Raw genomic sequence first — 54,989 nt, forward strand, 5'->3', positions numbered from 1 at the left:
TTTATATAAATAATTGCATCTTCCTTTTAATTATAAATGCAGCTGCACTTTTTAACTCAATTGCCTACAAGTGCTGTACGTGATGGAGTCTGGCCAATGGGGTGCAGGGTTACAATATACTTCAATTGGGAGAATTCAGCAGAACTAAGAAAGCAAAAGGTGCTTGTGTCGTGTGCGTACATAGTGGCTAATTTGAAGTAGCACTGTATTTGGGATAACATTTTACAGGGAGGAAAAATGCAGAAAAATGGGTCATCATTAGAGACCACTGGGGCAGGCTGACCAGATCATTACGTTCTTCCAGTGACAGAGGGTCCCCAGTTTGGTAGAGAAAGTATGAAAACAAAACTACTATAAAATATAGTAGGTGGGGGGGAAAGGCAGAAACTAGTAAAAGTAATAGTGGGGGTCGTTTTGGAGTTCTGGAGTCTAATGATATCTAATATTAATAAAACAATATTTATAGGTAAAACCTTATTGAAAAACTACAGTTTCTATAAAACATACATATTTTTCTAAATTTTAAGCATTTTATACTACTTTATTACTCTAAAAGAGAGGGGTCGTTAATGTTATAATTCAGAGAAAGTGAACACACTCAGTCCCATGAAACGGAACAAGCTGCTATGCACAGATGTCCAGCAGAACATCCCCTTTGAGTTCACAAACCCCGAGGACTACACTTCCCACAAATCCCTGTCAACCATTCAACACACGCTCGTTGATTTTGCTTTTGAGCCACTCACGACCAATTACGCGTCTTCTACACCTCAGACGAGAGCCACTACCGACGATCTGCGTTTCGCACCATGCATTCACATCAGGTTCATTTTTAAATCGGCGTTGTCGCTGTAAACTACAACTCCCAGAATCCTCGGCCCGAGTGGCACCCAGATTTCCGGAGTCCGAGTGGCGAGGGGGAAGGTGTGTAGCCGGACCTGTTGGAAGCAGGAGGAGATGAGATCGGGTCTATAGGCGAATCATTGCACCCACAAAATACTGTTCCTCCAATGCATCGGCGCTGTTTGGGTCGCAGTTTCATCTAAGTGTACGTAGCTAATCGCAATCGCACACATCAACATGAACAGACAGATATACTTCTAAAAGAGCGTCTCTTATATATACCTGCAACAGGAGGAAAACGTTATAAGTGATTGGGAAAAGAAAATGCAAATCTGCAAGACTGTCCCTGTGTAACTCCTTTAGAGGATTGAAATCGTGTGAAAACGTGGGTCGGAGCAGCTAACCTGTATCTGTTATATTGTAACAGTGTTTAGCGGTGTGTTGTGGCTACATATTTTCAGATACAGTGTCCGCCTGTGTTGAGATCTAGTTACACAGACGAAAAGGAAAAGTTGCAATATTACATAATCCTCCATTGACACCATTAATGCCAGGAAAACCAATCGGGTTGATTTAGGGTATGTGGACATTCATCTTAACTGTAATGTAACTTTTGAGAGCAGGGTGCATGCTGCTAATTGAGGCAGTGTTTATGTGTGGGACATAACTTGAAACGCATTGTTATACTTTAAAACAACAACAACAACAATAATAATAATAATAATAATAATAATAATAATAATAATAATAATAATAATAATAATGCATCTATCACCACAACATTGTGTAACACAAGGACAGAAAACTGTATTTATGTTGTTATAATTGCATTTTCTGATTCATGTTGATCCTGACTGGAAATAAGTAAACCTGCTGCAACATAAAATATGTCGTTTAAATCGGTACACTGAATTGTAGTACAATAATTGTTAATGAAGCTACTGTTCTGAATTGAATGAAGGAATTGTTTTCGTTTTTAACCCCCTTTTCTCCTTCTCTCTACTGAATGCATGCCATCTCTATGAATGAGCTATTTGTTATTTTCCAGATCTGAGAGTCTGCCATTGACTGTACAGGTACTGATATTAAGCTTTAAACTGTTGCAATAGAAGTGTATTTGACATGTATAAGTTTATCCATTATTATATAAGCTCTACTGTAATTTAAAAATGTATTATTATTACTATTATTATTATTATTATTCCATCTGGGTTTCCTATAAGCTAGCATTCAATAAAGGGCAGCCCAGAAATCTTTGCTATATAATCTATAATCTAATTTTGCTAAATTCAACTTAAATACTCTCAATTAAACTGCAGTGTGTGACTCTGTGACTCTGCTGTAATTTTTTTATATTTGTCATTTTCTTTTTATGAAAAGCTGTCACTGTTTTACTTTATTGTCCTCTGGGAAATTACAGTGATGGACAGTTCTCATAAATTTTGTAGCTGAACACTTGACACCAATATTACTTTTCTATTACAGCCCTTTTTATTGTTAATAAGTTTTATCTGGCAAATGTGTCCCAGTGCAACACAGAGAAGTAACACAGTTTTCACCAATTCATTGTACTAATTTAATTAAGTAGTTAGTGGTTTGGATTGAACAAAAATAATGGTAGACCCTTGGGCTGTCTAGGATCAGGAATGATCAGCCCTGCTATCAAACATTCATTTTTGTACATGTAGCATGTTTGGTATGGGTTCAGAAAACAGTGTCTCTTGTTCTTCATGTTCTCTTTGTTACCTAAAGAAGGTTTTCTGGACTAGAGGTCCAATGTGACTCTTGGCGACTCTCCTGCAGTTGGGTGCCATGGATTCTCTGATGAGTGCTGTAGCCCCGCGGCCCCTGGCCCCTGTGAAGAAGCCCTCAGAGGTGGACTTCCGCTCAGGGGCCGGCCTGGAGCAGCTGTCCGCCTTGGTGCAGGAGTTTGTCCAGTTGGAACAGAGGGAGTTTGGGGACCAGACTGCATTGGAAGTACACACGGCTAAGGATTTCATCTTCAACATGCTAGGTAGGTACATAGCCCCCTTTAATTAGTTAAACAAGGATGCCATTTGTGTGACTATTCTGATTGTCTCACATGTATCCAGCATCACCCTGCAACTTAGTGTTATGCAAATTAATTTGCCTGGCTTTTTAAACATACTTTTCTTCCTCTGCCATACGCCTGTTTGTTTAGCACCAGGAAGCAAAAAATCTCTCAGGCTGTGACATCACGCTGTGACATCATGCTGGAAAACACATTCTGATTGGACAGCTCTTGTTGGTGTCATCATTTATATCATGATGTCAGCACAAAATGTGTGCTGCATAAACTATTCTCTTATGTAAACGAGTGTTAAGGGATATTCACACAACAGCAATAAATCACTGTATCTTTGTCACCTTTTTCTTCTCTGCTTGGAATAAATAATTGGGAAGAGTATACAAAAAGCATAAACCTTTATTGCTTTAATGCATGACAAATCTAAATAAGTATCCATTTTGTTCTAATAGGTAAATCAGTTTATTTTCACTGGTTGCACCTCTCTGTTGCTGCTCTTCAATGAAAAAACAAGAGTGCATGCGTTAATAGACAGCCTTCGGCCCTTCCAGGCAGTGTTTGAGTTAAACCAAAATTCAGAAAAATACGTGTGGGGGAGTAAAATTGGGTTGAATCAGATAAATCCCATAAGAGCCCCTTTTTATAGCTTGATAAAGATTTCTTTCTTTCTCTTAAGTCACTCTGGCGCTGAGCAGATTTGAGATTTTTGAAGTCGGATGGCACTTAATGTATAAAATATGTATTCGGGATTATTGAAAAAATGTGTGTGATTTTAATACAGGCTGAAGTGTGATTTCTGCCCTGCTCCCTGTTTGTAATTGTTGCTTCAGATGGGTGTTACAAAGCACTTTTGGACCCTTGTTTGTGACGAGAAGCTGCTCCTCAGTTAACCTATATGTCTATGCCGATGCTGCTGTCATTAGATTTCGATACCTATGATCTGAGAGGAAAGGGTATTGGTTGCAATTAGGCCGGTTGCCATTAGACATCATTAGTGCGTGCCCTCCACTCACTATTGACAAAGATGTCCATTGTCACTGAAGCTGTGCTCTTCCGAAAAAAGAAAATACTGATCTGGATGCCCTATATCTCCCAAGCTGGACTGGGCCTAGTTGTCAAATTATGTGATTGTTAAGCTCTTTACAGAGCAGTCACTGGGGGCTGAGCTGAGACCGTAAATAAATACTTTTCTCTTGCCGACATGAGTCACAGACCTTTGGAGACTAAATCAAGGCAAGTTAGCGCATTAGTAAACGCTTTGACATAGCTCCCTTCCCCCCCCCCACACTGATTCCTACATGAGTGGGATGATGCAAAGACATCGCACTACATCATAACAGGTGAGATTTTCCTTACTCTTCAGTTAATCATAAATAATTTTAATGCAAGAAGAAGAAGAGTGGAATAGGTGACATTTTTTCATGGTTCTTCTCTTCCGGTTTCCAGGGGCAGGTATCTTTGGACAAAATCAGAGAATGGACATATGCTAATTATTATAATTTGTTTTATTATTATGTTTCTTAGCAGACATCCTTTAAACGATAATACTGTATTATTCTGTAGTTCTTGTATTGCCTGCGCTTTATTTCTTTGCCCTCTTGTGGTAGCTATTTAACGCATCAATTTATATAGTCAACCACGGGCACTTCCACTCTACAGTGCTTTGGAGTTCCTGCATGTCATTTTAAGATGACAGTCTCATCAGCACGGGGGGTTTTCCTCTGTCTCTCGCCGCCACAGCCTCTCCTATCGCATCCCGGTGTGGAGAAAGGCATTTCTGATAGACACGGCAGACTTGGGGGCACATCTGCATGACAAATGAAAACTGACATCTTGAAAGTGATTTATAGAATTCATAACTCATATGTCCGAGAACCCGTCAGGATAGTAGCGATGAAAAGAGACGAAATGTGTACGCACGCTGCTGCTTTAATACTTGAAGTAACCTGGAGATCTTTAAAGGAATATTCTTAGAAAGATCTGCTTTAGTATATTTTATGTAATACATTTGCGTGAAGAGATCTGTCTGTCAGGATTACTTTCAGACCTAAATGCACCTAATCGTAATCTCTATTTGAGACTTTAATTTTTGGACTTGAGGTATGACATAAATAACTACCCTGTTTCACTGAGAGTAGAACAATACATGATTATGTGAGTGAAATTAATGAATTAAGAACATTTCCACCAGGTGCCAGATTCTCGTCGGGATTTTTGGCTCCTGAAGATTCTCAATGATGGTGTGAAAGCTTTGATTCTCACGTCTGTCTGTTTTTTCTCTCCAAAGCCTTAGTTTTTGCATTTTTCAAACATTGACGAAGGGCTGCTTATGTAAGACCACAGATCCTGGTAGCTAAGAGTCCTATCAATGCTTTTATGATGTCCATGACCCTGAATCCCCTTAAGGACTCAATGCTGAATACTTGCCCATATTTTTGTTTCATTTTCAATTGAAACTTTCCTCTTCCTCTTTTGGATACGTTATTTTCTCTTTGTTGCTCTAATTGGGGCGAGCAGGGTTGAAGGTCAGCGATTGCCCTCCAGTCTCAATCTATCGCCAGCTGCTTTGTTAGCTCAATTAGCCTAATCAGCAGATGTTGCCTAAGTACTCATGGGGGAGTGCAACTCATGGTCATCGTTGATCTAAGTGGTGCCATTTTCTCGTCTGCTCCTCGTTTTGCATAGCACTTTTGAAACGGAGCAATTCACCCCACGAAGTGAAACGAACACAAGATGTTTATTTTGGTACCAGCTCCCGAATATTATTGCATTTTTCTTCAGCCTTCTCTTCCTGCATCAGATCAAGGTCGCGTATAATGAATGGGTGGTTGTTTTAAAGGCCAACTCTCTGTAAATTATGCAGTTTATAATATAAATGCATTGCTTAGTGATTTTATGATACAGATTTAATAACCATTGATGATGTTCTGCGTACCAAAACTTAGCAAATTTGTAGCAAAACTTAGCAAATTGAGGACTGAAAAACATTGGCCAAAATGGTTTAATAGAAGTATGCAAAAAATTATCAAGAGAAAGAAAATGTTGTATAGCGCATACAAAAGGGGTAGAATGGGGAGGATGAAACAAAATACATAGAATATGTTGAGCTGCAAAGAGATCTTAGGAAAGGGATCAGGAAAGCAAAGAGGGAAATAGAAAGACACATAGCTCTTGGAGCTAAAACTAATGCAAAGAGCTTTTTTCAATATTACAACAGCAAGAGGTCAATAAAGGAGGAAGTGAAACAGATAAAGTGCAAAAATTGAAGTATCTTGTTAAACGAACAAGATGTAGCAAATGTTCTAAATGAGTATTTCACAGAGGTTTTTACAAAAGAAAAAACAGATGACATGCCACAGGTTAACAACCAGTCCAGTCAAACCCTAAGAGAGATCAGGATAAATGAGGAGGAGGTACTAAAGGGACTAGCAGAATTAAAAACAAACAAATCACCTGGGTCAGATGGTATATTTCCAACAGTACTTAAAGAAATGAGGGAAATTATTTATAGGCCACTAACTCAAATATTCCAAATGACACTTAGAACAGGGGATGTGCCAACTGACTGGAAGACAGCAAATGACATACCAATCCACAAGAAAGAGGACAAAACTGAGCCAGGAAATTACAGACCAATCAGTCTCACCTGCAACACCTGTAAAATGTTGGAGAAAATTATTAGACAGAAAATAGAGGAGCATCTTAATGAAAACCATATTCTTGGAGATAGTCAACATGGGTTTAGACGAGGCAGATCGTGTCTTACTAATTTATTAGAATTTTTTGAACATGCAACTGCAGCTGTAGCTCATGTGAAAGTATATGATATGATATACTTAGATTTCCAAAAAGCTTTTGATAAGGTTCCACACCAAAGACTGATCCTCAAATTGGAAGCTGTAGGCATTCAGGGTAATGTAAGTAGATGGATTATGAACTGGTTGATGTCTAGGAAACAGAGGGTGTCGATTAGAGGAGTCGCTTCTAACTGGAGTGAGGTTGTTAGTGGAGTTCCACAGGGATCAGTATTGGGGCCTTTGCTTTTTCTAATCTATATTAATGATCTGGACTCTGGGATAGTTAGCAAACTTGTCAAATTTGCAGATGATACTAAAATAGGTGGCTCAGCAGATACAATCTCGGCAGCACAGGCTATTCAAAGGGACTTATAATATTCAGTTGTGGGCCGACACCTGGCAGATGAAATTCAATGTGGACAAGTGCAAGGTAATACATGCAGGTAACAAAAATGTCCACTATAATTACACTATGCGAGGAATAGAACTAGATGAAGTAAAGCATGAGAAAGACCTAGGAGTCTATGTGGACTCCTCACTTTCTCCATCCAAACAATGTGGGGAAGCAATAAAAAAGGCAAACAGGATGTTAGGGTACATTGTCAAAAGTGTAGAATTGAGAACAAGGGCAGTAATGTTCAGACTGTACAATGCACTAGTTAGAGCTCATCTGGATACTGTGTACAGTTCTGGGCTCCACACTTCAAGAAAGATATTGCTGCTCTAGAGGCAGTTCAGAGGAGAGCAACCAGGCTTATTCCAGGTCTGAAGGGAATGTCCTACTGAGAGACTGAGGGACCTGAACCTTTTCACCCTGGAACAGAGGAGGCTACGTGGGGACTTGATCCAAGTCTTCAAAATCATGAAAGGCATCGGCCACATCAAACCAGAGGAGCTTTTCCAGATCAGCAGGGACACACGCACCCGGGGACACAAATGGAAATTCGGCTTCATGGCATTCAAGACGGAAAACAGGAGACACTTCTTCACACAGAGAGGCGTCACAATCTGGAACAAACTCAAATGTTTGGGAACATTTCAAGATAGCCTGGATAGGATCCTAGGATCACTTAGTTATTAATGGACACAAAATGAGCATGATGGGTTGAATGGCCTGCTCTCATTTGTAAACCTTCTTATCTCTGTGGTATTAATAATAATAATAATAATAATAATAATAATATTATTATTATTATTATTATTATTATTATTATTATTATTATTATTATTATTATTATTATTATTATTTACTTATTTATGTATTTCTTAGCAGAAGCCCTTGTCCAGGTATTGAACTTTCCCTACTTCTTTGGGTTGGTGAAATTGGTGAATGAGTTCAGGAGCTTTGGCTGAACCCTCAGAGGTTGACAGGGATGTATTTGCCTTAAACTTACTTGGCTCAGAGAACAATGGTCACATGGACAAGGCACTGTAACCCCCAAAGCCAAGGAGAAGCCATAGCACCAATACAGAACTACGTCCTGAGTTTAAGGTGTGTTTGTTTCAGTTCTGTGTTCTATGTTGATCTTGATATACAGGTGGTCCAGCCACTGAGATTTAGATAATGGGATCTGGTTCTCCAATCCAGAAGGAATGGTCTGCATGTTAAAATGTTGTGGATGTGTTGGAAAAGCCAATGATAAGTAGCAACCGTTTAATTTTCAATAGCGATTGTGGGTCCTTCAGATCTCAGAGAAAGCCAGAAAGTCAAGGAGGACTAAGAGAAACATGACTTCAAGAGTTGTATCAATAAATGGAGAGCTATAACCATTAGGTAAATATCTGGTCTGTACTTTGGAAGCATTTCCAAGCTGTCAAATATGATTGAATTGTTCGGAGAGATGCACTTTGAAGAATTAGGTTGAGTGAGAGGGGGTTGTGAAGGGGGATTCACAGGAGTGTGGGGTCTGAGTAACGAGGATCCGTTTCTGCTGCCAAAAAGTCTGAATTTCTGAAAGTGAAAGGTAGGGAGGAATTTTAATATGCGTAGCCTGAATTATGAATTGATTGCACATGGATCTGGGTGAGAAGTCTCCGATTGCATAAGGTGACTGCACTGGATGGATTGCATTATCCAATACAATTTCTTGAATTATTCATTTTAATTATTGTTTTAGGATGTTGCATGTGAAGTGGATACTGTTTTTTTACATGCTTTTGAGTGTTTCTGAAATGATCAATGAAATCCCTTTCTTTCAGCTCAAACCTACGCAATCATTATCATTAATATTATGATTTAGCAGAAATGTATGGTTATAAGGTTTACTTTTGAAACGTGTTCAGTTTAATTATATGGCTGTGTTATGCTACAGATTTATCTTTCAAAACATTAACCTTGTGTAATCAATTTGAATTCCTCATTAACAGAGCACAAATGTCAGGATTCTCTGTTGCGGTTTCCTGTTCAAACAAACCTTCTAGATGATCCAAATCAAATTAATTGGATGGTGTCCACACTCCCCTACCCAAGTGATTCGGACTCCTTTGAGTTGTTCCATTTCGGTGAATCAAATGAATGAATCTTTGAATGGATTCAACTGAACTGAATACAATTAATCAAGTCTGTAAAATGAATTACCTGTCATTGCTATTAAAAAACATACTTCATGTAGCTTCTTTTGTGGCAGGATGGTACGTATCTCCACCAATGTGAATGCGGGGCTTATGTGTAGAAATCTTCAGCATCACAGGTACAAAATACCACACAATGTATTTACTTTATTATAAACAATATTTAGGTAGATTAATTTGTTCTCATTAATGCATCATAAATAAAAAATGTAATTCTAACATTGATTCTCTCACAATCAACCAGCACACACAACTCAGAAATGATCGGTACGGAAGCAGAAACTTGGGTCTGTGTTAGGATGCTGAGGGGGCGAGATGTGCTGGGAATGTCTCTACAATGTGTCTGATATTGTCCGCAATATTTATTCAGAGCCTAATATTGTTTGAACTATTTGCATATTGTCTTCTAAACTGGAGGATGTTTTTGAGGTTTCATGTGTATCATATGTTTTAGGTAGGGCTGACTTGAAAAGCAAGCTGGAAATCTTAGTGCCACACAAGTAAACTTAGAAAACATGTGAAAAATGTAGCTATGTGCATGTTAAACAGTATGAAGGGCAACATCGGCATGCTGGAAGATGCATGTAACATCACCCAAACTTGCTATTTTAGACTATTACAGAATTGCAAGACCAGATATTCAGTCTGCAATGAAAAACCTCCCACATTCACACATGAGAATGAATTGGAATCACTTTTTTTGTAATATTTGTGTTTTATAACAAGGTTTTATTCAATAAAAGATCACTGAGAAGAAAGCCTGTCAACTGGAAGGTCTTCACATTCTGCATAAAGTAAGGTTTTGCGGAGATAAAAACAAAAACATTAGAGCCTGTGATACCAGTAAACTTTTCAACTGCCTACAGATGAAAAATGATGATTAAGTGGGGACTATGAAGTACGTGTTCCTTCAGAAGAAAAAACATGCTAAAAGTTTTAAAAATGATCCATTCTAAAACCTAGAAGTGGGGATTGACATGTTTTCATTATCTCTGGGCTCCGGGGGTCTCTCTTTATTAAACTAATCAGCTAAATACCTCATAAGGAGTTTCTCGGTCAGGGAACACTATTTCGTTGCATGCCCATTAATGAAAATGTGAAAAAAGATGCATACATTCTCACACAGCCTGTATTCAAATGACAATTATGATAATTAGACGCTAAGCTACTGCGATTAATAATCATCATAATAAATATGGTGATTATATAGTGCCAAAACACTACTTTGTAGTATAAATAACATTAATGATAAAGATTGATCATGTAATGCTAAATGCTATAAATTAAGTAGCACTTCAAAATACATTCAAAGTGAATTCAAAGTTGACTCGTATTGCTTTCTTTTCTCACCTCGTGTGGATGTAGTGTGGATGTAAACCAAGACCACATTCCTAGCAGTTAATGAAGACTTTAACGCTTCATTTTTTGTTCTTCTCATGTTGTTTAAAACTTCCAGGCACTTCATCCAGGGGAAGGTAGCACATATTATGTCCCCCGTGCAAAAAAAATTAAATAACTGGGACCCGCCGATTGTGTGAAGGTTTAAATGAAGTCTTATGGGAGGAAGGCCGCTGTATCTGAGGGACAGTTTGTATAGGAATATTCAGAAAGGGCTTTCACTGGTGAGAAGAACTGATTTAGCATTTGAATCCCATTTGAAGTGTAATATTTGTATCACATGGGGCTCTCTGTAAGCCCCAGGCAGCAGAAGTGTTGTTGTGTAGTGGAAAGAGAGGAGAAAATGAGCAAGAACCATCTCGGCTCGCATCCCGCCAGGCCCACACAAGGGCCCCCCGTTGTGGCTCCCCGTGGAACAGATGCACATAGTCTGATCAATCCAGTGTTTTTTAATTGCAGGCCTTTTTAATTCGGACCTGAATGGCTTATCGTGCTATTGCTGAGAGGCTTGAAAACGGGGATGTATCTGACGTTTTTCTTCCCAGTTGTCTGAAGCAGTGAACTATATTCTCCTGAAATAATAATACTTCCTGTTATTGATATTGATACTACTGCTCTGTTGTCATACCAGGCATTTGAAGAAAGGTCTTCTCATATTTTATTATTTTAAATGTTATTACATTAGCTTACATTAATCAGTGAATTATAATTTGATATAATATGCCCAGACTACAAAGGTTTGTGATTTTCTCAGAATGCACATAATACGTTATATCTTACTGAGATTTTGACTTCAATTACATACTTTTATAATTTGATCTGAAGACTTGTGACAAAAACAACTAGTACAGTGTGCTTTTTTGTGTATGATTTTGGGGTCTTTTTATTAACAGTGCAAACTAAAATCACCGTTGAAGGTTATAAACCATCTCATTTTGTATTATATGTATTGTTTTGTGAGTTGTACCCAAAACCCCAAAACATTAATATTTGCTATTGCTACAGTGCGCAGAATTTAAAAAGTTAACAAGATACCACTTTTACAAAAGGTTGATGGCCTCACAGAGAGTTACATCTTATGCCATTTTGAGTCTCTTTCTCCTGTTAAGTGTAACGGGAAGTATCCGCTCTTCGTCGGCTTGCTCTCGGAGAGATTTATGTTGTAATAAAGGCACATGTAGACAAGTTGATGTACAGCAGAGCCCTACCTATATGAGACGAGTGTCGCCGTAAATCACAGGGCGATATTGTCTGGGGGTGTCCCGCTTTTAATCAGCAGTGATTTAGACACTGGCATCGTGTGGCGCAGCTCATTTCACCCATTTTGATCAATACGACCGAGTGATTTTAGCGATGCCTGGCGGGGAAAACAGCCAAATATGTGCAAATCAGAAAACAAGCAGTTCTGTATAAGTAAATATGAACAGTTTCATTAGCACCAGGATTGTGGATGTTCGATACCATTCAATTATTCCCCATCATACAGTTCCCTTAGGAATGTGACCTGGTAATGAAGGATATCCGCCCCCCCAGCATTATAATCCTAAAATAGACAGCAGGACACAAGTCATTAAATCAAAAAGAAGGATGGAGATTTTTTTTGTATTGATGGCCAGTCTCATGACCTCAACCCCTCTGATGAATAATGGGATGAGATTGATAACGGAGAAAGAAATTGGGGGGGGAAAAAGTCAACCATGATGCATAATTGAAATTGTGTGATAAATATGATACAACTGAACAGAACAATCACAAGCACTTCACTGAAACACAAAAATAGGTGAATCATTCCAGAAACTGCGCTAGTTGTCCTTTAAGGGTGTTATTTTCGCGGTAAACATGTAGTCAGAGCTCTGCCATCTCATGCACAGAAATCTTTCATTTATTAGCACCAGATATGGTCGCAAGAGTGGGATAAGTCTTCTCCCAAATAACAGAAATGCTAATTAGAATAGTCAAAAGTTTTAAAGTTGTGAAACAGGATGCCAAGATGCTGTTATTTCTAACGCGAAGGAAAATGTAAAAACAAGACATGTCTTCCGATTTAAACATTTCCTTTTGGACAGGTTAATAAATGTGGATTGTTTTCACAGTTTTATTCTTCGGTAAGATGCTCCAGGTGGCACACTATATCAAACTATGTATGTATCCCTATATGAGAGTATGCGTACGTGTCTCTACCTAGTCTCAGAGTCACTATAGCTCTGCGTCTGAAGTGGCTGTGGAAAATGCATTCATTTGGCACGGACTCCTTTTGATCTCAATAACAATGGCAGTAAATGGAGGCCACACTTGGCAATGTTATTATTTACCAAAAATATCCGAACAGCCTCTTTCCATAATCCAGTCAAATATTGGATTTGTCGAGGGCCCTAACCCCTCCTTCAGCTCAACGACAGCTGGAAGATTTTCAGCACACAAAAAAAGAAAGAAAAAAAAATCCACGGTGATTTCTTTCATGGGCGGAGAAGAATACATAAGTCCCTTTTGAGGAATATTTTATCACACTTTTGTGTTTAATGTGCATGCATTCTATTCTGAGAACAGAGTATAACCTGCCATGCAAAATGTGAGCATAGGTTATTTTTATTAGTCAGTTTTGCAGAGGAATTGTAGTATCTTTGTTTTTAATTACATCCAAAACAGCAGGAAATATTGGGGGGATGTACAGTATATCTTGAGAGAATTCAGTGTATATTTGATATGCTCACCCTACTGCTAACTTAAAATATGTAAATATGGGTCTATAATGATACTAACTCATTTATATGACAATAGAAGTGTTGCAATTGTTTCTGATTTGCTTTAATGTGTGACAAACCCATTTTTATGTATATTTATTGTTTGAGAACAATGCAGAGTGATATGGGAAGACGAGACCTCATCTTCATGTGAATTAATTAGTTTTTTTATCTTGATGAGGGGCCTAGCTATTTAAAACTAAGGTGGATAAGATCGGCTTTGAAAAATGTATGTATTTTTTTGTTTCTGTTTTATGGTTGTTTGGAAGAGATTTTTTTTTTTTTTTTTTTACTTAGTCTTCCTAATCCGTACAACAGACGGAGAGCTCTGTTGCGCTTCTGCCAAGAGAAAGAAGAAGAAAAAAAAAAAGTTAAATAATAAAGTAAACCATAGCCAAATAATTGGGAGAACAGAAATCCAAAGCACTGTGCTGTATTTCCCTTCGCTCATTTTCACTTTCCCCTCTTCGCTTCGTTTGGCTGCTACTCCAGACTGGAGTCCTACTGGGGAAAGACGGAGAATAAATAAAACTCGGACCGAATCCCCTCCGCGCCTGCTTTCACGGCCAAACAAATGTATAAATATCAAGTTTGGCACCTATCGAATGTCTAAATGTAATGTATAGTGTGTGTGTGTTATGTATGAGTAACTGGATGCAGACGTGAAGTTACCTACTGTTGCTGACATGTGGGAGTTGTGTAATTTGTATTGCTCACATAGGGCTCACTGCAAAAAGTAATTGCTTTAAAAATTCAATGCAGGTGTTGCAGAACAGCTGCCCTTGGGTGGGGGTAGCAGTCCAGTGTGTCCACTTTATGCAAGGAAAGATGGACTGGAGGAGGATGTATCTCAAATGGGACATTAATCTGGACCACGGTGCTTATTTTGTTTCCTTCTGCATAAAGGATGATGTCTCGCATCGCAGGGAGTGTCAATAAACAGTGTAAACATTGGCCATTTAAACATTGGCCATTTATGGAAATAGTTTCTAGAATGTTCTCACTGGGTTGATGTAAACTGCCTGACTGCTTTGCTGATCAGAACAATAGAAAGTTTACAAACGAGAGGAGGCCATTCAACCCATCGTGCTCATTTGGTGTCTATTAATAACTAAGTGATCCAAGGATCCTATCCAGTCTATTTTTAAATGTTCCCAAATTTTCAGCTTCAACCACATCACTTGGGAGTTTGTTCAGATTGTGACGACTCTCTGTGTGAAGAAGCGTCTCCTGTTTTCTGTCTTGAATGCCTTGAAGCCCAATTTCCATGTGTTTCCCCGGGTGCGTGTGTCCCTGCTAATCTGGAAAAGCTCCTCTGGTTTGATGTGCTCGAAGCCTTTTATGATTTTGAAGACTTGGATCAAGTCCCCATGTAGTCTCCTCTGTTCCAGGGTGAAAAGATTCACCTGTTTTTGAATTAATTTAGCTCTGAGAATCGAGCAGCCGGATTCAATCCACATGAGAGTAACACTTACTTCTTAACAAGCTACTGCTGGCTGATTGGGTCTACATGTCATTTGCATTAGCAGAATGTTTAATGTTAATATGCCAGTCCAGTGTGTTTTTTTTTGTTTGTAGACCTGTGGACAAATGTCTTCAGATCATGGCTTAGTATAGCCCAGGGACCTCAAACGCCATTCCCGGAGGGCCACCATGTCTTTGGCACCTGTCAGAGACACTCTGCCGTTTCCGATTCAGTTGTGTACAGCGTGTTGTCAGTCAGAGAGAGAGCACAGTAATCTATTTGAAAGATTCACAACGTCGGGCAGATTTTCAGATTTACAGCTTGGGAAGCTTAAAAAATGGAAATGCAAAGAATCAAATCCAATTTACTGCAAGTGTCTGTAAAGTCATAAAAATGACATCTATGGCAACACTCCCCTCCACGTGTTATATAACCCACCTAAATCTTGCTAAATCAGATCATACGTGACGTGGCGATTGTTCTGCCGCCCTGATCTCTGAGATGAAAGAAACTAAGATGCAGAATTCTCTGTTATGTATTGAGCTCTGTGGTCTAGTCCCAAAATATGAAATCCCATTGGGAAGACGGAGACCTCGTTCGGTTTCCAGTCATGTAGATTCGGACAAAAATGCTGTTTTAGAGAGGACTTGATCTGTTGTCAACCCTCCCTTCACAGTACATGGGCAATAGTCTTGGTCTTCCTTTCCAAGCTGTCAATACAGGAGTCAGTCATAGCCGTCATTGATCAGAATAGTCGATCGGATGCGAACGATGAATATATTATGTGTTTTACGCCACTACAGCAGATCTTGTGACACTGTCTAATGCAAATTCCACTCTGAGAGGCAGATGTTAATGCGATCACACATGCAAATGAGATTGTGAAAAACACTAAGATAAAACACTGTTCAAGGTCAGGGTTTACAAAAATACTTTATTTGAATATCTGTTGCCAAAACGCCGCAGTTTTATTTAGCTGAAATGACTGAGAGCCAAAGACTGTAGCAACTCTGGCAACAATACAGTAATTAGTTATCAGCCGGTACGAGGAAGAACAAAGAGTTTTCATTTGTCTGTTAATGAGTGTGGTGAATTAAAGTTCCATATATTAACGGTCACTGTTGTTTTGGACCTCTGGTGTGTGGAAAAGGCCAGTTCAAGAGTAGATATAATTCTCAATGAAGGCTCTCTAAGGATCGTTACTGTCTGATTTTATTTAAGTAGTTGAATGAATACAAGCATAGGGGACTTCAATAATGCCCTAACTGGGAAGTGTTTCGTGAGTCAGTCAACCCAGATGCCTTATCTCCCTCTGTAATTGGCAATTCATAGATATACCTTTTCGTAAGTTAATAATAATATTCAGTGCTTGGCATCTCTATGGTTACTAAAACATTTTACTGGCATTGGTATTTTACAGTTCCACCATTGAAGTGTAGCACCCCCTGGGGGACAAACATAGCACTTGCTATTGAAACCAACAGTGGTAACTTATATCTGTACTAGTAATTTGTGGGTACTGTTCTAATGCCTACTTAACATGTATTATTTAAGGATCGTTGTCATGCTTTGTCACTGTTCGTTGGCGCAACCGTTTTTTGACCACCCCGAATTATTCTCTGGTAACATTCATGCTTCTGTTCCAGCAGTGGTACATGTAGCTTCTACTAGTGACATAATAAGTGAAAACGTAATTCATTGGTGTGTTATTTTAGTTGCTTCAGAAATAAACGGCTATTCCTGAACGTTTATTGTGTCTAGATCAAAGTAATTTGGTTATTTTAGGAAACAAAAAAGATTCTGGTCAGTGACACACTGAAACTGGGTTTGTGAAAAACAATTACAGCCTCCCAGCCTGTTCACACTCTTGAGACACGTAAAGGATTAAGTAAAGACAAGGCAGGCGTTACGTTGTTTTACACTTTCATAAATCGAGATATCGGACTTGTTTACGTGCATATCTGTAAAAAAATATTTGTATGTAACATATTTTTCTGATAAAATCACAATTCATTATTTTAAGCATTCTTGTCTGAACATTGTATTTCTCGAAGTCTCCTCTAAGCACAAATGCACAGATCTTCGGGGAAACGGATTTTAGGCCGTGGGTTTTCAGCTACTAACAATGAACACAGCTTAAATTCTCTCAACAAAGGCGATGTGATTGAGATGCGAAAGCTGCAAGCTGGTGGAAGTCCATGGACATTCGGTTAAGCTTTGGTTCTCTAATAAGATCCAGCCACCAGCTTCGTGCGGGCCACAGCCTGCAGATTCAGTCTTGGGCGAAAGCTTGCTGAGCTTGTGAGTGCTGCGGAAATCATTCCTTCTTGGTACATAATGAACTGTCACCGGCACTGACATGAGCCGGGTTAAAGGCTTTGTGTGTAATGCTGCCTTTTTGTAAAATTCAGTCGTTTTAATGAGTGGGCTCGGGCCGTTTGAAGTCAGGACGAGTTTAGAGATTTGCTGCTCCAATCTCATTCCCCACCCCTTTTTCTTTTACGGAGAACTGATCAGTGCACACATTGAGAGGTGAATAACTTTCCCGAGTCCATGTCAATTTTGCCAAGTAGAAACGAGGATACCGATTCTTGCCATTTTCTATACCCCTTTGAATTACTATCATCATCGGTTTATTTTGACGTGTTACCCTTTTCCTCCCTTTTGTTCCTCTCTGGCCCTGTGGTTTGATTTGTGAGAGAGGGACTCGGTGGGACTCCGAGGATCCCCCGGGGGGGGCACTGATATTCCTTGTAATTGGATCAAAGAAATCTTGTTAAAAGATTGAAACCTCAACCCGGCACCATGCCTAATACATCAGTCGCCGCTCTGAGCGCCATCCCCAGGGAGCCAGGCCACTCATTGTTGGAGTTATCTGAAGATAGTCCGGCTCCAAGACCGGCCTAATTAGAATCTGCACAGAAAGTAGTGCACTGATATTTTCCTGTGCAATAATACTTTCGAAATTTTGTGCCAGTGTCAAGTTTTTATATTATAGTTGCCACTGTAAATGGCACAGTTTTGGGTTCATATCTCCAATATACACTACTAGTATAACCTCTCCATATAAGTGCTTTATCCCTTAACACCTGGGGGCACAGGAGTTCAGTAGTGAATTGACTTTTGTGGAGGTTGCAAATACGTACTCTGCCAATTTTCTTTATTTGTTTTTACTCAGCAGTAGTTAAGATTAATACAGGGCTGTTTTTCATACATCATACATTTTTAAGTAGATATGTTCATTTCTGCTGGTATCACTGGATTTTGATGCAGACATTAAGTCTCTGATAGTAATGATTTTTCCAATCCTTCAGTGTTAACCAGAAATAAATGTAGTCCTAGAAAAATATGCATGTGAAACCGGTAAAAAACTTTATAGTTTTTGTTTTAGTTTTACTTTGTAACTGATGAAATATCTATTGATTTAAAAATCTCATTTGAAATAAATTGAGAGAATTTAGGATTTTGGATAATATAATCTTCAAATGGATTGAGATGTGTGTGTTCTGGAGAGACCATCTCTAGAGGTCCTAACGCAGCCTTGGGAGGGATGGGAGCAAAGGGTAAATGGAGTTGTAGAGTTTGGATATTATGCTTCATTGTATTGGGAATAGACCTGAACGAACACAAGGGTTCAGTAGATCATAAAGCAATCTGGGATAAGTTTATGAACACCTACACATTTTTGAAAATGTCATCTACATCTGTTTGAATGATTCACAATATTTTTTGAGAAAGATCTTTAAGTTATTCGACCCCAGAATAAACTGTCTTCCAGTAATGCAGACGCGAGGTTGTGTGTCTACAGGAAAGTGTGCCGCCGATTCCTCCCGCAAGCTGGTGCATCTTTTTTTTCTTTTTTTCGTCCAGATGATGAGACGGTCTGATGTTAATTGGACCCACGAGTATAATTATAAGTACATCTTCACCATCTTAAAGTAAAACTGAAACAAAGTCTCCTGAGTCAGGGAGGAAGTGCTGAAAGGAGTTTCAAGGCCTGTGCAAGTTATTGTGTAACTGAAATGTCAAGACATATTCCTGTTATTATTCCTGTTGTAGGCGACTTTGCAGGAAAACTATGCTCGGTGGTTTTCTGAAAACCCTTATAGAAGAAATTCTAGTCATTAAAATACATCTATAAATAACATTCCCTTGCCCTTCAACCTGTGACTTGGCAAAGGTCAACATAAGGTGAAAAAGTGATAGTTTACCTGGGCTCAAATTAGATGCTACCATCTTGTGTAGCCACATGGTTTGACTTGTAATGAAGAGGGATTTAAATAAATATATAGTGAAGTGAAAATTTGTATTCAGACTTCAAGCCCAGCCCAACCATTACTGTGTAGCAGCTAAAATACTAGTATGTCTGTAAGAACCTCAGGGACCAGTCATCCAAATGGCATTAAACGCTTTTGATTTCAAGTCCCCTGGCTGCTCTCATTTTTTCACTTCCAGCCTTGTCTCTGCATGTTTCCAGTGCTGATTCAAATCTGAGTAAAATATCTGTCATCTCACCTCCTAGCTCTGCCATCAGTTTTAGGGGTGAACTGATTCTAAACATCATTCCAGAATTAGGACATTTACAGTCCACCATTTTGTAGTCCGTATTCAATAAAAGAATGGCACTGTGACTTTGTTGCGACTTCACCAGCATTATTTAAGATGTCCTTGATTTGAATTCCCCATTGTGGTGTTTTTGTCTTCAATGCAGGACTCGTGCAGAAGTTTGACCAGAGGCTGCCTGTCGCCAATGAATACTTGCTGCTTTCTGGCGGGGCTCGAGAGGGTGTACTGGACCTGAATCCTGAGGACCTGGGTGACTATGCCAAAGGGGCCGACTATGACCTTGACTTCACCCTGTTGGTACCCGCTCTCAAGTTACACGACCGCAACCAGCCAGTCACCCTCGACATGCGCCAGTCCGGCCCCTGCCACTCCTGGCTTAGCCTGCGTCTCTGTGACCCCACCACCCTGACACGGTGGCAACACTGCTGCCTGGAGGAGAATCAGCTGTGCAGCGAGGTAGGAAATGGTTTCCCTCAGACTCCAGATGGCTGCTACTTCTCCCCGACCCTGGTGGTTGACTGGTTTCACGGGGCGGTGGCTGCGGCGGTGAAGGAGCTCCGGCACAACCCCAAGAGAGGGACACCGGTGCCAGAGAAGGTGGAGCGCAACGGGCCCCTCACCACCCTCATCCTCACCGCTGGAACCAGCCGGATCCTCTACGACCTACTCCCGGTGGTCTCCTTCCGTGGCTGGCCAGCGGTGGCCCAAGGCTGGCTGACCGCAAACCATTTCTGGGACGGGAAGATCACAGAAGAGGAAGCCATTAGTGGCTTCTACCTCCTACCCTGTTGTGGCTCTGGGGGGAGGCCTGAAAAGGAGTGGAGACTAGCCTTCTCCCGTAGTGAGGTGCAACTGAAGAAGTGCATCCCCCAGCCCTTGAGCCAGGCCTTTCAGGCAGCGCGTGTCATCATCGCAAAGCTCCTAGCACGCCCCAAAGCCGCCCTCAGCCCTTACCACCTACGCACCCTCATGTTCTGGGCATGCGACCGGCTTCCTGCCACCTACCTTTCTTCCCAGGAGCCTGAGGCCCCCGCCCGGCTGCTCTTGGGGCTGCTGGATGACCTGGCTCACTCTGTCCTCAATAAGAGCTGCCCCAACTACTTCCTCCCCCAGTGCAACATGCTGGAGCACCTCCCCGACTCCACGGCACTCCTCCTGGCCCGCAAGCTGTCCTGTGTGCGCGCCGACCCCGCCGAGCACCTCCGCGCCGCTGTCGAGCAAGCCAGAGAGACAAGCCGGCTGAAACGGGAGGCCGGCGCCAATGATACCTCTCTGTCCTCCAGCCCGTGTCCGTGCCCCAACCCTTCCCAGCCCGGGGACGACCGGCTGGCCCGGCGGCTCCAGCAGCTGGTTACAGAAAACCCTGGCAAGTCCATTTCGGTCTTCCTCAACCCAGAGGATGTCAGCCGGCCGCATTTCCGCATCGACGACAAGTTTTACTGATTTTTCTGAAGTTTTACTACGTTGCAAAAGAATATTGCTTCCGATAGCAAACTACTGACAGTAAAGAAGATATCATCCAGCCAATTACTAGCTCTGGGTGGTCTTTACATTTTGACTTTTTCGGTTTGTGTTATTACAGTGTTCCGTGACAAAATAGATTAACCTATTTTGGACCCTTGAATAAGTGATTCAATTCTACAACTTCCATTTTATAAATCAGCTGAAACATCGAAACATCCCACAAAGGGGAATTTTGGAATTGTTTAAACAGAAGACACTCTCATTTCCCAGCTCCCATCCTTACCTGTATTTGATGTTATTTTACAGTATTCTACAATAAGCACAACCCCTCTTCTCTCTTCTGATTATCCCATCTTCTCCCTTGCAATCCTCCACTCCAGTTCAGATGACTTACACTTTGCAATCCCCCAAAATAAAGTGCCACTGGGGCCCAGCTGAAGCACGTCTGTGTTCATCACAGATTGGACAATTAACTCAACAGCTGTCGAGCCCTGGGTTGGAGGCAGCGCTTGGTTTGTTCAGGTAGCTGTAACTAAGGGTTCTAGACTGAGACGGAGACGTAACAAATCGTTCTCCTCCCCAGTTCTGGATCAGAAATCCATTGCACGGCTACATTAGCCTACAAATGTATGCAACACACAGCCTTTCTTCAGCTAAGTAACTGTTCTGTGTAGAATAATACACCAAAGAATCAGCATCCATCTCTGTTACAAAATCCTTGTTGTGTGATGGACTCATTTATGGCTTTCTTATGTAACATAAGCACGGGACATAGACTTGCAGCCCTGCTGTAGTAAACACAACTGTACAAAATCCTTTGGAAATCTGTTTTTGGTCGTACACAGCTCTGTCGAGCGAGAATTTACTTTGTACACATCGGGCCAAGCTCTGCCCAGCACACAAAAGATTGCCGGCTTAAGGCACATTTCGGCTATCTATAATAATTTGCTACAGTTCTTTTGAGACAAGCATCGGGTTTCCACATGGCTAACAAAGAGGATGAGACAGGTATGTTTTCTGCGCAAGGTGTAGTGTCTTTAATTTGGTGTGATTGAATTGAGTGTCCGTGTTTGTTTTGGTCAAGTTAAATACAGCTATACTTGGGCTATTTAAGGGCTATTTTCTAACAGTGTATGTTGTTTTTATTTTATGCAGAATTACATGTTTTGATTAGGGGGGGATTAGACCTACTGTAATTGTGATAGATGTTTTTATTACCTCCTGAGTTTAAACTTTGGAATCTCTGTGATATAAAGCTACCTTTATGTTTGTGACACATTTCAAAGCTTTACTCTGTTAAAGTGTCACCTTATGTGGAGCACAAACATATTACACTGTTTTCAAATATAATTTTACTGCTCTACTTCTGTGGTGATCTTCAAGAGTTTTTAGTTTTGAAGCTTTAATGGATTTTGGAATTGTGAATTCTAATGCTAAAAAGTTACATTTCCGAGGAATATCATTTTGTCTCTGATAACCAGTTAATGAGTTTGATCAGCCGAAGATAAATAACATCACCGTTTCCAAAAACGATTGGTTAATATGATCGTTCTGTTCAATCCTATCATGTTAGCAAATCTTAACACTTAAACCTGCACCGTAATGTGGCTGCTGTCAATATTTTAGGAGGTGATGTTTCAAGACTACAGCTACAGGAGTCTGGGATCTGTCTTAGCTAAATTACATTCAGTGGTGCTTTAGCATTGATGTTTTACCATAGTAACATTAATAATAATAATTACCATAAAAATGGGCCAGATATTTCTCTACAGTAATCCTAGCTCATTGGTTTCATGTCAACTGAGACCAAATATATTATAATCATTGTTTTGTAGTGGCCTTTGATAACACGCACAACTCCTGCGACACTATTGAAGCATCTCCAGTGACTTGAGCTGAAAATGTATTAAGATATGAAAGCAATTTCCCCTCTCCACATGTACCAGGGCTGCAATTTAGTCTCGCAGAGGTGATGCTTTCACAGTAGGCAAGAAATGTCTGGGGCTGCCAGCTTCGGCAGCTTAGCAACAAATGCCGGCATCTCATTGGGCGGGGAGATCACGTGACCAAGGAATGTTATTGTCAGGTTGAAAATGTGGTTGCGTTGAAATGGAGCCTTTTTGTGTAGGTTGTGCAGTCGTCTGCAGGCACAAATCAAACCATATTGCCTAATAATAAATCATACTAGTAAATCATAGACTACTTGCATGTTTACTGAGGCAAACTCTAATTGTCATTTGCTGGTGATTTAAAATTCTTGTGCATATATGATTGTTGTGAAGATATTTGACCTAAATAAGCACAAGATTATTGAAGTCAAGATTTGATAATAGTCGATCGGTCGATGTGATTACATTGTAAAGAAACTTGAATGCACAGTCATGTGTCCTTACTCTTTAAATTGCTATCAATTGAAGCTCGCTTAAGTAGGTGTGTATAGATTTCGCACAGGTCTTTCCTGTACATCACAAAGATATCTCCCTGTGGTTCACTCCATGTATAAAACATTGGTCCCGATTTTTTTATTTATTTCTAAACCATCAGCTAAAGCCAAATGACCTTTTTTGAACTGGAGTACGTACTCAGTATTTGAAGAGGTTTTTTTTTTTTCCAGCTGTGCTCTTATTTAATTAAAATATTTGAACTTGTCATTTGCATAATTAGACAGTGTTTTTCAATACTAACGAGTCAATGACATTTTGTTCTTACTTATGTAATTCTGAAACCAGCAACTCTGTGAAGCAAAAGAAGGTCACCCAGGCCTATCTGCTATCAGAATATGTGTTTTCATATCAGGTGGACAACATACAGATATTGGTGCCCAGTGACTCAGCTATACATTGACTAACACCTTTTCCAGTTAAACAAGTCATTATCATGGGGGGATTAAACCCAGTAGTTTGAATGTAAATAAATCTTGAAATATGCAATGTCTATTAAAATATAGATTTTGTATAGTTCAGTCTGTTTTTGACCAGAATCGATTTATTATTATTATTTTTTTCTCACTAATTGATTAATGAGGTCTAACTAAGCAAATTATTCAATTCAATAAGGGTTCAATCAAAGACTTTAGTATTAGACTATGTGGTCAGGGTTTACAGTGAATAAACGAGAGAACCTGAAAGTGTTTTAACCTGTAACCTGGGTTTTACAGTTACCTTTCAATATCCTCTTTTAGACACGTTTCATTCCTGTAAACAATCAATACCTTATATATAGTGGGACAAATTTGGAAATAATGAGGAAAAATATATATCTTGAAGGATGATTCTAGATTAGCTGCATTAAATTAGCTTAATATTGAGAGAGAGAGTTTAATTCACACATTTGATTTTGTTTGGGGAATGGGGGGTCTCAGGAAAAGCAAATGTTTATTCTGTTGTTGTTTGTTGCATATCTGTGATGAAATGGCAATAGTACCAATCTGTTTAGTGCATGTATTAAAAAAACAAGTCTTGTCCTTACTTAATCTGCTACAGTGTTGACTACTAATGTGGAAATCAAGTCCTCTAACATAAGAAAAATATATACATTAATAATTTATAATATCAATGTTGCATTATTGCAGAATACATAATTGCTGTTGAAAAATCACTGGCTTTTTGTGACTGAGGAATTGGAAACATTTTGCTGGGCCCTAATTATAGTTTATTGTACCGTCTGCTATGAATTACCCTGGAATTCATTAATTCATATGCATTATATAAATCCATATTGTCTTGGATATTTTCAACCACTGCCTACATATCAGGGCTTTCTTTAGATTCGGTCACGTGTGCTTTAGGATTTGTTAATGTGTGTGTGTGTGTGTGTGTGTATATATATATATATATATATATATATATATATATATATATATATATGTAGTAATTCTATACCTTTCTGAGTTTGAGAGAATGCAACTGATTAAAAATATTAAATATTAAAATATTGGTCTTTGAAAATATTACCTCTTGCTACCAAATGCGCTAAGGTACAATATTTAGAGGAAGAATGAACATTGTAAAGTCTGAGGTTTGTAGAGGGGGAAAATAAACACTGTTGTTGAATTAAATCCTATACATAAAAAAAGTATCTATTACTAGTATCCAGTTCACAGATGTTTAACACTGACGCTTAAATGATGTGTGATTGCAATTTCTTTCCAATACACAATCTGCAGAATGTAACTTCAGGTAATGGCTGCTGAATGTAACTGATTTACCTCCTTTATTGATGGGTTTATATTGAGTGAAAATGCAAAGGATAAACTGCTGCAATATTTAAATGTATTGGAAAACAAAACGCATACAACTTAAAATTACTTTGTATATTTTGATTTGTATTGGTTATTAAAGCTTTCTATGTACTATCTTGTATTTGATGTGATGTCATTAATCGTAAAAACACATCCATTTGAATACCGAGATAAGGCTGAGTTACAGTCTTCACCAGAGTACTGTGCGTTTCCTTCCCTCTCTGGAGAGATTGTGTAGAAATACATTTTCATTCCAGTAGAGGGCACTGATTGATAGCAGTTTTATATATAAAATGTGCTCCGTCTGATAAAGAGTAACACTGTAGTGCCCGTAAGACAAAGGCATAAATAGTGAGTTTAAAACTGATAAATGAAACTATTTCAACTGGCACTATATCAAAACTATCCTTATATTAACAATCAATCAATAGATTTGCGCTGGGACTCTTTTTACATCTTTTTATTCAAAGTACGTCTCCTGTAGCACCAGCAACCCTTCATTGCTTGCCTTATGGTGAGCCGAACTGACACCAAGTAGGTCTTAATATCTGCATGTTATTAACCCTGGGCTGTGCTCTTTATTAGGGAGGGCAACCTCCGCCTCTGCAGGGAAGAGCAATCTGCCAGCAGGATCCGTAAGAGGATTAGTACGAGGAAAGTTCTAGGAATGTGTTTCAGACGCGTCCTTCGCTGTCAACGCGCGGGTGTTGCCGGGGACATTGCGTAACGGCTGTCCATCAGGAGAGCCGGAGGAGTTCGTTCAGATGAATGGAAAGAAATGAAGTCCGGATTAATCCACTACATGGAGTTAACAAGGATGTATGTGGTCTGTATAACAGCAAGGCACAATCCTGTTGTTGGAGAGCCACAATCCTGCAGTTTGATTGGTTCCCAGCTGGTGTGCCATGAAATTGGAGGCTAGTGCTTCCAGATTCTAACAAGGTGTACCTGCGTTATAACAAAGCATCTTCAAAGTATCAAGCTGACCATAAGAATGATTGATTTAATTTGAATTCAACTTTTTTCTTCTTGCAATCATTGTTTGCTTTCTTCTCTTTAGATTGTGTTGGTCATGAGCGCCAGAATCAACATAAAGGCTCCGAAGATGTTGTCAAAGGTGCCTTTTTCAGCATTGAACCTTTAATAAGCTTGATTGTTTTATAATATTATTGGAATTGTCTCCCCATTAGGCATTATAGCTTTACATGAATTCCCCCATATATTTTCATTCTGCAATCACTGGAGCTTTAATTCACCCCACACCTTGCCTTCTAAATTTTGTGCACTGGATAACGTGCCCAAATGAATGGTCAGACAATTGAAAAACTTGCTATTTCTTTACTAGTATCAGTTTCACTCTCATCGACTGCAGAAAAAGGGCTTTAGTCTGCCACTCATCCGACCCCCTTCTCTTTCATCTCTTGTGGTTTTTGCTGACAATATAACACGGTATTTTCCAACTTCCAAGCGGCGCATATTTTTGTTTTTCTGCATAAATAATTGGCATCTTCCGGCATATGAAATTTACAAAATATTTTTACCATTTGCTTGAAAATGAACTACATAAAGATCTGCAGCTTTTACTTCTCATGCAGCCAAATCGATATGAAAGATTACGAGATTATAAAACTCCATGCACATCTTCATATAACCTTGCGAGTCGTCAATCTGATTAATTGTCTTAATAAGGATGTCTAACTTAGACTTAGTAATCACCACATGGATTCATTATTAAAAGCTGCAGGAGAAAGACGAGGCCATTCATAAAGGGGGAGAGAATTGTTATCATAGGGCACAGAGTAGATGAGAGATAATAAAAAGGAAGAGAGTGAAGAAGAGTATTGCTTTGGATTTTGATGATAAATGTTTTTTTTTTCCTAATACCTTGCGAGCAAAGAAGCAACTGAGGAAGAACAAGACGTGTAAGACTGTCATATAAACTGAAGATCTGTTATTCAGAAAGTGTTGAGAAAGGAAGACTCCAAGTTTACAGTAGGTCTCCCACTCCCGGATAACTTGAGAATTAAATTAATCAGCGTATCTCAATTGAAACAAATATATTTTTATATATCATTCTCCATCCTCTGGGAAACATGGCCAAAACACGATATATTTGCATGTGTGTGTGTTTATAATTATATAAGTATAATAGTTGTACAAGAAGATCAATAATAATACAAAATAACAACTTCAGTGATTTGGTGATTGGGTTGGATTGGATTGATGGGCTCTTTGTCATTTCAACCACTTTCAATGTAGGTTGGTTCACATGATCAAATAGTGCACTATTAACAAAAACACAAACTAAATATTGTGTACTGGTGCTTGTCTGAAATAACTTGTTTAAAAAGGCTCCGCAGTATTCGTTATATAGGCCTTATTTCCACAGGGCAGTGCAATTTTGTTAGCTCTGGCTTTACACTGAATAAAAATCACTTAAATATTACTTATTTGTATGCCATTACAATCTCCCTGAAGTATTTTAATCTATTTATGTAAATCCAGGGAAAATGAAAACTTCACTTTGCTGGGAAAGAATGTATGAAATTGTATTCAAATGTATTCCTCCATAGAGCAGCGTGATCCAATTGCATTAGAGACCTAACCGCAATGTTGCAATGTTGGGACGCAATAGAGGAATACCATGGGTTTGTTTATAGTGGAGGAAAACCTTTCTTTGAAGGTTTGTTTTGTTCAATATTGTTACGGGGACAATGTTTTTTAAGCCTGATTTTAAAAGGCTTTGCTCAGTCAGTTTAGGGGTTTTATGACAGCAGTTGCTTCAAAGAAACCTAGGGGGTGAAGGAAAGGCTATAAGTAGGTTGGGTTGTGACTCTGTTTGATAGCCAAGGATATACAAAGATAAGGCAAACACACAAACACACACACAAACAATGAATGACAGTAACATGGAGACTGTACAGACTGTATGGCCAGACATTCATTCTAGACCTTTGCACTCTTGGTGGCATTTATGTTGGAGGTGTTGGCTTTATTGAATCGTCCATTATACCTCCGCCAAGCAAGTGGTCCCAGCTTTGGAATGCATTGTGGGGAGGGAAATAGGAAATGTGTTAACAGGATTCAATTGACCAGCAACTTCTACAGTGCAGAAATGTCAATTTGAACAAGAAGGGAACACTAAAAACATATTAGTCACCATGTTCATACAGCAAGACTCCCTTGCTATAACAGAAAAGAAACACAAATATTATCATTAAAATGTTAGAATGTCTTTTAGGTTTTTTAATTTTTTTGAAAATTTTTAATTCGCCAATTCAAAAAACATTAATATCAGATACGCCAAATTAATTACCCACAAATATTTCCTGTTGTACGGTCTTCTACAGTACTTCTGGCCTACTGGGTGGCTGGGGTTCTGGATTGTTGTTCCCCCAAATGTAGAATCTTTATCTGTAGAAAATGATGTCTTGAGGTGAATCCCCCGATTTGAATATTGTTTGGGACCCAAGTACAATGTATATGATCTGTTGAAAGGAAAGTCCTCAGATGTTTCCATGCCCTCAAAACACTTACAAATGTGAGCCTCACCCGGAAATACATAGATGTCAGGAGATATAATGTTTAAAAGAAAATGTTTATCATGTTTAAAGTGCTTCATGGTTTGTTTAACATTTTTCCAAATAACCCGGTAGAGGGACGTATCAAGAGATATTAGACTCACTGAAAATCTGAGTTTTTTTAATATAAATCTCCAATTATTTTCTCCACTTGTCCGCCACAATTTGAAATTGCCAATTACTGATCTCGGCTCACCTCTATGACCTCCACACTATGCATCCTCTCATGCGTTCACCGTCAAACCCATCCGCTGCGAGGCCAGAAAGCCTACCATTAAACCAATCATAGGGTTTGATGCAGATGGAATGGACAACACCTCAAACCTGCAGGCACCTAAGATGTCACAGGGTTGGAGCAAACTTGTCCCAGCTAGCTTTCAACTATACTCCCTTGGCACATTCAGACAATTGTGCAGAGTTGGTGGTGGAGGTGGATGTTGACGAATTGTTGAACGGAAAAAAGGGTAAGTTGACATTTTGTCCCAGCTAGCTGCCATTTTGCTACCGAGTGGTTCAGGGTCCAATCTGTAATTAGACAAGATCGACCAGTAGATTGTTATTAACAGGTAGGAGACCACTAGACTCACGTACAGTGTGTCCTACCACACCACCCAGGAGCTCCGGTTGGAGATGTAAATTGTTTGAGAACTCCAGATGATCTCTTCAGAGTTTGGTGGGAAAAAAAACATTTCTTACTGTCCCACCATTTTCCATCCCTTAATCTTTTCAAATATCATGTCCATATCTTCCTCCTTTTTCAATCTTTCAAACGTCCATCTGCCATAGAGTGAGTTACAGGGAAATAATTTCCTGCCACTTAATAAATCAGAAGAGCGACTCTCTGTGGTTAATAAAATGTCACTGAAACCGGAGACAGGCATGTTTTCTGTAACTCACTGCAGTTTTATCCAGAATACTATGGGCTTCGCTAACTCTGTTAAAAATGCAATAGTGTACCCTGGCCTCATATATTTCATATACTAGCTGCCATCCTGGTTTTCTTTTTCTTTCTTTCTTTTTTACTCATGAAAGGAACTAATGATGATCACATTGAAAGCAGGGGCTGGTTTTTGACTGAGTAGATAGAATAGACGCTGATCTGGCCGCTAGACTCGGCAGCAGTAACAGTCTGCTTCCTATCCTGTCCCACATTTCTTCTCACTCGATTTTAATTAAATAAGGGTTATTGTAAAGGCTACAGCTCTTGTTTGATGAGAAAATGTCTTGACACAAGTAGTTAGGAACCCCAATGGTCCATGGTTTGTTAATATATATAAATTGTAACATTAACACGATGCATATCAATAAGACAAATGATCTTGTCTCGAACAGTGCGGCATTTATGACAAATTGTAAAACAACACATCTGTGCCTTTCCTCAGAGCAGCGTACTTGGCACTGTAGCTTTTTAAAGGCATTTGTCTTATGGCAGCATTGGAGAGGGGAGTCTGGAGGTGGATTTCTCTGGATTACAAAGTGAAAGGCGTATGTGCAGCTTGATCAATATAGCAAAGAGGTCCTCAATTTTAGATTTCAAGCTGGCCGTCATCGACCAGTTGCTGAAGTGGATGGTATTGCTAGTGTGTAATTGTATTGTAAATATTCTGTTGGCTTGGTTTCCATTTGTAATGTTTTTTTCTATCTTATTGACAGTGGCATTTATTGGAGCTGAGGTACAGACCTGGATTGACAGCGGCGTTTATCCAAGGGTGATATTTATTCTGGCTGCCGCAGCGTATATCCACTCGCGCTGCTCAATGGCGTATTACAATCTTATTTTGGTGCTTGTGATGTGTATCGTTCTGAGGATGGATTAGTTATGTATTTATTGAAGGAATTCAGTGTTGAGGTAGTTTAAAAACCAGAAGGACCTCCCAAAGCAGTAGGCTGCCTCTGATTACCCAGCGTGACAACAATTTCAGGGCCTTTTCTAATTCCCAGTAGGCTATATATATCCTGCCCCATTTACTCATTTAGTTTACTTCCCCTTTTGATTTTTAAGTCTTTGGTTACGTACAAAAATTCAATGGAGTTTTATCCTCGATTAAGTCTTTTGTACTATCCCTGTCAGTATAGATTTCCTGCCCTATGCTGTTCATTGCTGCTGCCCTGCTGTAACTATTGCTTATGAAGGAAATAAAGTTTTAACATTTGTACTTGCCCGTGTCCTGTGCGGGTACCCTGGGAGTTCCTGCCAAAACCTGTGGGGCGAAACTGAAAAGTTTGTACTCAAGGTCCTCAGCCTCATTAAATGTCAGTTGGCATACTCTGGCTACACTGGAACCAGCATTTTGTTCCTAGCGACACCTTCTCTCTCTAAAGTGGAAAACTACATGTAGCTAGTCTTTGGTCAGTCGATGAAACAGTGGAGATAAACATCAGTGTCTAGGGAGTCCCTGAATATCTGTATAAACACCCAATATATAATTTCTCCAGGGCTCTCCAAAAGAGTTGGGGAGTTACCTGATAAATAACATGTTCATTATTATTATTATTATTTTTATTTCTTGGCAGACGCCCTTATCCAGGGCGACTTACAAAATAAGCTCAATACAAAGTGCAATTATACAGTTCAGTACAAGACAGTACAGTTCAGTAGAAGCTTTCTACAGTTCAGTTCTGTGAAAATAAGGTTCTTCTGCTTTTTAGGTAAACATTACTGAACTTCTGTGGCGGTACCAGTATAACTGCTTTCTCTACCTACCCTGTCTACAACTCATCTATCATATAACATATAACATATAACATACCCTGGCCCGACTGTGCTCACCTGTGGAAAACTACTAATTCCTGGGTGATTTGTTGAGATCTTATTTTAATTTTGGTTCACTATAATACTTCATCGATCTGTTGTTGAAGTCAGATTGTCTAGGTATTTTTTATTTGTTTTGTTATGAGACAAATCAGGGGAAAAACAAACTCGAAAGTCCTTACATTATTGACAGTGAAACGTCTAATTGATAAGCAACAAATTCAGTGGACATGGTCTCACTCATCATATGTGGGTTTGAATTCACCTGAACTGTGGTTATCACTGGTCAGATAGACTGGCACAGCCATATAATGCAATATAATATTTTAACAGCAAACAGTGACATGTAACACAATATACTGTATACTGTCCTGTGTCTCTGCTGTCATAAATAACTAATGGCACGAGTTCCCGGGACACAATTATGTTTATCCTTCCTCCTAATGCAGCCTCCAGACAATTATCCTCGTCCTTTCATGCGTCTCTCCTCTTTCTACTCTCCTGCCTTCATTTCCCCCTTCCAGTGTCTCGTATCTCATTTCTATTCCTTTTCATCTGCTGCATCCCTCTCTCCTGTCTGTTGCAAATGCTCCTGCTTCTCTCTCTCTCCATCTCAGATTAGTCGGTTCAACCTCAGAGGCAAGACCTGAATAATTCCAAACCGGGCCTGTGTTTATTATGGCACTTAGCTTAATGGGAATTTAGTTTAAAAGGAAGCATTGAGTGTGTGTGTGTGTTGTGGGGGGGTTGGAAAGGAAATGTGATGTCACTCCGTGCCTCCTCCTTCCCAGATTAATTGATTCTAAGAAAGAGGAGAAGAAAAAAAAAGCCTCCCATCTAAATTGAATGAAACCGCATCATAAAACGGGCTTGAAAAAATGTAAGATGGCAGCGGCTTTTGAGAAGTGAAATATTAATACCGCTGCATACGCCATCGCGGGGTCTGTGACATTGAGATAGGAGTTCAATATCCACAGAAAGGCTACAAATGATTGGGGGCCATTCATCTGATTTTCTAGGAGCTTGACGATCCAAGATGGATGAGTCATGTGCATAACCTTCACTGAAACGTTTCTATTGTCTGGCTCCCTGGTTTCTGTGACAACTGCGTCGACTGGTCCCTCCGTGTTTTAACGCTGGCGTGCAAGGTCTTCCCTTTTGTCAGCAACAAGGACTAGTGAGGCAATGGTGACGCCCTTTAACATTTATCAGGTGTGCTGAATCCAATTGACGTCGCAAACCCAACAGCGCCGGGTAATTATGGCACGCTAATATGTGTTTTGCCTGAGGAGACGGGGTCAATGGCAAGGACTCATTAACACAAGTGAGAGGAGTCTTACTTCATATTTCAGGTTGATATGGCAGGGTTAGAAGATGGGCAAGGTGAAGGACAGAATACATTACTCTTTATACAGTTGTGTATTTATCCGTACCCTTCATTGGAAACAATGTTATTTGTTGATCCATTCAGTTTAATCAATATTGTTCACTATACTTGTATATTTACAGAGTTTCCGGAACACTACTTCGGCCCGAAGAAAACTAGACTCCAGTTGTTTGAGATAAATTAAGATGCCATTTAATTGCCATTACACTGATTTCAATTCATGTCCAATGATTTCTTTAATCTGTCCCTTCCCCTCCATTTGTAACCTTATTCGGTCTTTGAGAACAGCCTGCCTCTCTCGTACCCGCTGTTCTCCACTCCTCAGCAGAGGGATTTCTGACGCTTTAGATTTTTAGCGAGATGCTCGTAATGGAAGTTTTGCAATTAGACCTCATTACTGCGTGGCGACATCTCCCTGCTCCCCGGTGCGTCATTACAACGATTTGCTATTAATCAAATTAAAGGCATTAGGTACAGATGAACTCTTTGGAAGCTGCCACGCTATTCATCTGAAAATTGCGTGTTATGCTCATTTTTCTCAGTTTTTACAGACGTCAATCCCCTACTGCCCATTTTACTCTAGTTATAGGCCTACACTGTGGGTTTCCATCTATTACATTTGTTGCATTTTTCCTTTTTTCAGCCACATGATCTAATGTATGTAAGCAAAGCTGGCCTTTTCAGCTGACTTTTATTGAATCGATGGTGCACTGGAGATCACTGCGATGCATACATACAAATGGGGACCATGGTAGCTTGGTTTACGTTGACACAGATGGTCCACGACAGAGGACAGCTCAATGTGACCACCATTTATATCCATGACGGGCTAGCATGCGTGGAAGGACATGGTACACGGGCTGCGTGAAGCTTTTCACTGCTGAAGAGGGCAGTATGATGGATGATGTGCCTTTATAAGCACCCTGTCTTGCACTAAAGGTGACATATGAATAAGTCAACAGAGCTTGGTTGTAGTTTGCCTTCGGGTACAGAGAGAGATCAGGGAAAGTATGACACTGTTAGGTGCTATTTTTCCTCTTTAAAATCTAGGGAAACGAAAGTCAGTTGGATACCATTCTGGTAAACAAAAAGTGCTACATGTTTATAGTGGAGAAATGAAATCATTAGTAGCTATTAATCTCTCCTGTGGCTTGGTGACTTGAATGGAACAGTATTTCAAACATGCTCTGTTTATTGCATTTTATATTTTTCACTTTCTTTGATTTCAATTCTGCACTAAACTATATTTTCCTGTTCTTTTCTTAATCAATCTAATACAGATAATGCATGTAATACAGAGCTTTGAATGTATGATATAGTCCAACTGAATCTTTCTCAAGACCTGTTGAATTCATAAGTGATCAATTCTGCCCGTACACAACATAAACAAATGTTTTTTCAATATATTTTTTGTTTCTCTTTGCTGTACAGAAAAGCCTCCTTAGATTGGTCTTCGTATTGTTAGTTTCCCCACGGAGTGATGTTCTACTGATTGCAGCTGGTCCCTTCCTAAAAGGAAGAAAATAATAAAATGAAAACAATCATACATAACAGTACCTCCTAGAATTGGAGCTTCATCTTTATCTCAGACTCCATTGTGGTCAAGGGTTTCTTCTTTCAAACTCCAGCAAGATGGATTTGATGGAAGATGGGAATGATAAGGAATCATGAGATCAGGTGTCCGCAAATCACTGCCCTTTATTACATCCGCCACATGCTTAACCAGAGCCACTGGATTTTGATGTCTGTAGATTTGACAAGGTCCAACATACTGGAGACACAAGTTATACCCTGTGGAAGAAGAGTGCGTTACACCTTATCTTTTTGAATGCAAGAAATGAGTGAAAAAACACAGCAACAAAGAATTGCAGGACAGCTATACTGGCCTAGACCACCAGAGGGAGTTGGCAAGTCAAACAGAATAATATCTAAATACTGTCATAAAAATCATAATCCTTTTTTAAAAGAATGTGGTAAAATGTGGTATGTATGATTCTTACAGTTAATGGATTTTGAAATTAAAATATAGTGTTACAATTTGTATGTTTATAACCTATATCTGTGTTTTTAAAATCCACATACCATCCGTCAAAGTTATTTTAAAATTAATCTGTCGGAGCCTTGATTGGTTCAAGGGGCAATATTATGCAATATTTCTACTTATGCCAGTATGCCCAAATCCAAATCTTTTCCACCCTTTTTTCACCCACCCTACATTGGTCCCCTCATCTAGATTAAAAACTCTTAGCTGTAACCTTTATAATCATGGCTTAGGTTTTCACTTCTTACGTATTACATTGGTCTGGCCAGTGCTGAATTTCACGTATCCCATATAGGATGACTATGATTATTATGAAACTATCATACAATCAAGAATGTCTTGATTTCTTCCTCCCATGATGAAAATATGCCTGTCTGTATCTACATTTACACTTGACACTGTGCGATAACCACAGGACTATAGTCTCAAGAGGAATCTGTTCATGCCGCATTGAGTGATTCTCTCTACCTAAATATCAAATGGTTTACATGCATGCGGTCACAGCAGGAGAGTTCATGCTGGAAACGATCAATACCTGTGTGAAATGGCTACATATGATTGTATGTGTGTGTGAATGTGTGTATTTGTTGCTACCGAGACTTTTAACTCAACTTCAAAGATGACTTCCTTTAAACAGTCAGTCTGAGATGGCTGGCAAAATCCCCAAATGATTTCAAATGGTTTTGTCATAAACCATTGTGGGGTATATGAGAACTGTGGTAGTTCTCAACATTAGAATGTTCTAGAAAGCAATCTTTAGCAGAAAGCTTTGTTTTGTGGTATTCAAAGGTTGTAGATATTGTACAAGCGTATTCTCTGGGGAATAGATTGTGCTGGAATGTTCTTGAGTCTTTTTTTGCTGTGGATTTTCTATTACTCTCAATAACAGTACAGAAACTGAAGAGGTATCCTGGACACATGGATGGGATCTAGTTGAGAGGAGATTCCATATCCTAGCTGAAAAGGTTATAAGAGTAGAGATTCAGCCCTGTGTGGTGAGCTGTTGAAGTCAATTGGATGGCTATTCAGTAGTACTGCATTGTATAAAGGCAATTAGGAGCTGTGAAGGCAGACATTTTTATTTGGTTATTAAATTAGTGACTACAATTTTTCTCTGCCTGTTTTGTCTGTTGGTCTCACTCCAATCCCTATCAAGCCTCAGTATCCACATAACACAAAACCGAATTATAGAAACTGCTTGTGATAATGGTTTTACAGTCTCTCTATTGCCATAACTGTAACTAGCATACTGCTACTGCCATTTATTTGGTTTGTGTGTGTGTTTTTTTTCTATTATTTGTCACTGCTGTACTGTTATGCAGCAGAATTTATTACATTTATTACATTTCTTAGTGAAGCAGATATTATCAGCTAAGTTACTGATAATACATCATTAAAATGTCCTGTGTTTTGTAGCAGTGATTGTACTACAAAGTATAATACCTTTCAGTGCAATTTACAAATATTTGTAAAGGGTATAGCAGGACCAACCAATTTCCGCTGCCGAGAACCCAATTCAAGGCCTGGGCAAATTTATCGTACAAGGTCGGGGAGGATGTCAAAGTATTTCTTTGTTTAAGGGCAGCAGAAACCTTGGATGGCTCATAGGATGTATTTAGAGAGTATTGAAAATAAGCTGCTGTGCCCAAAAGGAATTAAATGGTAAAGTAATTACATTTGACTGTGCTTGAATGAAACCCTGATTTGACAGGATTTGTTGTCTTCTGATTGGCTGCTCATCAAGTTCTGAACATAATATTTTTTTCATCCTCTATGTGGCAAACAGGTGACCTTTGGTCTGCACACCAATACAGTAGGTTTCATCCAGTTTTAGTTTGGAATCTAGTGGCACAGTGTTCTTGCCGCGTTTGACCCTGATTTAGAACATTACATTATTTGTAAAAATCTGTTGATAACTGATTTCCTTTCCTGTACAGAGTCTGACCATTATCCTGTATGTTTCATAGGAAGGACTCGATTTATACATGGGATGCATTCCTGCAAAACAGTTATATTCAAAATCAATATATCCCATAAGAGATGCATTCCTGACCAGCCCAGAAAAAGCCCTTTCCTTCAAAGACAGCTTGTTATAAATGGCATTAACAACAGGGTTCCTAGAAAATGTAATACAAAATAAATAAAGATTTTGTTCTTACCTAGAGAGGGGCTTGACGTTTTCCTACTTGAGCAACCAGGTTGGGTGAGAAAAGAGAAAATGAACGAGAGGGAGAGAAGGGGGACAGGAGTAATATTTTTGGTAGCCATGACTCAGGAAGTGAGGGGAGGTGACTGAGTTACATTTTAGAGAGCGATTTCTGCAAAATCTTTTACACACTGCATTTTCGGAGAGTGTGTAGGCAGGTCTTATGTATTTTATAAAACGTGTCAGTGTGAACTCTCATATACCAATGCAAATCGGGACCCTCCTTTATGTCATTTCTACTATAAATGCTTGCATATTGTTGCAGTAGTACTCTTTCCAAAGCCCCGGTGTAATTTGTCTCATTTATGTATTATGAGAAGATTTACACGTTTGAATTCTGTGCTGTGTCATATTCCCTGTGACGCCTAAATCATTCTGGTTTTATTTTCTGTAACTTATGCATTAGTGTGAAAGTTGTGGTCAAATTATGTATGTATATATATTTAATCAACAGCACACACGTATTTAGATATTAATAACTAAATTATTTGTTTGCATGGCCACTGTGAGAGGAGCGGGCAAACCATTGGTCACACTTGTTGTGTTGTTGGGTGGAATCTGTGAACTTTTATTATTAAATAATTTGCTGTCGCCTCATCCTTTAACAGATTAGTGTGCATGTGCTTCTGTAAACCAGCATCAAGTGGCACCGAGCCACCCGCTGGCACATCCGTTCAGTTTCAATTCTCTTAACGACCACAGTCTGCTGTACATTCATACCACCTTGGAGCGCCAACCTACATTCAGGCAACCACATCAGGTCTGGCCAGAATTCGACTGGAAGAGAGAATGAGCATCAGAGCATAGGGGGGCTGTCTTTTTAAAAGGGAAGAAGTATGTTTCATGTTTCATCATTCTCTCAAGGCAGCATCGCATGGGACGTGCTGGGTGGCGCAAGACTAACATCTCCGCATCTTACACACCAGACTGTAAAGCGGCGTACGAACACAGCAGCCTTCGGAGAGAGAGAGTACAGCAGGGGAAGTCTTAAGCACACCGACTGGGTTATTTAGGACAGCATGGGCCAGCTGTCACACTCGTCTGACTTCGCAGGCGCGCCTGTGCGATCACACCGAGAAAGCTCAGCAGACTTGGCCCTTGCATTAAACCAGATTAAATTATTGAAGTTTTTCATAGAAATTAAGGCGGAGAGCCACTTGACTGAAATAACTTGGGACTTGCAAGGCTGTCAGCCACTAACAAAAGGAACCCAGTGTGGCACTTTACATATTGACATGAAGAGGAAATACTAAAAATACACGTTACAAATTCTTCATGACAAAACATCACATGTAGGTTTAGAAACCTCATTCATATCTGTGCTTGTGTGTGTGTAGGATTATGCAGGCACCGGGACAATCCTGTTAAAAATAGAAGCAAGAAAGGTAGGAGAAAAGAATAATCTTCCACAGGAAAGAAACGACAAAACCTTCTGGCAATTTCGTGCAAACGTTTCTCATCAAAATGCTTCCTCTATTATCAATCATAGCTTTGCAGGCAAAGGGCATCCTATCACACAGGGTTAGAAGTTACATGTGCTTTCCATATGACTGTAATACTTCCTCAGATTGTACGTCTGGTTGTGTTACCTAAGTGTAGGCTTAGATCACAGCGCTGTTTTCTCCCATGGTGCTGCACTACATCACCTAGTGATTGGGTCTTGTTGTGCAACCTGAGGAATATTAGAGCTCCTTAACCATGTAATTTAGAAAACTTTGTATCTTTGTCGAGTTTTCTACTCGAGAGGTACCAGTGTGTGTTCGCGTTGGGGAAATAATGCCATTTGTGGCCAAAACAATGGCCTCACAAGTGGCTAGTGTCAGGTTCTTGTGTGAATAATTAATTCAAACCCATTCCACAAGCAAACCAGTGTCCTTCATGCACACGTTAATGAGCCCGAGGTACCGCCTTCATGGACTGTACTACAGAGGCAGCAAGGAAAAGGATTGGTTACTCTGTCAGAAGAAGACATAACACTAAGTACCCAGGACTTGATTAAACTATGGTGTATGGTAATGCAAAGGTGATCCACTTTTTATATTGAAATGTTAGGAAAGGAACTTGTTGTCGGATGATTTGCTTCTGACAATATTCAATACCCACTGTTGATTAACACTTCCTGTAACATTAAAACAGATTTATCACCCATTTTATGTCTTTTTAAGGCTGGACAACATTTATTTTACATGATCAATTAAGCTAAAGGAGATTTGAAAGGTTATAGAAAAGATCAGGTTATCCTACGAATGATTGATTTGCTAGGAGCTTTGTTTGTTATAATGTCACATTATGTGCTATATTTTTCAAACCCATTAGCTTTGTATATCGGTCATGTTGATAAATTGGGATGAATTGTGTGCAAAACAGGTTTTATTATTATTTTGTTGCAGTTTAAACAGTAAGGAAGAAACTTTAGAAGAGAAGTGTAATAATTTTTGCAGAGATTAAGTATCCCTTCAAGCTTTTTAATCTGTTTATCTGTTATATTAAAGTTTCCCTTATGCTTGATCGCAACGATTCTGTCTCTGTAAAATTGAATTAAGAAATGTAAATGCTGCCTGGTATTAATTCCTGTGGGGGAAATTCATAGGCAGTACTTTATCAAAGGCTGCAAAATTTTGTTGATGACATTTTGGGGGTTTTAAGCTTCCTCCAAGTGGAAATCAGTGGCCAGACAAATAGTTTATTAACCAAGCAAGACATATCCCAACTCCTCTGATAATACTTTAGTTACAAAGGCTGTCTCATGCCAAAGTAATTCACATATGACTATGAAACTCTACCGAAATAATATGGTGAAAATAACTTTTAACAATCGATATTTGTGAAAACAACTGTTTTAAAAAAAAAAAACTGGATTAGTAATGTTTACGGAATGTAACAACAAAATACATGCCATTTCCTCATGAAATTGCAGTTTGTTTCGTTGTTTAATATACGTTAGTGTGTACGTGTCACTTATTTCATACGGTAGGTTGTTGGAAAGTCTTAGAACGAGGATGACTCCTTACTGTGGTAATAACCCCTACACAACTCCAAGAAGTGTGACATGTTTGTGAGAAGGAAGAGAAAACTGTGACACAGAGTTGGAGTTGGATAAAATGCAACAGGGGTTTGGATTTGGAGCGTGGGGCATAGGGATGAGAAACACAGACATCTAGCCTTATGCAGTCTTGAAATTATAGTAATCTATGTTCGGCAGGGAATGTCAGGAACAGTGCTTAGCATAACAGGGAAGAGAGTGACCTTGGTTGTCGTGTGTGCGTGCGTGTGTGTGTTAGGGGGGTGGTGTCTATGCATTTATTTGTTTCTCTCTGATAGAGGGGGATCACTCTCAAGGACATCTGGGAGTAGATTAGTGTGATTGGACAATTTTACATCACTGCGGAATATGCCGCGACTAATCTCCAGATTACAAATAGCGCGGTGCAGATATTCCCTGCGCTTTGAGCACAAGCCAGATTCTGAGATCTGTGTATGTGTTTCTAGTCTGGTTTTTCCTGTCATTGATTATTATTAGTTGAACATTCAGGCCCATCAGTGGTGAGGGCATGCAGGAGAACGCAAGAGCAGTAGAGTGATACGAATTAGAAGCCCTTCCGAGTGTGTACAGCGCAGGCGGAGGGGGCTCAGTCTATATGTTCAGCTATCCACAGATGAACAGCAGTTACTGCAATCAACGCCCTTGTCTGCCTATTTAAATGTTTCAGACAAGGTGATGAACGTTCAATCTATCTACAGACCAAGGTGGTGAGAATTCTCATATTAAGCACTTTAAAGCATATATAAAACAAACACACAAAAAACATGCTTAGCGCCTGAAATCAGAGCGGTCTGTCATTCCAAAGATACAGTGTCCCTGCATAGATGCATTAAAGCTCTACCAATAAGAAGTGGCACCATCAATTTAGCTCTTAGCGTAACCGGGCAAATTTGTGCCGTACGGCCTTGAAGCACATGAAGCAAATACTCATTCATTTTCTTCATCTGGATTACCATAAATTGGACACTGTGTACTCAGTCAAAATGGCGTTTTCGCTGGACTTCTAGGATATTTTCCAATACCGCTAAAAGAAAAACAAAAATTTTCCCCTTGGTACACAATATTCAGGCGTATGCTGGTAGCAAACATACTGTTCGGGTGATTAAAAACAACAGCAAGTAAACAACGTGTATTAAATTGATAACACATACTAATATTTAGGTGCTCAAAACATAGTTCCATATTTAACATAGTATACACATTTCCTTTCAAGCTTTTGTTAAATGCTCGTCATAGTGCGAGATTGTTTGTTGCACCTGTACTGGCTGTATCCTGCGATGAACTTGAAATATGGAAAACTTGGAAAACAGAAAAGATTGATATTCCATGGACAGGGAGAGGATGCAATTGATTTAGGAGAATAACAAGAGTGTCAGAGCCAGGAATTCAGCGTTTGTCTTCTGACAATGAGTTCCTCTCTCTTCCTGATTTATAGACTCTCTTACAGCCTTTCTAAATAATGCAATGCACGAGTCTTAAGAATTGTTTTATTTGATCTTCATTTGTTTAGGCTGAATAAAAAGCCCAGGTTAAAAGAACTAAAATAAACACACAGACATAAAACAACTGAACAATCCAATGTTTTGTTTATCAAAACTGTGAAGGGCATCCCAAGTGGATCTGGATAAAAACCTAAAGTACAGAATGCACTCAATTTTGGCTTCATTTTTAACAAATTAAATTAGTTAAAACAAGTGTCAATATTATTTTGTTCAAATCACTGGTTTCTATGTGCGTTTAAGTTCTTATAACAAGCTGTAGGGGATTGGGAATGGGAGCTGGCAAATTAGAAATGTGATAAATGTGCTGCCTTTTGCATTCGCTGGAGTGATTTGATTCTACTCCAAGGCTATAGTCCTCTTTGCTTTTTGGTAACCCTCATACGGGCGTGTAACAGTCACATGATGGCTGTGAAATCTTCCACTTTTACATGCTGGCAGTGTCCAGATCTCTGTATGACTGTAATCCTTTGGTTTCCGCTCTCTCATTTTCCACATGACCGAGAAAACCATTGAAACGCATCAGCATATTATGCATGTTTTAGGATACTCTGCTTTTATCTACTTATGAGTTATATTCACTGAGCAGGAATGACTTCAGAACGGTCTTCTCATGACTGATCTGCAGGGAAAAAACTAACTTTTGTTTTTGAAACATATTTTTCAGTATTACCTTTTTAAAATATAATTACTTTGGGCCTAAAAATCAGGGGCGCTTAAACTAATTTCCTTAAATACTTTTTTTTGGGGTTGGCATGGCAGTTGCAACTGTTCTATCTTTTGCCTAAGCACTTAAGCACAGATGTATTCATGGTAACACTGACAATCAAATTAAAAAATCAGCCCCAAGGATTTACCTAATGGACTCTTAAACAAAATGATTTACTGGAACATGAATGTTTCGTGAATATGAACAGCCTTGGGGCCTCTAAATAGTAACAGGAGGTTGTATTTAACACACTGCAAGCTTATAAACCTCAGGTCCAATTGTGCTAACTCTGTTTCCAGCTGCGACTGTGGGGGTGTAGCAGTTTATGGTGGCTGTGTAAGATACTTCAGAGACTCAATGCAATAAGAGCTGAATAGATCACCTGGGTTCTCCCACTGCATATTGAAGACCCATATATGTATAATATATAAGACATGTACATTGATGAGTGTCTGTACTTACAATATATTAAATTCACATTTGTACCGGATCAATGCAATCAATAAACATACACTTCTGTTCAGTGCAGAAACGTTCATGCGTTTGTATTTGCGCTTTTGGGTTCTCAGTCATTCACAATTAACGCATAGCATCCATTTATGCTGGCAGCAGAATTGTTTTTTTAAGATAAGCCTCCTGTTTGGAGCCGTGTGGATTCAATATTCCCATTGATGGAGCCATTGGTCATTCATTGTCATTAACGTAGCTAGTGCAACTGGGCCCAACAATAGGCAGGCTTTAGTAGACCCCAGTTTATATAAAAAAGCTGCATTTACAAACAATACTTGCAAGCCTTAGCAATCAGGTATATTTTGTCATTGTTCTCTATGTGCTGATATGTGGGGACTTGATTCAAGTCTTCAAAATCATGAAAGGCATCGACCACATCAAACCAGAGGAGCTTTTCCAGATCAGCAGGGGGACACGCACCCGGGGACACAAATGGAAATTGGGCTTCAAGGAATTCAAGACGGAAAACAGGAGACACTTCACACAGAGAGGCCTGCTGTCTTCTAGGTTTGATATGATTTTGCAGAGTGTTTTAAAATAGATATAAGATATAGATACATCAATAGTTATTTAATGGAATATACATGCATATAACATGGATTTTATGGGGAAAGGCGATCACATACAAATTGCATTCAACCAGAAACTACCCTTCCAGCCTCTCTGCCCCTCGCTGTCAGAGACGTGGGAACTGGAGAGACTGTGACAGCAGAGGAGTGCGGCGAGGGCTTGTAAATGAGATGAAAAGAGACAGCGGTTTGTAAGCATGTTGAACAGAGTTATCCGACTTGAAAAGCTTTTATTATTCAACAGGAAAACAATGACTGAATAATTCAGAGCTGCCATTGTGGCACTGAAACCCTACTCGTGGTGACAACAAGGTCGACAACAAGGTATTTAACCTGTTCACATCTGGCCAGATCTGAAATGGGAAACTAAAGGGGTTACCCCACTCAAATACATTCATACAGGTCTGCATCAACGGTCCTTAATCCTATTCTTACAACCTAGCACTTAGGGACACTTAACGGGCAGCAGTGTGAAGTAGTGTTTAGGGCTCTGGCCCTGGAGCGGTGTATTGTGGGTCCAGTCCCAGATGGGGGATCTCAGGATTTTACCTAGATTGCTCCTGTGAAAAAACAGCTGTGTAAATGGGTAATTGTAAGTGAAAATAATGTGATATGTTGTAACATTTGTAAGTTGCCCTGGCAGGTCCCAAAAAACTATTTTGTTTCAATATTTTTCATAATGAATACATTATAATGTGTAAAGGCTTATTGATAATTTATATGTTAATGGTTCCTAAATGTATTATAAGCCATTTACAAATCAGTTACATTACTTGTCATTTAGTAGATGCTCTTATCCAGGGCAACTTACATTTGAACCCATTTATACAGCTGGGCATTTTACTAGAGCAATCTAAGTGAAGTACCTTGCTCAAGGGTACAACAGCATTGTCCCACCCGGGATTTGAACCCATAACCTTCCAGTTGTAAGTCCAGAGCCCTAACATTATGATGGTTGCAAATCCCTTTCTGATTCACAAAATTGTAAACTGTAGGGATATAAATGAGAGTAAAATAGCCAAATATGTATTACATAACATAAATGTTATACAGTCCCATTACATACAGTGGGGGAAAAAAGTATTTGATCCCCTGCTGATTTTGTATGTTTGCCCACTGACACAGAAATGATCAGTCTATAATTTTAATGGTAGGTGTATTTTAACAGTGAGAGACAGAATAACAACAAAAACATCCAGAAAAACGCATTTCAAAAAAGTTATAAATTGATTTGCATGTTAATGAGGGAAATAAGTATTTGACCCCTTCGACTTAGTACTTGGTGGCAAAACCCTTGTTGGCAATCACAGAGGTCAGACGTTTCTTGTAGTTGGCCACCAGGTTTGCACACATCTCAGGAGGGATTTTGTCCCACTCCTCTTTTCAGATCCTCCACAAGTCATTAAGGTTTCGAGGCTGATGTTTGCAACTTGAACCTTCAGCTCCCTCCACAGATTTTCTATGGGATTAAGGTCTGTAGACTGGCTAGGCCACTCCAGGACCTTAATGTGCTTCTTCTTGAGCCACTCCTTTGTTGCCTTGGCTGTGTGTTTTGGTCATTGTCATGCTGGAATACCCATCCACGACCCATTTTCAATGAGGGAAGGAGGTTCTCACCCAAGATTTGATGGTACATGGCCCCGTCCATCGTCCCTTTGATGCGGTGCAGTTGTCCTGTCCCCTTAGCAGAAAAACACCCCCAAAGCATAATGTTTCCACCTCCATGTTTGACGGTGGGGATGGTGTTCTTGGGGTCATTCCTCCTCCTCCAAACACGGCGAGTTGAGTTTGATTTTGGTCTCATCTGACCACAACACTTTCTCCTCTGAATCATTCAGATGTTCATTGGCAAACTTCAGACAGGCCTGTACATGTGCTTTCTTGAGCAGGGGGACCTTGCGGGCGCTGCAGGATTTCAGTCCTTCACGGCGTAGTGTGTTACCAATTGTTTTCTTGGTGACTATGGTCCCAGCTGCCTTGAGATCATTAACAAGATCCTCCCGTGTAGTTCTGGGCTGATTCCTCACCGTTCTCATGATCATTGAAACTTCACGAGGTGAGATCTTGCATGGAGCCCCAGACCGAGGGAGACTGACAGTTATTTTGTGTTTCTTCCATTTGCGAATAATCGCACCAACGGTTGTCACCTTCTCACCAAGCTGCTTGGCGATGGTCTTGTAGCCCATTCCAGCCTTGTGTAGGTCTACAATCTTGTCCCTGACATCCTTGGACAGCTCTTTGGTCTTGGCCATGGTGGAGAGTTTGGAATCTGATTGATTGATTGACAGGTGTCTTTTATACAGGTAACGAGCTGAGATTAGGAGTACTCCCTTTAAGAGAGTGCTTCTAATCTCAGCTCGTTACCTGTATAAAAGACACCTGGGAGCCAGAAATCTTGCTGATTGATAGGGGATCAAATACTTATTTCCCTCATTAACATGCAAATCAATGTATAACTTTTTTGAAATGCATTTTTCTGGATTTTTTTGTTGTTATTCTGTCTCTCACTGTTAAAATACACCTACCATTAAAATTATAGACTGATCATTTCTTTGTCAGTGGGCAAACGTACAAAATCAGCAGGGGATCAAATACTTTTTTCCCCCACTGTATGTTCTCAAACTTAAAACTTCCACTTCTTGGATGTAGTATGTAGTCTTTAGTGCCTTTCTGGATGTAGATATATTTGTTACTCTCTAGACAGAACAAGTACCTTAAGAAAGTTTACAAACGAGAGGAGGCCATTTGACCCATCGTTTGGTGTCCATTAATTAAGTGATCCAAGGATCCTATCCAGTCTTTTTAAATGTTCCCAAATTTTCAGCTTCAGCCACATCGCTGGGGAGTTTGTTCCAGATTGTGACTACTCTCTGTGTATAGAAGTGTCTCCTGTTTTCTCTCTTGAATGCCTTGAAACCCAATTTCCATTTGTGTCCCCGGGTGCGTGTGTCCCTGCTGATCTGGAAAAGCTCCTCTGGTTTGATGTGGTCGATGCCCTTCATGATTTTGAAGACTTGAATCAAGTCCCCATGTAGTCTCCTCTGTTCCAGGGTGAAAAAGTTCAGTTCCCTCAGTCTCTCAGTAGGACATTCCCTTCAGACCTGGAATAACTAGGTCTAACTAGTGCATTGTACAGTCTTAACATTACTGCTCTTGTTCTCAATTCTACACTTTTGACAATATTCCTACTTGGCTAATAAGTTAACAAGGATATGACTTTATATTTCTCTGATGCAAAAGGTGCGCTTCTTCAATCCCTTCATTTAATTATCTGCCACGGATAGAAATATTATTCAAATAACTGCTGTTCCGTGGGTAGCTGGTTTAGGAAAATCCCCCATTACACTGGGGAATGTCTTGAACAATATTTAGAAAAACAAAAACACATTCCAAATGGTAAATATGTATTTTTAAATGTATTCTTTCTCCTCTTCAAGTTGAAACTGTACGGCACATCCAGAAAGTTACTTTTTTCTGGTTGCTGTTCCAGCTAACTAAGCCTGAGTTATGAAATACCCCAGAGGATTCAAATTGGAGCTTTTGCAGCAGCCTGACGGCAAAACCCCGTATTTTAAAACACATGCCAGGAGCCATTTTTTGTCACAGTGAAAAAACAAAAACAAAAAAAAACACACAAATCTCAATCTGCTTTGACTGATATCGCAGCCGCACTGTTGTGATGCCAAATGCGCTGCCAGGCGTCGTTCCAGTAATGCCACAGAACCGCTGTGCCACGTAATTGCTTTCCTGGGGGTCAAGCTACTCTTTTTCCGCTCTCCACGACAGCATCCTTAAAAAAAAAAAACGCCATCCTCTCCCATGGAATATCCTGACAGAATAACGCATGGCTTTGTGGCAGATTTTCTCTCTGTCGTCGATGTACTTTTGTTAAAAGTGGTGTTTAGATGACACTTGGAGATTACAGCCGGGCTCAGTCTGACACCTTGTGCACCAAAATAAAAAAATCCCCAACATAGCCTGGATACACTCTGTCTTCTACCGTGCCTTTGGACTCCTAAGACAGATGGGGAAAATAAATGAAAAATGGTTATACTTAGAATCTCAGAAGCCCTGAGTATAATATAAAAAAGCACGGAGGTAATAGAACAAGACAACAGCGGCCCAGTAAAGTCCTGGACCAAATTATCTGGCTTAGATAAAGGGAACTTAACTACTACAGTCAGAAATCATTTTATGGTCACACTTTACAATAATGGGCACCAATTATTTTTGATGAATCGATGTTTGAATAGCAGAAATCACACATTGATACCTTATGCAGTTCATCTGAGTTCTCACTAAGTCACGTGTAGCTCCTGTTCAGTCCGTCTGTGTCTTCCACCGTTGGGACAGACTGGGTGAGACAACCATTGCGTTTGGAAAATAAGAACATAAGAAAGTTTACAAACGAGAGGAGGCCATTCGACCCATCGTGCTCATTTGGTGTCCATTCATAACTGAGTGATCTAAGGATCCTATCCAGTCTATTTTTAAATGTTCCCAAATTGTTGCTTCAACCACATCACTGGGGAGTTTGTTCAGATTGTGACGACTCTCTATGTGAAGAAGTGTCTCCTGTTTTCTGTCTTGAATGCCTTGAAGCCCAATTTCCATTTGTGTCCCCGGGATTTATTTGTTTATTTATTTTATTTATTTGAATACATTTATTGCACTTCCAAGGACCCTACTCTGAGTTATTTTCCATATGTGCCTAACTGGTTTGGTTGGTTAAGAGACTTCATAGTTCAATATTATTATTTTTTTAATTTGTAAAGGTTTAACATTTTTAATCATTACTGATTCTTACCAGAGCTCAAAAGACATCAACTCAAACACACCCCCTATTTTTTTAAATCCTGTTTCATTGTACTTTCCTTTCACGATTCATCAGTGTATTACAAGTCCCAACGTGTTACGAGGCAGCCCTTATATCATCCGAGCAATACTGCTACTCGAAATACCAATCCAAACTTGTTTTGCTCTTAAAACGCTTTAATTAAAATCGCCCTGCTTAGCATCTTGCAATTACAGCTGAAAACGTTTTTTTAAACGCTCCCAAAAAAATGTTCAAAACCAGCAACTCTATTTATAGTACAACTTCATAATGCAGCTAAGCCTATTTGGCACAGTGGACTGCTTTTTCTAATATCCACTTCAGTGGCAAGAGGACCGTGAAGTGAAACAAATTCCAGAATCCCCCAGCTCTTCACAATTCCTTATTAAACACTTGTATAAGGTATTTGATAAGTAAATTTGCCCCTTCGCTTTCATTGTCAATGAATATCCTCTGTTTTAATATTAAGGCTGTTTAATTTCCCCTCTGTTCTTTTGCTGTTACAGTTTTGGGTAAACAGTCTTTACATATCACAACTTCCGCTGAGTGATAGACATACATCGATCAACCTTAACATTATGACCACCTGCCTAATATTGTGTAGGTCCCCCTTTTGCCGCCAAAACAGCCCTGACCCGTCGAGGCATGGACTCCACTAGACCTCTGAAGGTGTGCTGTGGTATCTGGCACCAAGACGTTAGCAGCAGATCCTTTAAGTCCTGTTAGTTGCGAGGTGGGGCCTCCATGGATCGGACTTGTTTGGCCAGCACATCCCACAGATGCTTGGATTGAGATCTGGGGAATTTGGAGTCAACACCTTGTACACATGATTCATCAGACCAGGCCACCTTCTTCCATTGCTCCGTGGTCCAGTTCTGATGCTCACGTGTCCATTGTAGGTGCTTTCGGCAGTGGACAGGGGTCAGCATGGGCACCCTGACTGGTCTGTTATGGCTGATCGGTGTACATTTATACATAGATCAGTACACAACATAGAAAAGAGAAAATAATACATACATTCATAGACAGACAAAATAATAGCAATACCTATTAATAATATTCACCCCAAAAAGAAAGAAAGTATAGAATTCAGTCTTTAAACGTATAGCTTTTCCTGCCTTCTTTTACAGGCCTCAGATACACAATTTGCTAATTTAAACACATCATTTTGAAACATCCATTCAAGCTTGACTTCCCCCCCTTTCCAGAACAATTCAGGGTTCAATTTCAGCATCGAGTTAAAAAGCACCTCTCTCAAATCATCATACTCGGTACAATGAAATAAAAAGCAAATCTCTTTTTCAATTTCACCCAGGTCACACACAGTACACAAACTGTTTTCTTCACACACATTATTGAACTACATTTTACAGTATTCTCTGGTACATTATCCCCATGGAGAAGTATAAGCGTGTTCTCATGAAAAGCATCTTCTGTTGTATTTAAAAAAATGTAGTTTATTTTGTTTTCTTTCAGCACTGGATTTATCAGAAGCAAGGCAAGTTATCCTTTTAGTATCAAAGTATCTGCACAGCAAGTGTAATGAATGCTAATGTTCAGATAATGTGGAATAGTGCACTGAAATATCAATCATGAACTGTATAGCGGCAGGTTGGCTAGCAGGCTCAGTTCTAAAATTTTAGTGTCGATAACTTATTCCAAAAAAGACCTAGCCCTGTTACTGTCCAACATCAACACAATCTCTCCAGACGTTTATCACATGCCCTTTAAATATAATCCGAGCTTTCGTTTTGCCTTTTAATTGCCTCTATTGAATAGCTAGATGCTGACAGCGACACATCCACTCCCGCACCTGAGTCCTGTTCCCACCGGATGCTTCCCCTTTCTGTGCCACACATTTTAAAACCATAACCCACATTCATATACCTCACAGGCAACACGTTGCGTTCCCCGGTTTTAAATTTCATTTGACATGCGTTGACTGTCGTCTAGATTGGCTTGGATTTCTTCCTGAGGAATTTCTCCACAAGTTGACTGTTCTGATGATGTCCGACCATCTTATTCTGCTTCCCAAATTCAGTCTCTGTGATTAATCCGTTGCCGATTCGAGCTTCTTTCTGAAAACTGAACACACAGTGGCGTAATCCAGAGATGTATTGTAATTCCTAGCTACTTCATACGAGGCACTCAGGGGGATTTGTCAGGCAAGATTTCCCCGAACAGAAGCACGCGTTTACTGTGAGGGGCTAACGTGGCGGGACGCTAGGTCCAAAGGGATGACAATGGGATTTTCTTTCTTGAGATGAAAACTATTATTGCAAAACACGAACAGGAAAAGGCCACTACAGCTTCTCAAAAAGGAGAAAATAATAATATTAAAGTTGACCAACATCTGTAAATGAAGAGGAGAGTGGGGCATGAAATAACATTAACGTTAACACTTACAATGAAGCAATATAAAGCTGCCTGGAAACTATTGTTGTTGATATTCTTCACTATTTGTTCACAAGTGTTTATATTCTTTATATTTGAATCGAATCATTATGTATTTAAGACACATAGGCACTTACTGGGCACACAACGGTCCCAACCGCCTGTTAATGCAGTCTTTATAATGCCATTCTGACACGTTGGTGCATATGGGCTATAGACTGGTACCGACACCCACCCGAAGCAGAGTGTTGTGCCTACTATTATTGTCTATGTGGAAATCGGTCTAGTTTCTGTATTTCCCCAGGTTTCGTTTGACTTTAATTGCAGTAATTAATCATCCCATTGAGACTGCTGTAAATTGGAAAAAATAATGGGAAAATAATGTAACTAGCCAGACTAGGCATTATAAAGATGCTTTGGGTCAGGCTGTTATTAAATAATGATTAAAAACACTAGGTTTTTGTTCAGTGTTCATTATCGCTTTAAGGTATGGGAAAGATGCAAACGTACTTTTGGTAATGACATAACAGGTTTAATGGCTTAACGCTAACGAAGGGTGACACTTTCGTACTGACGCGGTGAATGAGATGGAGTTGTTTAGAAGATTCTTTGAGGGCAAGATAACAAGCAAACTCAACAGGGTGAGAGCTGAGCTTCAGACGCTGATTGAATCAATAGGGTTCTTTGGGATGATGATGGATATTCAGATTAGATTTAATCCGGATTGAGTTGTGCGGCCAGTAATGCTTCAGGGATAGACCATGAATAATTCAAATGAAACGTAGAGGGATTGAGCCACAAGAGGTGACTGGAAGTGCAATTATTCACTTATATTACTTTGTTATGGTATTGCTATAGCTGAAAAGTTCATGATTGTTTTAACCCAAACCAACAACACGCATCCATACACACAGACAGTTGTATGTGTGTGTGTTTATGGGTGAGTCAGCATGAATGTACTTTTTGGTTGAGAGGTAATCAGTCTATTTGCTCCACTTACTCCAGTACTGGTTTTTAAACCATGTGGATTTCACTTCGGGAGAACATTCAGATGAGCTTTCTGTTCCCCAACTCAGAGGGTCTGTTTCTCTCAGTTGGCAGCGCACAGACTTATCTTGGATTGCAGTCTTAAAGTGGCCTGCTCCCAATTCATTTAATGAGTAAAATGATAGCGGCAAACAATGTGAGGACTTGAAATACTGCTGATTTGCACATTTTACTGCAAAATGTGTTTAACATGACGTCACCGACTGTTATATTACGTCACCTTTTCCATCCAATCAAAACTTTAGTACATCTTCGGCAGTGAACTTTAGTTAACATGTTTAATTAACTACCTTCTGTAATGGTCTTGTTAGAAGCTAAACATGGATGGGACTGGATTAGGAGACCTCCTGTTCTGACATTTAGGCATTCAAGACAGATAACAGGAGACACTTCCCAGCGATGTGGTAGAAGCTGAAAATATGGGAACATTTAAAAATAGACTGGATAGGATCCTTGGATCACTTAGTTATTAATGGACACCAAACGAGCACGATGGGTCGAATGGCCTCCTCTCGTTTGTACACTTTCTTATGTTCTTATGTTCTTTCTTCTGACCAATAGAAGACAAGGTTAATTATTTGTCATACACATGGTCAGCTTCCTGAGAGAGGGCTAAATCAATGACTTGTCAGTCAGGTGAGAAATGTTGCAGGGAACAGGTTTATTTATATATGGTATCTGCCATGGCCCTTGGTGCATCCAAGACGGTAGCCTATGGCCAACCAAGTGGAAGGCAGGGAAAGAGATGGGACATCCTCACAAGACACATAATTTAATATATTAGTAAGAATTAAGTATATCTTTGTTTATAGTTACCTTTCAACCCACGGGGGTTAACAGTTCATTGTAAACAACATCAACCAAACAAACAAGGAGAGATAATAACAAAACACAATCACATCATGTTTAAAAAGCCCAATCATGATAGGTAGCAAGACTATGATAGGACCAAGAGAATGGCTCCAAAGTTGAGGACACGCTGTTTCTCCCTTCCTCGGGTGCCTCACCCAGGGATTCGGAGTGTTTTGTGTTGTCATTTTTGTCTTTGTAAGAACTCCAGCAGCTGTATTTTGCACAGACTTAATTTCCTAGACAACAGAGCAGTTTGGCACCATCAACAGACGATATATAGTATATTTTTTGAAGCCATATTTAAAATAAATAGACACCAAGCACATCTTGTAGCATTGTAATGTGCAAAGTTAATCTCGGCACACGTGTGAGTCAACAATTAATGCCGAATCAAAGAGCGACGGATTCAAGCCCAACAATAGAACATCAAATATGTATTCGTCTCAACACTGTGGCGTGTCTCCATTCTGGCTGGGGGATGAATAATGCAGGGATTTAATATTGCAGGTGTGTGTAGTTTAATCTCAAAATGCATGGAATGTCTTTACAAATATTGAGTGCAGAATCCCTAAAGCTACTCCAATCTCAGCCAGGGATGAGGCCAGAGACACCTTCACAGTCAATCAAGGTCAGTTTGCATTGTTACACTAATGAAAACCCTGAAAAAGGACCTGGAGTGTGGAAAGCGTATCCGCTGGGGGTGAGAGACAGACGGAGCTGGGGGGGGGGTCATGAGAGCTGAGGTAGTGGGGGCAGTAGGAGTACGTTGTCACTTAAGGGAATAAATCAGGAAGGCAGGCAGAGGAATGTGTGAAAACAAATCACTGTACAAATACATCGGGACAGGAGGCTCAACAGTGCGTGGAAGGACCGGCCGCTTAAGTAACTTTCACTGTAAAACCAGCTCAGGTAAAATCAATCAATCAATTTTTATTCCTTATAGCGCCATTTGCAGGGTAGCCACAGAGTGCTTTACAGGTTGAAAATAGTCAACCCAAATCAATAAATAAATATACAATACAATAAAATAAACCATTAGGCACAGAGGAGAGAAAAATGTAATCCTCTTGTAAACTTTTTCAACATGGAACAAACAATGGATCCATCTAAACTTGGCTTATGGGTTTGATATCCCCTCTTTAGATGGCTGAGCAATTTTGTAACTTACGTTTTTTTCATTTTTCAGATCTGGGACCATGGGAAGCACAGAGTCGATTAAAAACAAATTATTTCTTTAAATCCAAAAGCAAAACGTCCTATAAATATATGATAACAGTACTAGACATCCATCTTAAGTCCAGACTATGTGATTTCCAACTACATGTCCCAGAATCCTCAGCACACCTGCAACGGGAGAAGGGCTGAGGACTGAGAGAGAGAGAGACATACAATATTATAGATATAGACAGCACAACTAATCCCATGTTAATTCGGTAAGTCCTGTCTTGTTCAGAACTGGGGTTTTATGGCTCAAAGAAAGGAGATCGTTTTCACACAAGTAACAAGATGCCAATTCAAAACAGAACCAATTAATTAGTCAAGGGAAACTGCTCACTAACATGCACTGCGCAGGTATAATTAATCAAGAACCCAATGTGTTCACTTTAAGGGTAATGATGCAGATATAAAGTCTTCAATTTAAATACCTTAAATTGAAATTAAGTAGCAAGACAGTTTATCATGATTAAGCTCAATCAAAGTTACTAATATAGGCCCGTTTATTATAGTTATGGATTATAAACACACCAGTAGACGCTGTAGGAAAACACAATGGTTAATATGGAAAATTAGATCTGTTTAATAATGTACTTGGAAAAAAAATCTCAAAAACCCGAATCCATTCATCAACTTGACCTCCGAGACAGCTTTGTATGTAGAGAGGAAGAGATTAAACCCAGATGTGCATTTCAAATTGCAGAATAAAACCTATGAATTAAGACTAATACACTCCATTAAACACGGAGGCTGATGTATAACAAGGTCGACAAGGTACAGCAAGCCCAACAAGGTTAACGCAGACTGCCTGTTTAACATAAATAAATAAGAAATCTGGCAATACTCCGCCGTCAAACCATCGTGTTTAAGTAACGGATGGAAAAAAACAACAACTATCTGTTGGAACAAAGAGTCGGGATCATGGTCTAATTAGATAATCACTGCAGGTAGCTATTGACAATAAATATTGCTGGCAAAATCATCTTGGGTAATAAAGGGAGACGCGGAGCACCAATAAAACACACTGCTTAAGTGTGCTTTGCATTTCTACACCTAATACTTGGTGCTCAACTACCCAAGATCGTAATTCTGAAGTCGTATTAAAGTTGGAATTATACCAAGAGGCTGCACTGATTTGGCTGGTTTCGATGTTGTACCAGTTAAGTATGGCAAGCCAAATGATCATTTAGAGACATCTCGAAATGCATTTCAACATAT

The 54,989-nt window shown here is 39.6% G+C and overlaps 1 protein-coding gene across 3 annotated transcripts; it reads left to right on the plus strand.

Moving 5' to 3' along the window:
- The first annotated feature begins 894 nt into the window (after positions 1 to 894).
- tmem102 (transmembrane protein 102) lies at positions 895 to 25,251 on the plus strand. 3 transcript variants are annotated; one of them, XM_066722753.1, is made up of 4 exons: positions 895 to 1,048; positions 1,892 to 1,919; positions 2,647 to 2,857; positions 19,574 to 25,251. In XM_066722753.1, exons 3-4 carry the CDS (start codon positions 2,656 to 2,658, stop codon positions 20,869 to 20,871), a joined length of 1,500 nt encoding a protein of 499 aa, XP_066578850.1. In that variant the 5' UTR covers positions 895 to 1,048; positions 1,892 to 1,919; positions 2,647 to 2,655; the 3' UTR covers positions 20,872 to 25,251. The 3 variants fall into 3 exon arrangements, with proteins under 3 accessions (XP_066578850.1, XP_066578852.1, XP_066578851.1); XM_066722754.1 differs by lacking the exon at positions 895 to 1,048 and adding an exon at positions 1,059 to 1,421; XM_066722755.1 differs by lacking the exon at positions 1,892 to 1,919.
- Positions 25,252 to 54,989: the final 29,738 nt, after the last annotated feature.

This window comes from Amia ocellicauda, chromosome 14 (genome assembly GCF_036373705.1).
Source record: "Amia ocellicauda isolate fAmiCal2 chromosome 14, fAmiCal2.hap1, whole genome shotgun sequence".
In the NCBI taxonomy this organism is placed as follows: Eukaryota; Metazoa; Chordata; class Actinopteri; order Amiiformes; family Amiidae; genus Amia; species Amia ocellicauda.

Excerpts from the sequence above, each read along its gene's own strand:
- tmem102 (XM_066722753.1), top strand. The coding sequence starts at position 2,656 with ATGGATTCTCTGATGAGTGCTGTAGCCCCGCGGCCCCTGGCCCCTGTG. Across the intron at positions 2,858-19,573 it reads TTTCATCTTCAACATGCTAG|GACTCGTGCAGAAGTTTGAC; the intron begins GTAGGTACATAG and ends TCTTCAATGCAG.